The sequence below is a fragment of the Malania oleifera genome, chromosome 2, assembly GCF_029873635.1.
Source record: "Malania oleifera isolate guangnan ecotype guangnan chromosome 2, ASM2987363v1, whole genome shotgun sequence".
Taxonomy (NCBI): domain Eukaryota; kingdom Viridiplantae; phylum Streptophyta; class Magnoliopsida; order Santalales; family Ximeniaceae; genus Malania; species Malania oleifera.
Genome location: NC_080418.1, coordinates 6,364,657 through 6,436,745, shown reverse-complemented (window position 1 = coordinate 6,436,745; position 72,089 = coordinate 6,364,657). Strand labels below are relative to the sequence as shown.

General features: G+C 35.5%; 2 protein-coding genes and 2 long non-coding RNA genes across 8 annotated transcripts; all 4 read left to right on the top strand.

Moving 5' to 3' along the window:
* The first annotated feature begins 12,211 nt into the window (after window positions 1-12,211).
* Window positions 12,212-26,331, top strand: LOC131149050 (uncharacterized). Of its 5 annotated transcripts, none has more exons than XR_009135119.1 (7): window positions 12,212-12,367; window positions 12,585-12,733; window positions 12,816-12,864; window positions 13,237-13,379; window positions 18,656-18,750; window positions 19,770-19,990; window positions 25,966-26,331. XR_009135119.1 is itself a non-coding variant. In XM_058099103.1 (6 exons), the coding sequence occupies exons 1-5, from the start codon at window positions 12,319-12,321 to the stop codon at window positions 18,740-18,742; spliced, it is 477 nt and encodes a 158-aa protein (XP_057955086.1). In that variant the 5' UTR covers window positions 12,212-12,318; the 3' UTR covers window positions 18,743-18,750; window positions 19,770-20,552. The 5 variants fall into 5 exon arrangements, 2 of the variants coding, with proteins under 2 accessions (XP_057955086.1, XP_057955085.1); XR_009135118.1 differs by lacking the exon at window positions 25,966-26,331 and adding an exon at window positions 20,164-20,552; XR_009135117.1 differs by lacking the exon at window positions 25,966-26,331 and adding an exon at window positions 20,080-20,552.
* A 6,972-nt stretch (window positions 26,332-33,303) lies between these two features.
* On the top strand, window positions 33,304-35,277 carry LOC131148809 (uncharacterized). Its single transcript, XR_009135068.1, has 3 exons — window positions 33,304-33,464; window positions 33,898-33,960; window positions 35,091-35,277. It is a non-coding gene; the product is annotated as an uncharacterized LOC131148809 (long non-coding RNA).
* Window positions 35,278-40,914: 5,637 nt separating this feature from the next.
* LOC131148808 (uncharacterized) lies at window positions 40,915-42,885 on the top strand. The gene is made up of 3 exons (XR_009135067.1): window positions 40,915-41,073; window positions 41,508-41,570; window positions 42,699-42,885. It is a non-coding gene; the product is annotated as an uncharacterized LOC131148808 (long non-coding RNA).
* A 19,503-nt stretch (window positions 42,886-62,388) lies between these two features.
* Window positions 62,389-65,493, top strand: LOC131149452 (inositol 3-kinase). Its single transcript, XM_058099894.1, has 2 exons — window positions 62,389-63,587; window positions 64,952-65,493. The coding sequence occupies exons 1-2, from the start codon at window positions 62,721-62,723 to the stop codon at window positions 65,243-65,245; spliced, it is 1,161 nt and encodes a 386-aa protein (XP_057955877.1). The 5' UTR covers window positions 62,389-62,720; the 3' UTR covers window positions 65,246-65,493.
* The last annotated feature ends 6,596 nt before the right edge of the window (window positions 65,494-72,089 follow it).

Below are 72,089 nucleotides of genomic sequence, written 5' to 3'. Positions count from 1 at the left end.
CGACGCTACACTATAATAGTAGTATATATAATAATACCTTAGTAATATACATAGTAAATATAATAGTAATAATAATGAATAAATAACAATAGTAAATAATAAATATGATAATAATAGTAAGTAATACATGATAAAGGATAATAATAAATAATGATAGGAATAATAACAATATTTATGGAAATAATAATATACATATTTTATTTACTTTAATATTGACATCCCATTAAAGATACAATACACGCGTATATAAGCAATCAATTAATAAAACAAATCAAATTAAAGGGAAGCAAACAATGAATTTATGGAAACCTATTCAAGCTATCACTAATATACAAACAATCAGTTTAGTAACTTCTAGACTTATAGTAATAAATCAAATCAAATTCGATATACAAGCTTAAACAGTTAATATGGTAATAATACAATATTACATGGTAGACCATTATATTACATACAATACAAAATAATGAATTAGAACATATACATGATAATAAAAACAATATCATAAACCCTAAGGTACCTAAATCATATATGCATAACAACCTTATAACCTAATAAACCATAATAATAAAACTAATTTGAAATAACATATCACCATATTGCCTAAATGTATACATGACAAAAATACCAATAAACAATAATATTACAACATACCCTAAAGGGCTATGACTTAAATAACACAAATTCAACAATAATATTTAAACATCAAGCAAATATCTAATATGAACAAAAATCCTGCAAACAAGAAAAATAAATCGATTAGTATTTAATATACATAAATAAAAATAATTAAAATTTAAATATGAACAAAAAAATAAAATCTTGCACCTAAGAAAAATAAATCGATTAATATTCACAATTATAAAAATTTAAACACGAATATTAAACACTAAAGCTAATATTACTATATTACAAATCCTACGACAATAACATTAAGTATTATATACAATAGTTTAAACACCTTAAAACACTTCTCGGATTATTTAACAAGTATACTAGTAAAGAGTAAAATAAAATAAAATAAAATAAAAAAAACTTAATCTAATAATAATAAGTAAAAGCCAGTGTGTGTGTTGTGCGTGCACGGTGACATGTGTGCCTGTATGTACACAGGCGTGGGGGCTCAGGGGATTTACCAGAAAACCGTAATGGTGTCGTGCGTGACCTTAAAAGCAAGAGCGATGGCGGCTCATCGTGAACACTGCTCGTAGTTATGGTACAGGGAGCGGCGACTATGGCTGCGTGTAAGCTCCTCGTCGGAGCGTCTCCGGCAAGGGGTGTTGGCAACGGTGGAGACGATGGTGACGATGCTGGGGTTGTCGGGGGTTTACAATGAATAGGAGTGTTGGCTTTCTGGAACTGGTGTGGTACAGGGGAACTCGCTGGTGGTCCACGGAAGTGCTGCTGCACTGGTGGCCGAGGCAGAGATGGCCGGTGTGGTCTACGTGCTCACGGTGACCTCGGGTTGCTGGGCGTGGAGATAGGGTGGTGGCCGGATGCGCAAGCTGAGAAGGATGAAGGATGAACGCCGGAGAGGACGAATCAGATGGCGTGTTCGGCAGAGCTGGAGATTGATGGCTGCAGAGGGTAGTCTGGCCTGGTGGTTGCTAGGTTGGGTGGTTGCCGGAGAGCTGCTGGGTGCAGCGGTGAGGCTGAAGAACAGAGGGATAAGAGAGGCTAGGGTGCCGGGTTTGATGCGTGGCTAGGGTTGTGAGAGGGGAGAGTGACCGAGAGAGAGAGAGAGAGCAGAATAGTTGTGCTGTGCGCTGTCTTGTGCAGCGCCTCCTCCTTCTTATAAAAATAATTTTGAAAAAAACCCTAAAAACATTTCCTTTTTTGGTTTATGGTATTTTTCTCTTTTTTTTTGGAAATAATATATTCTACTATTATAGAAATAAGGAAATAATAATAATAATAATAATAATAATAATAATAATAATAATAATAATAATAATAATAGTAATAACAAAGATAAATAAATAAATAAAATAATAATAATAATAGTAATAAATAAAGGTAAAAATACTAATAATAATAATAATTAAAAATAATGTCAATAATAATGAAAATAATAAATAATAATAATAATAATAATAAACAATATAATAAGAAATAAAAATAAAAGTAATAATAATAATACTAATGAAAAATAATAATAATAATAAAGAAAATAATAATAATAATAATAATAATAATAATAATAATAATAATAAGATTAGTGAAAATTAATAATAATAATAATAAGAATAAATAAAATAATAATAATAATAATAATAATAATAATAATAATAATAAAATAACAATAATAATAATAGTAATACATATATTGGGCCTGGGTAAAAATGGGGTGTCTACACTCACATCTCTCCCAAACACACATAGTCATAATTTCCTAAACTATAAACTATTTATCATCTTTACTGAATTCCAGAGGAAACACCCACTAGGATCCTTAGCCTGCCTACGGTATACGCACCAAACCCTGTATTTCACAAAATCCTAATTTCTCAATTCAACCCCAGAATTACATTCACATCCACAATCATAAACCTATACCTTCAATAAATTAAATAAACCAACCATAAACACTCAAACAACATCCTTACCTAAGTTTTGGGATGGCACCCTGGAACCCCAAAATGAAATTCCACTCTGCTTAGGTTGCAGAGAATTTTCCCAAGAACCTCATGGTGGTTCCTGATCATCAATCTGAGCTTAAATCGAAGTAAAATTTTAGAGAGAAGTGAGAGGGCTTCCGTGGGTTTAGGGAGAGAGAGGGAGAAGAAATAAATTTTATGAAACAAGTGAAGCTCGCAGAATTTTTATACTTTCAGCACTACTAGAGAAAACTGTCGCCAATTTTCTCTGACTCTTAGAAAATTGTCGCCGATTTTCATTTAACCGGCCCAAAATTACTATTTACCAGTTACCATCCTGTGGTTAAACCCCAAAATCGTCACCGGTTTTCTCTTCACTCTAGAAAATCGTCACCAGTTTTCTCCTCCCCTTACCAAAAAACCACTTTTCCAATTTCTTTTATTATTATATTTTTCGAATCTCTATATTCTTCCATCCTTTTAAAAATTTCATCCTCAAAATTTTTTATTTGTACTATACACGATCCTCTGAGGAAAATTTGCTACTTATTTTATTAACCAATACTGTCTTTATCTAAACTATTACCTTCCTTTTTATGACTAATACTGATCCCCACCGAACATATGTGGGTACTTTCATTGTATTTCCTCCTCAAGCTCCCACGATGCTTCCTCTACTGCATGATTCCCTCATAGGACTTTTTGTGACAACCGAATAATAATAGGATTTAAATAATAAAGAAGAAGAGAAATGAAAATAGTAACAGAAGGAGATAACCGAGGGAAAATATCAGGGTCTCGTCAACGAACACAAGGGATTCATTGACGAGGGTATAAGAGGGCCTCGTCAACAAAGCCAAGATTCGTCGACAAGAAGATACCGAGAGAGGATTTTGGGGGAGTCTGAAATTCATCGACGAAGGTGCAGGTTCGTTGACGAACTTTCTTCAGGACTCGTCGACGAGGTGACGTATCTCGTCGACGAATCTGTCCCTATTAGTAGTAGAAATCCAGATTTAAACGTAAAAATTAGAAAATATCTCTCTCTCTCTCTCTCTCTCTCTCTCCCTACGATTTCTCTCTCTTCTCTTTTCGATTTTGGGCCGAATTTTCGCCGGTTCAACGATCTGAAGCCACCATGACACTCCTGGGAAAGTTCTCTCCAAATCTGAAGGAGCAGATCGTTGGTGAAAGTAAGTTGGAATTCATCCCTAAGTTGAGGTAAGACTTTTTATGCTGAATTTGGTCTTACCGTAGTTATAGGAAATTATATACACATAAAAATACCAAAGTTTAGTATTGGGAGTTTTCATTTTCAGGATATTGATTAGGAAATCCTACGGGTGTGAGTCCAGGAATACATAGGGGCTTTTTAGTTGCCAGGTAAGGGAATAAACTAAAACAATTATTTTCCACGCAAAATACTATTATTTATGAGCAAATTGATTTTCTGAAAAATATGTACGATATTTGAATATTATGAAATTAATGCATATTTGGGAAAATACTGCTGTTGTACAGGAATTATGATTTTAGAATGAAATGTATGATTTACCCAGCTTTGTGTGGCATGAATGCTATTTTTCATAAAAAAGTATTATGATATGGAAGATGTTACGAGTAAAGCATGTTTTAGGAATTATGAAATAATGCGGTGCATTATAGTTTTGAAAATACGTGATAATTGATTTATTTTCAAAATGATATTTATGAGATGTTCAACACGAGGCCATATTTATGAAATGTTCGGCGCGAGATCGTATTTATAAAATATTCGGCGCAAGGCCGTATTTATGAAATGTTCGACGCGAGGCCGTATTTATGAAATGTTCAGCGCGAGGCCGTATTTATGAAATGTTCAGCGCGAGGTCGTATTTATGAAATATTCGGCGCGAGGCAGTATTTATGAAATGTTCGGCACGAGGCCGTATATATGAAATTATGAAAAATATTATAATATCATGTATTATATGTTATCAAAACTTGGATGTTAGCTTAGTTCAGTTTCAGAAGCTCGATACCGTAGCTTATAAATCAGATATCTATGATCAGATTGATGCTAACCACCCCACAAGGGGGTGGGAGATGGATAGTTGATGTGACTTTCAGTAAAGTGTGGACGTCCACCTGGCAGTCCGGACAGGGTGTGGCGGGCCCATCATACTTACAGAAATTTTTGACTCGGTAGTGGTCGGCTAGCCATTGTCGGGTCCCACCTTCGAGTTGTACAACCCGTCATGGGGGGTAATATATGATATCAGCTAACTATTCATCTTGGGTATGTTTTCAATATTATCAGATATAACAGAAAATTTATGAATGATATGAGTTACTAGAAAAATATGAAAGTATATGATGATTCAGTATGTTATGACGAATGTTTACAGATATATTAAATGTACTGTATATGTATAATTGTATTAAATATTCATGTTGCCACACAGTTGTATTTAATTTATTTTCCCTTACTAAGATGTGTCTCACCCCCGAACTCAAATTAATTTTTCAGGAGACCCTGAGAGACCGGCGGGTCATGGTTGCCGTTGAGTGAGTTGAGCTTCCCTACTAGAAGGGTAAGCTTTGATCTAGGATCAGGAAATTTTTGTTGTAAGATCCTAGGTCTATTTTGATATTTTGGAGATTGTATTTAAATACTGTATTATGTAATTGATGGTTTGATGGATGTAAATTATTTTTACTGCTGCTTAGGTTTCCGCTGTTTATGTCAGGCTATTCCCACTACCCACGGGTTCGGATTGATGTTATTATTATTTATGTTTATTATGTGATAAGTTAAGCAGGACGTTACACTTTTACTAGTGAAATTTTCTTGGTGCGCAACTCTTGTTCTTTTTTATCTAGAATCTGCATAGGTGTTTCCTTATAGGCTAAAGTATCTCTAAGTTTTATCTCCTCATAGTTGATCAAATGGAAGGGACCTGGGACATATTTCCTCAGCATGAAAACATGGAATACGTCATGAATCCTAGATAAAGCTGGGGATAAAGCTAACATGTAGGCAACTGGACCCACTCTCTCAAGTATCTCGAATGAACCAATAAACCTAGGGCTCAACTTACCTTTATTCCCAAACCTCATATCTCCTCTCAGTGGTGCTACTCTAAAAAATACCTGATCTCCCACATCAAACTTCAACTTTTGGCTGCGAGAATCTGCGTATCTTTTCTGTTGACTCTAAGTTGCACTAATTCTATCTTTAATAAGCCGGACTTTATCGAACGCCTACTACACTAACGTTGGTCCTAAAACTCACCTCTCACCCATTTTATCCCAGTATAGTGGAGAATGACACCTCCTACCATATAATTTCTCGTAAGGTGCCATGCTGATGTTGGCCTGGTAGCTTTTATTATATGCGAACTCAACCAGCGGCATATACTGGTCCAACTACCCCCGAAATCTAGCACATACGCTCATACAATATCCTCAAGTATTTAGATCATCCTCTCTATCTGCTATCAGTCTGAGGATGAAAAGTTGTGCGGAATGATAACTGAAACCCCAAAACTTCCTAAAAACTCCTCCAAAATCGTGATGTAAATCGTGAGTCTCAATCTGAAACTATGGATACTGGCATAACATGAGATCGAACTATCTCTTGAATGTATAACTCTGTTAGTCTGTTCATAGAGTAGTTGACTTTAATAGGGAGAGAATGAGCGGTCTTCGTTAATTGATCAATGACCACCCAAATAACACTCTGTCCATACAACGCCGGCGATAACCCTGTAACAAAGTCCATGGATATATGATCTCACTTCCACTTAGGAATGTGGAATGGTTGCAACTATAACAACCCGACCCTTTATATGGACCCAAGTGTCACTCACTCATACAAAATACTTGTACCAGTTCAAGATACGTAAACAATCTACCCTAATCAGGGACATACGAGTATAAATCATACATGATTACGATGTAAATGTTGCGGAAAAACATAAACATCCATTGGGATTTCTATCAGTCTTATACCAGAGTTTACTAATACATCCACACCATTTACATAAATTCATACATAGAATAAATTCTGCTATTACAACCCTCCAAAAAGTAACTTCATCAAAGTTTAATACAAGATTCAAATGCTTACATAAGCTAACCAAAAATAATCTCCCCAGTCCCTTTAGCTACTAGGACCGACGTACTGATGGACCTGAAAATAAAGGTTGTATAATAGGGTGAGACACCTCTCAGTAAGGAAGAAAGTGTTACAACAGTGTGTGACTGCATATATGTAGTTTTCATACAAACTCATACGTTTGAAACATTTGTTTATAATACTATAACACATAACATTTATCTGCACATCAAGTATTTAAATCATGCATATGATTATTAGAACAACAACCAACTTGTCATACATGTATTGCCTATTTACCTCGTGGCACGGGTTGTGCACTGATATCTCCAACAATGCCCTGTTCGTGCAAGCATATGTCAAGTATCTATATATAGTCCGACTGCCCCCATCTGGTTTATTATTTTACTAGTGGTTTCATTACACCTGCTAGCCGACTATCTATGTACCCAAACTGATTTTAAACATGAATGGTTGCACTGTACCCTTCCAGCTGAGGAATATTCCCTGCCATTTGGAGTATCTTTCAACCCCTATTACTGGAGTATCTTTTAACTCTTTTAGTAGTAAGTTGTGGTTCCATTTATCATATATACAATTTATAACAAAATATAGTAACCTATGCAATTCCAATATTTTCACAAATTCAAATAATCACATCGGGTTCAAACCGGCGCCTATCCACTCGGTTTACCCCTTTTCACAAATACAGCTTGGTGTATCACCGACCTCTGTTTTCCACATACTCAGTATAAAAAATTGGAACTCCGTTCCCATAATTTATATCAATAGTATAGAAAATTCATACATTTCCATTTCAACATATATCACACGAGTTTAGTTCAAAAATCCGCTAAATGATATAAATCCAGTAAACATCATTTGAAAGGAAAAGTAAAGGATTCAAGCATCTCCTATTACAATATAAATGTAAATAAGTGATTTTCATAAGATTTGGAGATCATACGCCAAAATCCTTGTTTTTACCAAAAATTGTAAAATCGTAAAACCGACATTTCTACTCGGTAGAATTTAACAACTAAGCAGTTAAATCATACATATAAGTATAAACAAGCTTTTTAGCGGTTTAGTTTTCCAAAAAATGATTGTTGTAATCAAATTCCCCTTACCTTAAACTCAAAACGAAACTTCGTACGAAAATGATCCAAACCGACAACTCGGAATCCCGAAAACCTAAAACCACATAACATAATCTTACTATATTTTCTACTACTATCCAAATATCTAATCAAAACTAAGATCAGATCCCTACCTCAATTTTTGGGAGAACCCGAAAATCTCTGAAACGACGATCCAATCCGCTAAATTTGTAGAGTTTCGTCTTCTGATCCACACAGTACCCTCCGTTTTCGGAAACGGATGACGAACGTCAAAGAATCTTAGAGAGAGAGAGAGAGAGAGAGAGAGAGAGAGAGAGAGGGAGAGAGAGAGAGCTTTTGGGAGAAACTTAGCTCTTAAGCAACTCAAATTGGATATTTATAAGTCCTTTGACCAAGTCCAACTCGTCGATGAGGCGGCGTCTTCGTCGACGAATCCGCCACACAACTCGTCAACGAGGCCATCCCTTTGTCGCTGAGTTCAAGTTCTAGATATTTCTCTGATCCGCTCGATATTTGCGCATTGACGAGACTCTGAATTTCGTCGACGAGGCTCTAAAGGACTTCATCGACGAACATGACCCTTCATCCACGAATCCAGCTTATACAGGTTTGGGTCTCTACAGCAACTGTCCTGTTGGTCTCTAATGCTCAACCTTTTTTCCTACTGACACTTCAAACACTGCTCCACAAACTCAGCTATCTCCCTCTTCATGCCACTCCACCAGAATGACTCTCAGACACTATAAGAAAACTGGACTTTAGTGACGAAGCTATTAGTGAATGATGAAATTTCGTCACTAAAAGTTCAGTATTAGTGACTGTTTTCCAAAACCGTCACTAGTAGTTCAGGTATTAGTGACGAAATTTCATCCTTTACTAATACTGAACTTTTAGTGACGAAATTTTATCCTTCACTAATACCTCTGTCACTAAAAACTAGTTTCCTCTACTCAAACAAGCACGGGAAACCACTTTTCGCGCGTAAACTATCTCGAAAAATATTAGTGGCGATTCTAGAGGTATTAGTGACGATTTCAATGTGTCAGTAAAAGAAACTTATTAGTGAGGGTTAATAAACCGTCGTTATTATTATTGTATTAATAAATAAATTTTTTTTCAAAGTATTAGTGACGGTTCTGCACATTCATCACTATTAGTGCCTTATTAGTGATGGTTTAGGGAACCGTCATTAATTGTTCTTTTATTTAAAGAAAATAAAAAAAAATTATTTCACACAATTATTTAGATAGATATATAAATATTTTTTGAGTGTATATAAAAGCATGTAATTTTGGAAAAGTTGACCAATGAATAACAAATCAATACAATAAATAATTTAAGCAGGATAACAAATATAGCATCCAAAACTTGCAATTTTGTAGCTAACAGAATTACCAAAAACTTTGAAATCTCTCTTAATTATCAAAAAAATTTGAATGTGTAACATCCCGACCCCGAGGGGCCTGGGATATTAACTTTTTACTACTGATTTACAGCGGAAGCAAATAAACTCAAATTTTATTCAAACCAGAGCGCTAATTATTCATGTTACAATCACTTATTTCAAAAGAAGAAAATTACACAAACGTAAATATCTGAAATCATACTATATTTCTAATTAATCTTTATTTTTCTAATCCCCACTCGCATGCTTGCTAAGCCTGATTTCCGACATGTCCTTTAGAGTTATCTGAAATAAAATATGATTGGGGTGAGACGACGCTCAGTAAGTAAATAAGATTATTATTAGTGTGTGGCCAAAATGAGCTTTTAAAGAATTTCGTAAAATAATATTTAATACTATAACTTCAAGACTGCTTTTAAAATAAACATAAATTTAAAAATTTCTGCATAAAACTTTTGTCATCAATTTCAACAGTAAATTTTTACAATCATATACTATAACTGCTAAATTAAACTTTTAACTTTAAAACTGTAAAAATATTTAATGATAAACATACATATACTTTTACTTATACGTTTTCCTTAGATCGTCATTTAAGTACCAAAATGATCCTTTTCACGTAAACTTACACTTTTCTTTCAAATCATCAGTAACTTTGTACGCGTAATTAAATATGTATAAATATATATTATAAAAACCCACCCTTAGGCCTGTTTGCCGTAAGTCATGTTTAACCCCATGACTGGGTTGTGCGGTCCGAAGACTGGACTTAGCTGGCTGGCCGACCAAACTAAATCAACGTACGTAAACTTTAAGTGGGATTTTCCTTATTAAGCCCTGGACTTAAACCAGGTGTGCACTCAGGAGAAATCCACTAACATAAATAACCACTCTGTAAACAGTGTGGGTGCACTCTGATCCGTATAAATTTTAAGCTGCAGTACCGAGCATCTGTAACTTTGAACTTTCGTTGCCATAAGGGGTTTTAAAATCATCTTATTATAATTTATGCAATTTAAAAATAATATCGTGAAAATCTCATCTTTACTCATATTTTCATAAAAATGCAACGTAAAAATAAACTCATGCCACACAATTTTTGTGTTAAAAATATATATAATTTTATTTTTGAATAGAAAGAAATGCTGAAAATTTACCCGAGGGGATTGGAACATTTCTTAACCCAAAAATAGATGCAAGTATATTAAAGATAGAATTGGTATAATTAAATATGCGTAAAAATAAACTCATGGAAATTTTGTGGAACCAAGTAACATAATTAAAATTTACGTACAAAATAAACTCGGGTATGAATTTAAAATAAAAAGAAACTAACATAATCAAAATTTACTTACCTTCTTCTTTTACCGTGTGCTACGAACACAATAATTATCTTTAAGAAATGAGATCGGAAAAAGTGGGTGATTAAGAATTTATTCAAAAATTCTCTCTCCACCACAAATTCTTTCACTCACTAATCCTTCTCTTCCTTGGAAAATTGTTGTGAAAAATGAAGGTTGAGAGCTCCCTATTTATAGGAAAATTTTGGGGAAGAAATAGAATTTATAAAAGTGTGGGGAGATGGGTGAAATTATAATTTTAAAAAAATTAAAGAATGGGCAAGGGATGGGTAAGGTATGGGTTGAGTATGGGATAGGGATGGAAGCCATGTGGGAGTGCTTGCCACCATTCCCACTAAATAAATTTTTTTTTATTAATTACTTACCTAATTAATTAATCAATAACTTAATTAATTATTCTATTATTTTATTATTATTTTTTTCTAATCATTATTATCATTATTATTATCATTGTTATTAATTTTAAACTACTTTTAGTATTTATTTATTTTATTATTTATTTTTGAACAAGAATTAAATTTAAATTTTAAAAACTCATGTGGGCCCCACATGGTCTTGTGGGCCCCACACAACTTCGAGACCCGAATGGATCCTACGTAACTCGAATAACTCTTATACGATTTTATGCATCCTACATAGCTTTGAGACTTATAAAAACCTCCATACGGCTTCGGGCCTCATGTGGGCCCCACACAGTCTTGTGGGCCCCGCATAGGATACCTATATTATTATTATTTTATCATATACTTCTACAAATTATATCAGTTAAAACATTATTTTATGTACTTATTTACGTATATAAACAGTGTCTTGTGGCTCCGGGACTCATGTGGACCCCACATAATCTTGTGGGTCCCACATATGATACCTATATTATTATTATTTTATTATGTATTTCGACAAATTATGTCTGTTAAAATACTATTTTATGTATATATACTTATTTACGTGTACAAATAGTGTCTATCCTGTTTATCCTATGAAATTCCATTTTGACCAGGCCGACCTCCAGGGAGCGACTGAGCCGCAATGGTCTCTGAGCACTCGCTAAGACAAGGTCTTTCTTAGGCATCAAACATGGAATCAAGGATCCTACAGAAAAATACTTCTGTATTGATATTAACTTAATGACTATTTTTATTATTTTATTATTATTATACTTTAATCATATATATATATTTTTGGGTCATCACAGAATGTACAGTAAATCTCATTGGACCAAACAGCGAGATTACGTCAAGGCATTCCAAAAAATATTTTTTCGAATAAGGTATTATTTAATATATTATTTTAAAATAAAGACAAATTGGGGAAAAAATACTTGAGGAGATCCTCTATAAGCTTTGTGTTTATTGTGTAATCACATTTGGGTTTGGGCTGATGCTCTGCAACATGGCCACATGGGTCTTGCAGGTTATAAAGTTCTGTTTGTTTGTTTTTTGTAAAAAAGAAATTGTCATAAAAATTTAAAATAAATAAATTATTTTTTTAAATGGGTGACTTGCTATCCGTTTTTTAAACGGACGGGTTAGGATTTGCATGGTTATTATCCATTTAGTACTAACCCGTTTATGACTCGCCCCGTTGGCGACCGCCCGTTTTGCCACCTATAATTCCAATCGGTTAAAGCGGCCCATTTTTTATTAACCCGTTCGTTCATTAAGCAGGGAAAGGTGACTAAGCAGGGAAGAAAAGCGGGACGGGAAGGTGACTAAGCAGGGAAGAAACCCTAGAAATGGCCGAGAAATTGGCTCCGGAGAAGCGTCACAGCTTCATCCATGGAGGTATCTCTCTCTCTCACTCGTATCACAATTTAATTTAATTTTTAGCATTTTATCATTTTATACCGTTCTACTATTCCTGTTTTGTTGATCGAATACTTTTAAAATTTTCTTTGATTGGCATCGCGAAAGTAGTTTTACTGCTTTAACGAGCTGCAATTGATCGGATTTTCTAATGCTGTAATAAACGATGTCTAATATTTTATCACATTCGATTCAGGTCAAAAGGTTTTCGAGTGGGATCAAACGCTTGAGGAGGTAAACATTTACATAACTCTTCCTCCGAACGTTCCTTCAAAGCTGTTTTACTGCAAGATTCAGTCCAAGCACGTTGAAGTTGGGATTAAAGGCAACCCTCCATATCTTAATGTCAGTTTGCATAAATTACTGTGTAATTTTGTTTGTTCTTTTTTTACTCTAATCTAATGTCTACAAATTACTGGTTTCACAGCATGAAATCACCTGTCACGTGAAGACTGATTCTTGTTTTTGGACCATAGGTAATCAGTTTTGCTCATATTTCTTTTCCTTTACCCTTGTTTGGTTGCTGAGATATGTAAGGTGAAAGTGCCTCCTCCACCTGGTGCCGGGGTGAAGAAGTGTGTCATGTTTTATGTGTTATGATGTTTTCTTTCCCCAAAAAGGGGAATTCATAAGGGGGTGGGTGGGGTGAAGAAGTGCTTTGAATTTTGTCTTATTCTGTTTTGTTTCCCAAAGAAGGGGAATTCATAACTATGCAAATTACTAAGCTCAGTTAGTAGAAGCTTTTGTTTTCTAGCTTCATGGATTATGATGATATGTATCAAATTTAAGAACGGGATGTTTTAGCAGCATTAGTAGTCACATTGTTTTTTGGGGTTTAAATGTGGCAGAGGATGATACCATGCACATAACACTGCAGAAGAGGGACAAAGGTCAGACATGGCCGTCTCCTATATTAGGCCAGGGTCAGCTAGATCCTTATGCCACTGATCTTGAACAGAAGCGCCTCATGCTGCAGAGATTTCAGGAAGAGGTAAGTGAACCTATTACTTCTCCTTGAGGTATTAATGCAGTTTTGCTTTGGAAAACCTCTAATAGAACTTAACAAGAATAAATCAAAGCAAGCATGCAATATTTAATGTGTTGGGCACTTCAATGTACCCAAGTACATGATCCACGCAAAATCTGCAATTGAAAAATCACACTGAATCCCGGGTCCCCCATACACTTGCTGGCATACAAAAAATTCATAAAGAAGAGGTTTCTCAATGAACCTGTCTATCTCTTTTCTTATAGATATATCACTACATATTTATAAACTCTCAAAACCAGATCTGGATGAACTAGGACTCCTTATTCTTTGAAGCATGAGCATATGCAAAATAGGAAACTGAACCAATGAGGAAATGTGGTTTGAAACTGATTCAAAGCAACAGAGAAAGTGAATCCTGCCACAACTGTCCAACCTCCTCCTGTAAGAAAATTATAGAAAAGAGGAGCTTTGCTCCGTTATTAATGGAGGACCAATGCTTAACTAGAGGCAATCCTTCTGAAATCACAAAACAACTTGTCAACTCCTAGGCAGCCCAAATTAAAGCTATATTTCAACTGCTTGGTTTGTTTTTAGTCATCTAGTTCCATCCATCTCGTGTGTCATCTAGTTCCATCCATCTCGTGTGTTATTTATGTCTTCCTTTTCACTTGTTTTTGATTCGCATGCTGTTGGCCTGTTGCTCATATCTATGGGCAAACTTTGTGGACATAGGCTGAGATCTCAGGTAACATTGGTTAAAGAATTGTATCTGAAACTTGTTATAAGATTCAAATGTGACTCTTGGTTTGTATTGTCAACAAAAATGTTTGTTTATTTTTGTAAAAGGTCAACTTGTAATTTTCATTTAGATTTTGTATTTAATAGTAGTAATGATTGTAGAGTTTTTATGCTATTATTTAGAGAATTTATTTTAAGTTAGTTTTTTGAATGAGAATCAATAAGATATGAGGTAATTAGGTTTGAATTGTGATAATTTTTTAATTCCATCCTTAAGAGGTGAGGAGCTCTTTCTCTACCTCTTGTATATGAAACATTAGTCCTTCAGGATGCATTCAGCTTGGTAGCTAAGGTTTATAGGAACTGGACCAAAATTACCCATGCTTGTATTGCACCATCCATTGGATAGGTCAATTATTCAAAATAGCAAAATACATTTTACTACAAAAGATTAGATCAAAATAAATTCTTCTATAAAGTTCTTTTCGAATAAATGGGGAAACCTTCTAGAAATTTTCGGTGACCTCTAGGCAATGTAGCATTCCCCTAACAATGCTGCAAAAAAAAAAGAAGCAAGCCTTTGCTGTCTTTCTTTCCCAAATTGACATCAGAGGCAGATGACTAACACACTACCCCCAACTCCACACCCCCAAAAAAAGGAAGAAGGATTGAATCTTCTTCATTAGAACCACCACACCTTTTCTTCAAATAGAAATTTAAAAAGAGCAAAATTGTGCTGTGCAGCACAGAATTGGAGGCCCAAGCTGTTCATTGCACCCACCTTTCATAAAATGCAACCGAAGAACCCCAAAATTTGCAGAGCAAATTAAAACTCATAGATGCAATTTGGAAATTCACGACAAAGGGAAGTACATGCTTTTCAATTCAATTGCCAACCAGAACCGGTACCTGCAGACCAGAGAGTACACAAGCATCGTGGAAAGAGTTGCCAGCACCTGAAACCACTGTGAGAACTTGATATAGAGGAAGGACATGTGGATGAGGATGAATTGGTTGAAGATCTAAAAGTAGGGGTGTTCATGGGTCAGGTTGGGCTTAAAATTCCATCTTATTTGGTCTTGTCGGTTCGGGAAAAAAGTCAATCTTAAGTCGAATCATTGAGGATGCAATTTGACTTGGTGTGGGTAGGCTTGATTATCAAGTGGGTTGGTTTGGATTGGCGGTTTTAATTGTTTTAAAGCGAACTAGAAAAGAAAAAAGAAAACACAAAGGAATACGTATGAGAATTTTTGCCAAACATAATATGTTACATTGAAAACACTACTTAAACTGGTGTCATTCTTATTTAAAAATATAAAAAAACAGTTACAATAGTATCAATGTAATAGTATGAGTAACAAACTGAGTATTTTTCTATTTTCCATTTTACATTAATAATACAATATAAAGAAGGTTCCAAAACTAATAAAAAATTTATGTTGATTAACACGCATACCATTAACGAAATAAAATAAAATAAAAAATGAAAATATGTTTATTATCTTCCAAAATGACTAAAATATCATATCTAAAAGCATTACTACTATAAAAATAAAATTGAAAATATAAAAATTAAAACAGTCTAGAATGCTCGTATACATCTCATAGTGCATCTTATGTATTCTTTCATAAGTCTTGGATAATTGTAGCCATATATGTACAGAAGTAGTTCGGGTTGGGTCGGGTGGATATTAGATGCTAAACCTGCAACCAACCCCATATGATTGGGTTATGCAAAATAAGAAACCGCCGACCAATTCATAAACCATTTGAAACCAATTTTTTTGGTTGGTTTGCTTTGGTTTGGTCAGGTTGTTGAACAACCCTAGCTGGAAGAATGGAAGTCAGTGGTGGCAAAGGATGGTGTAGAAGGGGTGGAGAAGGTGGAGGAAGTGGGAGAAAAAGAAGGCATATGAGGGGGTGCTGGAGCTGGGGGCATCTTTGTCCTATTTCAATTCTTTTTTGGCTTCATCAGGGCTGCCTGCGGACAGGGACTGGGGCATGTCTTGGCCAGTTCTATTCCACTAGCATGTTGTACCAAACATAGGCTATTAGCCCATCCTAGCCTTACCACTGAATCAAACACACCCATATTGTTGATCTTGGCTGGATAAATTGATAGTTTCAGCTCTTTTGTGAGTTTCAGTGGTGCTATGAGATTGTCTTTAGAACTGCATGAGGTGATCAACCTATCTCTACTTGCACTTTCTGTTATTCTTTTTCCTCTTGGGTCTAAAAGTCTGGTCACTACCAGATTCATCCTAAAATATGGAAAGATTTCCTCAGCTATGGTCTTGAATTATGATTAAGGCTCAAGAAATTGATATTTGAAAACCTTTTCCCAACTTGAGTGGGGATTTCTGTTGCATTTTCCAAAGAAGCTGTTTCATCTTGTTTGATCTTTTATCCTAATGACTGAACTTTTACTTGAGTTCTGGTTTGCTTGTTAAAATGCATTTGGCCATTCATTTTGAGAATTTGCTTTAGTTTGTCTAGCAGGGTACAGCTGATAACTAGCAAAGAAAGACATGAACTTTCTCTATATGCATTAGGCAGTTTCCAAATGTGGGGAGTGGAGGAATATGTTGGGAGCCAAGGCTCCTAATCCTGGATTCTTCCCGATGGTTTCTGCATTGCTGCTTCACTATCCCATGTGCTAAGCTTTCTCAACATTTTTGTTTAGCTTGATTGTGGGGATCATGGCGTTGCATGTGCCACACCTCCCCCTCCCCCCCTCCTTCTCCTCCCCAAATAAAAATTAGCTGAACACATTTTCACATATTATATTTCAATCTTATTGTATGTATTTTGCCAGCTTAGCCTCTGATAAAAAAATGTGTTTGGCCACATAGCTGTTTTCAAGCATGCTCAAACATGAATTTTTGAAAATTGACAAGTTGAATCATTATATGTAACCTACCTAAATATCCAGTTGTCCTTACTAGTTGCGTGAACCTAAAAACCAAGATAAAATACTATAGGGCATGGTTTACATATAGTTACCTCATGGCCTAGCGCATGGTTACCGCATGGCTTAGGACATTGTTACAACATGGTTATTGCATGGCCTAGCGCATGGTTACCACATGGTTACCATATGACCCAGCGCATGGTAACCACTTTGTTACACTATGGCTTAATGCATGGTTATCACATGGTTACTGCATGGCCTAGAACACATGCATGGTTACTGCTTGGTTAGTGCATGGCCTAGCATGCATGGTTACCACATGGTTAGCATATGATTTAGTGCATGATTACTGCTATGACAACTCAATCACTCATTCGAAAATGTATGACATGACAATTTATAACACAAACACACCACACCAATGGAGATCTGGAAAGGGCAGGATGTACGCATTTTTGACCTCCATGCTTCAAGAGACAGTTTATGTGATTTGAACACCTTTAGGTTTTGATGTAGCCTTGATGCCATTGACTTAAGGTCACTCTCGAGATCAATCATAATTCATTCTAGTATATTAGATTCATTAATATTAAAAAATAATTTTATGATTGGTAAATATGCACGCATTGTAGCATCACACACACATTGGATATTGTGTTTAAAAAATGCATAGTGGCAAGTTTCCAGAAGTTTGTTCTGAAAAAAGGGTTGTTCCTCATTCTTTGCTTAAGTATCTACTTGTGGAATTTTAAGGAAGTGAGTCTAGGAACTTGTAAGATTGTTGTTGAAGGTACAACTGCATTATTTGCTTAGAAGGGAGTCAAAAATAAATAAATAACTACATAAGTAGAAATTCAGAGAATTGAAAACAAATTACTTTAGGATTTGTTTGGTATCATTGTTGTTTTTTGTTTTTTGTTTGTGTTTCTCTATAGTGAAGAAACATGTTATAAAAACACGTTTGTTTATGTTGTTGATTTTTAGCTGTTTGTTAAATATTGAAAACCAAATTTTATGATTTTCAGTTGTTTTGACAACTTTTTGTTAGAAATTTTAATATATAGAAATAGTTTTTTGGATTAAATTATTCATTTTGTTCACTTTTAAATTAAAATGAAAATTGAATGATCATATTAATCTAAATATAATTAAAAATAAAATATACATAAATTTTAAGTCAATTATAAAATATTTTTACTATTTTTCAATTGTAATGTCTAATAAATTTTTTATTGTAAAGTAAAATTTAAAAGTAAAACAATTAAGGAAAATAAATATAATAAATTTTATTTTTATTCTAGTAATTTTTTAATATGTATTATTTATAGTTTAATTATTTTAATCATATTTTAATAATAGTATTTGATTTAAAGATGAAAATGAGCATTTTAACTATGTTTTTAATTTATTTTAACTTTATTAATGTAGACCAAACATATTGTTGGTTTCTTGCTTTAGTTTCTGTTTATGATTTTTTGATTTTTGTTTCTCTAATTTTTGACAATAATATCAAACAGCTTCTTACTTTTTCAAAAAATGCAAATTTCGCCTGTTTTGGATTCTCGTGGTGATTTTTTTTTGTTTTTTCATTCCGTTCAATTTGGTAACAAAGTGCTTCTTTCTGCAGAACCCAGGTTTCGACTTTTCACAGGCTCAGTTTACAGGGAACTGTCCTGATCCAAGGACATTTATGGGAGGGATCCACTCTGGTTGACAATTATGGTATGCCACTGGCATGGTGAATCATGTACGGTGCCTTCTGTGAAATAAGATATGGATAATAGTTGCATGTTATAGTTATACTACCATCTGAGTGCAAATGCTCCTTCCCTTCGTGTTTTCAATCCATATAGTTTGTGTTCATCCACTTGATGTAGTATTTGTAGCCCTACAATCTATGTGGTCATGTCAAGAGTTTTTTCCCTTTTTTGATTTTTTATTAGTAAAATATTAATTAACGGTTTGGTGGGAATTTTTTTCCCATTTTGATGGGTCCCAAATCTTGTTAGATGATTCACCGAGTTTACTTTGAATCTCGCTGGACTAGCCAGCGAGTTTTGCTTGGGAAATGAAACGTCATTTGACACTTGACAAAACTCCCTGGATGAAGTCTCCTTCCTCCTCCATTTTCCTCACGCACATGTAGGCAGAGAGCAGAGCATAGTAGCAGTTGGCTTGGGAGATTGGACAGTTGCAGCAGGTGATCGTTGGAGGGAGGAGCTGAATGTAGCTTGTAGCTAGTACGTATGAGCTAATTGAAATATGGATATTCTTAATGAAGTTTAAATGCAAAAGTTATTCAAGGAATGTGCACATTGTTAATGATTTTTTTTTTCAGAACATTTTGATTGTTTTTTTCCAATTTTGTGTAGTAAGAGGGACAATGACAATAGATATAAATTTTCCATATTCAACATAAGCAATTATTTTTTAAAAAAATATTACATTTTGAAGTAGGCAGTATAAATTTCATTGGATGGTTCAACTAGATTTAAAAAAAAAAAAACTCGCTAGAGTCTGCCACTTGTCAGCAGTAGGCTACAAAACTTGCTGGATGGTCCAGCGAGTTTTCTCTAAATCTCGCTGGGACAATCTATGGGGCGCATCAAAATGGGAAAAAAAGTTCACACTAAACCATTATTTAATATTTTATTTGTTTGCCTAAAATGACTTTTCAATATTGTTTTGATGATAACAAATAAAAGATGATTTAATGTGTTGGTTGAGTGATGATGTTTCAGGATTATTTATAAACAAAGTTCAAAAGAAAAGGAATGGAAAGCACAAGGACTCAAGTGCCACATTTATATGTAGAATGATCTAAAGGAAGTTCAAAGCAACACCAACATGAGTAAAGTGTATGTGGGAACTTAAAGCTAACTCAAGCTCAAGTCAAAAGGACATGAAGCAAAATACCATGGAAGACTTGAAAAATAGAGTTTTGGGCTTTAAGACCAATATTGTAAGTATTTCATGTTTAAATATCTCATGAAATATTTTGAAACTTTTTTGGGTTAATTATGGACTTAGAGACCTTATTTCAAATTTCAGAAAATGTTTTATAAGTAATCAAAGTAAGAGAGCAAAAAGAACTTTTGAAGACAAAACTGAAAAATCAAAATATGGTCTATCCAGACGACTAAGGTGTACGTCCAGAAGACTGAAGAGTTGCCTCAGAAGACTAAAGTTTAACTTCAGTGTACTAAAGAATTTCTTCAGAAGATTGAAGAATAAGTTCAGTTTGCTGAAGATTTTCCTGTTGAAACACAGAAGAAGCAGTATAGCCTTAGAAGACTAAATCCTTCAGTTTAGTTGTTTGACCCTGTATCCCGTTCAGATTTTTCAATGTTTTAAAAATACTTCAGAAGACTAAACCTGACACTTCAGTCTACTGAACACTGTTAACGGTTAGATATTTTAAATGTTTTAAAATTCATGTAAAGGTTTTTTGTGACCCAAATTTTATGAATACTTGGGAAATACTCCGAGTAATCTTGAGCAACATGAAATTACTTTTGAGAGCCTATAAATAACACTCGTTTGGAGAGGCACACTCTAGCCTAATTGAAGGAGGAATTTGTTAACGGTTTGCTCTGCCTGGAAAGGAGTGCTCTGGTGGAATCCTTAGGTGGTATTGGCTTAAGACGAGGACGTAGGTTAAGGATAAGCCGAACCTCGTAAAAATTTTGGTTTGGCTCTTACTCTACTCTTTTACATTCAATATATATATATTGTGTGGTGTGTATGAGTGCAGGTTGCTGGAAAAACAAAATCCAAGATTAATAAGAAGATTCTTAAACTTAAGAAAGTACGTTTTGATTAAACTTTTGCGAAAACTCACAAGGGAGTATGTTGTTTAATCGTATGCGAAAATCTTAATCAAAAGAGTGCAAACAATTTTCATTCAATATAGGGCTTACATATATTCACATGGCTACAACCAAATACTTTGAGCAGAAAATTGCTGAAGTATTGCAGATTATATTTTGGTTGGGTATTTTGGTGGTTGATTACTTTAGTTATTGATTGGTTGTTGGATTGCTTAAGTTTTTGTTTACTTGTGTTGTGATTGGTTTGTAGATTAATTGAATAATTAAGCTTTGCTATGTAATAAACAAGTAGTTAAAGATTCTTGAAAAGAATACTAAGAAAATTTTAATAATCCAATCCACCCCCTCTCTTGGGACTATACCTTAACTTTCAATTGGTATCAGAGCGGGGTTGTAGCAAATCCTAACTAAAAGTTACATAAAGATCTATATGATACACCTAGGAGTAGCTTCCTTTGGAGAGGGTCAATCATCAACTAGGTCTCCTATCTTTTGTGGTATAAATTATTTGAAAACAAAGAATGGGGATATATATTCAAACCATGGATTGGAAAGCATGGAAGGTTGTCACACATGATGACTACATTCCTACTAAACTCGTAGATGACAAAGAAGTTCCTAAAAAAGAAAAAGACTTGAACGACAATGTTTACAAAATGATGAAAGTAAACTCTAGTGTCATGAATGCACTATATTGTGCTTTAGATGTTAATGAGTTTAATAGGATCATGACATATAAGTCAGCCAAAGAAATTTGAGACAAGTTAGAAGTAACCTATGAAGGAACTATAGATGTTAGAAATAGTAGAATCGACATGCTCACAAGTGAGTATGAGACTTTCAAGATGAATCCAGATGAAACCATCACTAATATGTACATTAGGTTCACTCATATCATAAACTTCCTTAATACTTTAGGAAAGAATTACTCAACTTATGAAATGATTCGAAAAATCCTTAGAGGTCTTCCACCCATTTGGGAACCTAAAACCATAGCTATTACGGAAGGAAGAAACATTAAGAATTCCTCACTATATGAACTTATCGGATCTCTTCTCACCTATGAGATGATTATGAATGAAAGAAATGTTGAAAACAAAAATAGAAAATCTATCGCCCTTAAGGCAGTAAAAGAAAACTCTTGTGATGAAGATGAAGAAGAGATGGATACAAAGGAAATAGCCTTCATATCCAAGAAACTAGCAAAAATACTTATAAGAAAGAATAAATTTAAAAGAAAAATTCAGAACTCAAAATCAAATGAAGAAGAAACTAATAAGAAAGAAACAAAGAAAGAACTTCCAACGTGCTATAATTGTAAAGTTGGACATATAAAATTGGATTGGCCACAACTTAAGAAAGATTCCAAAAAGAAAAGGAAAAAGGCAATGAAAAAAACTACTTGAGATAATATGAATACAAGTAGTTCAGATAATGAATCAAGTGACCAAAAGGTTGCTTGTTATATGGCATGGGACGATGATGAAGGAAAAAATTTCTCATCCAAATCATTTAATGATTATAGTAATGATTCATCTGATAAATCCAATGATGAAAGTATACCATCTTATGAAGAACTTCAAAATGAACTATTCAAGATACATATGATCTTAGTTAATGTGACTAAAAGATATATATCATTGAAAAATAAAAATAAAGGTATAATGAAAGAGTTAGAATTTCTAAGACTTGCTGAAAGAAAAAAAGATTTAAAAATCAATAGACTAGAAGGCAAGAATGAGAAGGTGATAAAAGAACTAGAAGATCTAAAATCCAAAACTTCTATGGATAATGAAAAAGACACATATATTTCTGAACTAGAAAATAAAATTACTAAGATATTTCAAAACCAAGAAAAGCTACAAGAAATGGGTAAAAATACTCTATACTCAAGAATTAGTTATCTTAAGAAGAAAAAGGAGGATCAAACTAAAATAATTTATAATTTCACAAGAGGAAAAGAGAACTTTGATAGAATGATTGGTGCACAGAAAATATCTTTGAATAAAGAAGACATAGGATTCAATGGAGTTGAAAATACAAGAAAAAAGAATCTCTATATGGGGTACTTTACGAAATCCTCCAAAGACTATACTAGTACCTCTTCTAATGCTTATACTCACACTACATGTTTTCTATGTAAGAAGAAATGACATATAAAGTTCGAATGTCCATTAAAGAGGAAAGATGTGAAAACTAATCAAGTTTGGAGAATAAAAGAATCAACTTCTTCTAAACCATCCGGATCCAAGAAAGTATGGGTACCTAGATAAAAAGTTTAGTTCACAAACTAAGGACCTTAAAGATATTAGGATTAGTTGTTCCCTTTTAAAAATTAAGAAAGCTACTTAATCCAATTCAATCCAAGGATATTGAACTAGTTCAAATGGAAAAATCTCAAAGAAAAGTTTAAGAGCTTATTGACGACTATAACATTGAAACAAATAAAAACAAAAATGACATTGTTGGCCAAAATTATAGGATGATTCGTACAAGGCTTAACTTAGAAAGTATTAAGATTTGGAAAGCAATATCAATTTTGGGAATTCATATGAAATCAAAAGAAAGAAAATCTGAAGCATAATTGAGCTTATTGTAGGAGTATCTTGATTAAGAAAATATATTTGAGAATGAGAGATACTTAAGTAACATGAGAACAATTTGAACAAAATTGTAGCACAATACACAAATGATAATAATATGTTCCATGCTTATATATGCTGATATGCTACGTACTTACATGTTAAATGCTAACATATATGGTATCTTAATAATGACTTGACTTATATTGATGATTTATGGTTCACTATACATTGTAAATTTGAGCATGAAATTATTGAGCATGATTATGAAACATGAATCTTGGTATGATATGATATTAGTATTGGTATCTACGAAATATATTGGTATATATGAGTATGTTAATTGATACTTGAGCATGACTGTATATTTATATCCATGAGCATGTTATGATATTGATATGATATTGGTATCCATGAGCACTTACATGAAATAAATTAATATTTGAGCATGGCATGATAAATTTAAAAGTATGATTGGTAATCTTGACACCTTCATAAAGACATAATTTATACTTCAAGAATGAAATTATAAACCTATTGAATATGAAATGCATTTCATTCAGGGTGAGTTAGACTTGATAAATAATGATATCATGATTTATATTCATTACTGAAAATCGTTGAAAATTATGATATACAATCTTTTGTATTTTCTTATACTATGGAAACTTATTGTCTATCTTTTTATGCATGTTGAATGCAAAGTTTCTGTTTTGAGCCTTCACTATATCTATACTTTTGCTTATGGTTGCTCATTGCCTTAGTATTTATACGTTTTTCTTGATATCTTACTCTTTTTGATTGATGTCAAAAGAGAGAGAAGTTTTGCACAAAAATTGAGCATGATAGCTAGACTTTAGAGTTTTATGATGTATTAAGTACTCTTGATGTAAACACTTAGTTTGTATGTTGCTTTGCTTGTATTTTCTATGCTTGTAATGACTCTTTGCTTGTATGATGACTTTTTGCTTTTTCCCCTTAATTCTTTTTGAATGATGTCAAAGGGGGAGAGAATATTGTAAGCAAAGATGAATTGTGTGGCAAATATGAATTCTAAGAATTTTAAGCTAATATGTAATGTGAGCAACATATAGATTATGAAACAAATTTGACGATGTTAAAACATTTGTTAAAATATGAAACATGAATGAATGTTCATAAGCTTGATATACTTGTTTGGTGTTCATATACTTAAAATTGTGAATTTCTTTGAACTTTATCATATTTGATATCACCTTTTAAATTTATTAAAAGACATGCTTATTGTAAGGGGGGGCCTTTTCAAAAAAACCTTCATCTTTACTCCTTATTTGTCATCATCAAAAAAGGGGAGATTGTTAACTGAAAATGGCTTTTCAATCTTGTTTTGATGATAATAAATAAATGATGATTTAATATGTGTTGGTTGAGTGATGATGTTCCAGGATTGCTTATAGACAAAGTTTAAAAGAAAAGGAATGGAAAGCTCAAGGACTTAAAAGCCACATTCATATGTAGAATGATCTAAAGCAAGCTCAAAGCAATACCAACATGAGTAAAGTGTATGTGGGAACTTAAAGCTAACTCAAGTTCAAGTCAAAAGGGACATGGAGCAAAATACCATGGAAGACTTGAAAAATAGAGTTTTAGGCTTTAAGACCAATACTGTAAGTATTTCATGTTTAAATATCTCATGAAATATTTTGAAGCTCTTTAGGGTTAATTATGGACTTAGAGACCTTATTTCAAATCTCAGAAAATGTTTTATAAGTAATTAAAGCAAGAGAGCAAAAAGAACTTTTGAAAACAAAACTGAAAAACCAGAATATAGTCTGCCCAGACGACTGAGGTGTACGTCCAGAAGATTGAAGAGTTGCCTCAGAAGACTGAAGTTTAACTTCAGTTTACTGAAAAAATTTCTTCAAAAGACTGAAGAATAAGATCAGTCTGCTGAAGATTTTCCTATTGAAACACAGAAAAAGCAGTATACCCTCAGAAGACTGAACCCTTCAATTCAATTGTTTGACCTTATATCCCGTTCAAATTTTTTAGTGTTTTAAAGTACTTCAGAAGACTGAACTCGACACTTCAGTCTATTGAACACTGTTAACGGTTAGAAATTTTAAATGTTTTAAAATTCAGATAAAGGTTTCTTGTGCCCCAAATTTTATGAAAACTTGGGAAATACTCTAAGTAATTTTGGGTAACATGAATATACTTTTGAGAGCCTATAAATATATGCTTTTAGCAAATTAAACTAACTAAGAAATTCAAAATCTATTCATAAGCTGAAAGTCTTGCTGCTCTCTCTTGCTCAACTTCTTGCAATACTGATTTGCTGAAAATTTGAAGTGTTAAAACATCCTAATTTGAGTTCTAATTGCTGATTCTCATCTGGAGAAGAAAGTTGGTGAAATCAATTTTTGAGCTTCATTCTATTGCACTTTGATATTTAATATTGAAGTATATAATGCTCTTTAAATTGTACTAATATGCTCTTATGAGAGTGTTATTTATACACAGGGATTATTTCTTGTTTCTTGTAGTGAATTGACGGTCCTAGTTGTTGGATCGTTGTACCGAGCATGGGGTATCGCTTGGAGAGGCGCTGCTCTAGCCTATTGAAGGAATGACCAAGCGTGGGGTATCGTTTGAAGAGACATACTCTAGCCTAATTGAAGGAGGGATTTGTAAACAGTTTACTCCGCCTGGAAAGGAGTGCTCTAGTGGAATCCTTCGGTGGTATTGGCTTAAGGCGAGGATGTAGGCTAAGGATAAGCCGAAACTCGTAAAAATTTTGGTCTCGCTTTTACTCTACTCTTGTACATTCGGTATATATTAATTGTATGGTGTGTATGAGTGCAGGTTGCTGGAAAAACAAAATCCAAGATTAATAAGAAGACTCTTTATAATGAACCGACCCTTTATACGGACCTAGATTGCTACCACACATATAGAATACCTATACCTGATAAACATACATAAACAACTCATCCTAAACAAGGACATACGGGTGTATCTCATACATAACTATAATTCAAATATTGCGGAAAACATAAACATCCATGGGGATTCTATTAAACATATATCAGAGTTCTAATTGTATCTTTAATACATAGGATCCATACTTAAAACATAAATTGTATTACATCCCTAAAAGAAACTAACCAGGCTAACAACCTAGTACTAGTACAAAAACTTACTCCTATCAATTAGATTCTAAGCTCCAAAGTCTCACTAGAAGAGTAGGATTGATGTCCTGAAGGACCTGAAACAAAGGTTGTAAGATTAAGGTGAGACACTTCTCAGTAAGATGGAAGATATTACAACAGCACCTGATTACATGAGTTTATACCAATTAAAATAGTTGCACAATTCCACATTCATATTAATGCACCATAGGAGATATATAAATATAATTCAGTATCGTTACAAGCGAGAGTTCCCAAGGTTAGGGTAGGGTACAGGCCCATACACTGTATGATCCCTCTATACAATACTCAACCTTGTGACCTTGCCCATTTTAGTTTTTTAAATCATGTATAGAACAATGACCAGCTTTGAAATGTCATAATATGCCTATTGACCCCATGGCATGGGTTGTGCACTGATAACTCTGACATGCCCTATTCGTGCAGGCACTGTCAAGCATCTATTATATAGTTTGACTGCCCCACCTGGTCCATTATTTCACCAATGGTCTCAATACTCCTGCAAGCCGACTATCTCTATATCCACACCGATTCACATGTATAGTTGCACTGTACTTTACTAACAATGAAACCGTACCTTTAGAAATTAGAGTATCTTTCAACTCCTTTAATCTGAAGTATCTTTCAACTTCTTTAGTAACAAGTTGTGGTCTCATTTATCATATGTACAATTTACAATGAAAACATAATAACCTGTGCCTTTCCGGTATTTTCACAATCTTATTAATGAACTAAACAAGCATTCTTTCTTTCTCTCAAACTAAGGTATCAACCGACACACGTACTCTTGGTTTACTCCTTTTTACATATAAAATTTGGTATTTAAACGACACTTGTTTTACATTGTTTCAGATAGTATAATGGAACCTTCATAACTGTATATACCAATGCATTGTAAATCTATTTAACAGCATATATCACGTTCGTTTCGTCAAAAACTGCTTTAAGGAGTAATCGGTTCAAATAGTCATTTAAATGAAAAATGAGGGTTCAAGTATCTCCTACTAGTAGTTTAAAACAATTAGGTAAGTTTTTAAAACGTTTGGAGATCATATGTAAAAATTCCTAAATTTACCAAAAATCGTACAAATAATTAAATCGACACTTTTAGCCAATAGAATTTTGCAAACAAACAGTCATAACGTACATAATAGTATAGACTACAGTTTTATTAGTTTACTTTTCAAAATAACTGATGTAAATAAATCCCCTTACCTTAAACCTAAAATCGAAACACGAACGAATCAATCCAAAACAATGACTTGGGGTCCCCAAAGCCTAAAAACCGAAGGATAATACTTCAATATAATTTCCTATACTATTGATCTATCGAACCAAAACTGAATTCAGACCCTTACCTCGATTTTAGGGAAAATCTCGAAATTCCACAAATGAAGATCTGTTCCACAATAAACATAGAGACTCTCCTGCTGATCCACATGGTAACGATGAATCATGGATTCCAGCAATGGACGACATGAAATCCTAGAAAGAGAGGGTTGGTTCGAGTTCTAGAGAGAGAAAAAAAAATGAGAGTTTATAAAAAAAACCTAACTTAGTCTTTAAGTAATCAAAATAAATATCTTTTCCAAGATATTTATATAAATATCTCAAAATATCTTCTTTCAAAATATCTTCTCCAAAATTTCTCTTTATTTATTTATTTATTTATTTTGTGTGATTACTACACTTTTAAACTTAAGAAAGTACATTTTGATTAAACTTTTGCGGAAACCCACAAGGGAGTACGTTATTTAATCATGTGCGGAAATCTTAGTTAAGAGAGTGCAAACAATTTTCATTCAATACAGGGCTTACATATATTCACAAGGCTACAACTAAATACCTTGAGCAGAAAATTGCTAAAGTAGTGCAGATTATATTTTGGTTGGGTATTTTGGTGGTTGATTACTTTAGTTATTGATTGGTTGTTGGATTGCTTAAGTTTTTGTTTACTTGTGTTGTAATAGGTTTGTGGATTGATTGAATAACTAAGCTTTGCTGTGTAATTAACAAGTAGTTAAAGATTCTTGAAAAGAATACTAAGAAAATTTTAATAACCCAATTCCCCCCCCCCTTAGGACTACACCTTATCTTTCATTATTAAATAAAAAAATTAAAAAGGGAAAAAAACTCCTATAAGCTGCTTAAGGATTGACAAAAATTTTCCAATTCAGTTGATTGAAAGCCATCAACTTTGGACACGACCTTACTTTTTTAGTAGGTACAGGAAGAACTGCGGGCAGGAGAATCTTGAAAATTACTTTTTTAACCCCTCAAAGTTGTAAAATGATCCTAATTTTTGGACATACTTCTCTTTTTTGCAACTTGGAAGAGTAAAAAGGTAATTTACGTTGTCACAACGACTTGAGATACCAATTGCTTTTCAGCAGAAGACTTGAGACTGTACATGTTAAATATTTTTAAGCCCTAGGCTAAGTGCCTAGGATGACCGATAAGAAAGGATTAATTTACAGTGGTATGAGAAAGTGATTAGAGAAGTATGGCTTGAGAAATATCATCAATTGTCTTCTTTAAAAACCAACTTTGACTTAGATGCTTGAACAATAGAACTAAAGAGACTAAAAGCAAGGGTAGAATCACACCCTGCAGAGATTGATGAGCAGATTAAGTTCTATTAGTCAAGAATTAGTCAGTGTGAGTGGCAAATAGCACAGTGCCATAGAGCACTAGGAAAAGAGTCAGACGGCCATGACCTTATTTCTTTCACAAGATAATTATGTCAAGTAATGGAAGACCTGGTAGTGGAAAGTCTAATATAGACAAAATAAAAGAAATAGCACAAAGTTATGATGATAGAATTAGAGAACTTAACCGAGAAGGGGAAGTTCCTCAAACATCTCAAATCTGAAGTAGTATATTAGGAAAATATACTACTAAAGATTATGAAGTAGAAAAGGTGCAGAGTGCCCTTAAAGAAATTGATGAGACTAAAGTTCTATCAGAATTAACTGAAGATATTCAGAGAGCTCAGAAAGAGTTGGATAAAATTTTATTAAAAGAAAGCTGGACGAAAGATGATATAGCCCAAATACAAGAAAAAATCAACAAGAAGCTTGACAAGGTAGAACACCTCAATTCTAGAAAGTTGGCAAATGCAAAAGTGTTGACCCTATTGGTTACATCCCGTTTTGATCATGACAAATACCTTGATATTTAATGTCTATCAAGTTTGTATGTAAGTTTATATTATCAGATCATATGGTGGCACATGAGAAGACTTGAAGACTAAAGACCCTGAAGACTCATTGTAATTTATATTTTGTGTAATTTGGGTCTGTAATAGTAATATAGGAGAAAGGTCTGTAATAATTTGCATTGCATGCATGTAGGAACTTATAAGCTCAAGACCTTACAGAATACCTTAGGGATCACCCTTCGGTCTACTAACGCCATATTTTTTGACATACTTAAAGAGGCCTTAGAAAGACCCTAGGTGTAACGACCCTGACTCGCCACATGGGCCCGAAATGCTACTTTAATGACGTCAGTGTACCTGATACATTATTCATCAAATACAAAATATACATACGCAGCGGAAATAAAATGAAAAATCCTTAAATTACATTACCAGAGTTCTAACTATCTTTATAGACAAATATATCTATTTTCACATAACTACATCTCATAAAACTAAACAAAAATAAAATCTCTCTCTACATACTACCACGTGAATTTACACATCTAGCTCGGCTCCTCTAGTCCGCTAGACCCGATTTCAAGGATTTCCTGAAAAAATAGTTTGTAAAGTAGGGGTGAGGCACAGTTCAGTAAGGGAAAGATTAAGTTAATGTCAATGTGTGGCCAGTATGCATTTAGTGTATAGAAAATAACCAGTTTACTAAGCATATAAACACATTTATGAAAACATTATTATTTTACACTCACACACACAATTAGCCGAGGATAAGGAAGATTACCGGCCCATACAAGTAGCTCTCCTCTGCTCTAATACCATTATTGCTACCAGGACGCTCACATTTCTCAGTAAGCCCTCAAAATTATCTTATTAATTAACCGTATTTACATAAATTAACAGATATGCATATAAGACACTCCCTGTGACAAACACGTCATTTACATCCCCATGGCACGGGTTGTGCGGCCCGAAAGCTGGACTAAGCTTGAGTGATCAACCCAAACAAAGTCAAATACAACATCCTCTGTAAACACATCTACAGGCATTCATAGTAAAGCTGCAGGTCCGACGCCCTTACTTCAACCTCACGCAGGCAATTGGCTGGACCCTCTACACTTTTATCCAGATAGTGTGGGTGCACATGGTCTAACTAGCAACGATATCGTGCTTACATTACACTGGTCCCTAGGGTTCATAAAGCATATCATGGAATTTAGATAATAGAAATCATCATTTAAAACATTAATTCATATATATTTCCTGTTTTTCCAAAAGTCTGGCTCCCAACCACAAAATACAATCTGACATATAGCCATAAATTAAAACTCACCTCTTGGCCGTCAAATAACAATCCTAGCCCTTAACTAATCAAATAACCCCCGACCATTTGCCGTTAGTTCAAACTCTTGCATTTCATAAACAGTTTCAGTATTTTCACAAGCATTTCCAGTATTTCTCAACCAATTCAGTATTTCAAAATCTCAAATCCAGATATACAATAATTCATACAAATTAAATCATCTGCCACACAATTTTTCACATTTTAACAAATTCATATAAATAAACAAGCTTTCCACCGTTCATTTTATTCAAAAATACCATACCATATATCCTAAGTTTGTAAAATTCATTTTGAACAGTTGGTTTCCAAAATAGCTTTTAAGTTTCCAAATGAATAAATAAATAAATAAATAAATAAATAAATTTATATAAACGTAACAATTTAATTGATTTAAATTTCATAAAATTACTGACTTAACTTAATCTCCTTACCTGATTCTTGAAAAAAACTCGCTAATACTTCGGCCTATGCCCTAGGCGTTAAAAAAAATCTCTGAACCCTGAAATTTAAAATTCACTATATTATTGGTCACAATTCCTAGAACAACTTTCTCTAAAATTTCCATAGGTTCTGAATACCCCAAATAGTCTAATAAAAGCCTAAATTATTAAACTTACCCCCGATTTAAGATTGGTACCCCCGGAATTCCAATTCAAAAACTCACTCCTACTAGATTGTAGAGAATCTCCTCATGAGTCTCCTGGTAATTTCTGTTCGTTAATGGGGCTTATAGTTTAAAATAAATTGAGGTAAGTTTGAGATTTGTCCTTACCCCAAGGGATATGCTTACGTCGCTCCTACGGCAAATCCGCTCTAAAAGAAATGTCGGTGGCGATGAACAAAGCCCAACAGTATTTTCGAATTTTCGATTGGCCAAATATCGGAGACAAGATGGAGGAAAGTGGGAGAGAGGGGAAATGGAGCTCTCTGTTCACAAAAATAAATAAAATTAAAAAAAAAAAAAAAAAAAAGCTTCCTAAAGGATCAAAGATCCTTCAGGGATAAGTTAACGTGTGTGTGTGTATATATATATATATATATATATAATATTTTATTGTAATATTATATTATTTAAATAATAATTATTATTAATTTATTTATTTATTTCTGTTAAATTTTAATTTTAATTTTATTTTAATTTAAAATTTTTTAAAAAATTTATTTTTTATTTAATTATATTTTTTTTAATTTATTTTAAAAAAAAAATTAAAATTTTTTTTTTATCACTACATTCTCCCCTTTTTACAAAAATTTCGCCTCAAAATTTGTTATCTATTACCAATCACGTTCTTAACTCATTGCCCCTGTCTACAGAAGAGTCGGTAGCCACCCACATAGCGGCCTCGTCCCACGTTTATTAACTACCCTCACTTACGGCAGAGGAATACCATGGTTACAATACTGCTTTTGGGAAATTACAATAATCATAAATTTTTTTTCAAAAAACTATCCATAATTAAAACTATACAAAACTAACCACACAACCTACTCCAACCATACCCTTACCCGTTTGACACTAGTCCTCGCTGAACAGCTGCAGGTACTTCTTGCGTATTTCTGTTTCCAACTCCCAAGAAACCTCATCAACTGCATGATTTTGGCACAGCACCTTCACTAATGGTATATCCTTAGTACGCAATTCATGTATTTTCCGATCCAAAATCTGAACTAGTACCTCCTCATATGCTAGAATATTCCCGATCTCCAACGACTCATAACTGATCACATGTGAGGTGTAAAAACCCCAAAAAGAGATATAAAATATTAGTGGATTGATTTCAAAAAAAAAAAATAATAATAAAAAAAAAATATTAAAAATAAATAATTAAAAATAATAATAATTATTAATTAATTAATTATTAAATGAATTTAAAAAAAAAAGAAAAAAAATAATTAATTAATTAATCGAATTTAAAAGAAAAAGAAAAAGAAAAAAAAAAGAAAAAAAAATTAATTAAAATTTATTTTTATTTTTATTTTTTTTTAATAAAATATATTATTATTAATATTAATTAAATATATTTATTATTATTATTATTATTATTATTATTATTAACATTATTACATCCTGAAGCTTCCAGCTTCAGGATTTCTTTTTCTTCTTCTTCTTCTTTTCTTCTTCTTCTTTACTTTTCCTTTCTTTATTTTTATCCTTCTGCAACTCTCAGAACACTCTCTCTCTCCTCACGTTCTCTCTCCCTCTCTCCTCGATTTCGCGACGGATTTTCGCCCGATCGAAAATCCGAAGATACCACTGGACTCCATTCGCTGCTGCCGTCATTTCTACTGGAGCGGATCGATAGTAGGAGCGGCGTAGGCATATTCCCTGGGGTAAGTCATTTCCCCCTTTTTCTTTAATTTCTTGCAAAATATAAGCCCAATTGACGAACGGACACCACCACGAGAATCTAGGGATGATTCTCTACAAGTCTAGTGGGACGGAATTTTCGTGGGGGTGTCGGGCCAAAACTCCAAATTTGGGGTGCGGCGATTATTAAGGGGCTTATTTTTAATTAATTAGCATTAATTTAGAAATGCTAAAATATTAAGCATCTGCGACTGAAATGGGATTTTTGAAATTTAGGGCTCGGGTGAGCGTCGCGGGTGTAATTTTGGGACCCGCAGGCAAAATTTAAAAAATTAAGTAGGGATATTAAATAATAGTTTAAATATTAATTTGAGGTATATGGAGCCTAAGGAAGGCTAGATGAGTATTATTTTGGAGAAATAGATTAATTAATCTGGGGAAAAATGTAAATTGCAGGAATTAAATTTCGGGCGCCAAGGGCGTGAAATTTTGGGTTCTAAGGAATTTCTGAATAGTCAGGTAAGGGAATAAACTAAAGCAGTAATTTTTCATACAAATTATTATTGATTATGAGTAAATTTATTTTCAGAAAAGCATATGTTATATTGTGTATTACGCATGAAATGTACGATTGAGAAAAATATTGCTATGATGATTAAAATGTATATGTATGTATGAGATGTAAATAATTCACGTTTTTAGAATATGAAGTATGACTTTTAACAGCATATGTGTGGCATGAATATTATTTTATGTGAAATGTATTATGATGTGAAAGATTTTACGAACCAAGCATTTATGGAAATATGAGTTATGTTGTGATAAATGATGTATTTTCAGTATATATATACCTGAAACAATTTTGGCACGAGGCCATATATTTACGTTATCGGCACGAGGCCATATTTATGTTATTGGCGCGAGGCCATGTATTTATGTTATCGGCACGAGGCCGAATCTATGCTATCGGCACGAGGCCGTATTTATATTATTGGCGCGAGGCCATATTTACTATGATTTTGGCGCGAGGCCATATGTATGATTTCGGCGCGAGGCCGTATCTATGTTTTCGGCACGAGGCCGTAATGATGTTACGTATGATCATGTATTATATGTTTTCACAACCAGGATGTTAGTTTAGTTCAGACCAGGAGCTCGGTACCGTAGCTATGGGTTCATTTTGGCACGAGGCCTTATTAGTGCTACCGTCCCACGAGGGGATGGGAGATGGATAGTCGATGTGGCTTTCAGTAGAGTGTGGACGTCCACCTGGCAGTCCGGACCAGGGTGTGGCGGGCTCATCGTACTTACAGACATATTTGATTCGACAGTGGTCGGCCAGCCATTGTCGGGTCCCGCCTTCGGGCTGCACAACCCGTCATGGGGGGTAATACATGACACTAGCTAGCTATTCATCCTGTGTTTATTTTCAGTACTACAGTTATAACAAAGGATTTTATGTATGATATGAATTATTAACAGATGTGAAAATATATGTTTACCCAGTACGATATGATGATGTTTATGGAGTTATGAAATGTACTATATACGTATAAATGCTTTAAATATTCATGTTGCCACACAGCTGTATTTAGTTTATTTTCCCTTACTGAGAAGTGTCTCACCCCCAATATTATTACATTTTTCAGGAGTCCCTGAGAGACCGGCGGGTCAAGACCGCCGTTGAGATTAGTGAGATTACCCTGTGAGGAGGGTAAGATTTTGTACTAGGGTTAGAATTATTTTGTGTTTGACCCTAGAGATATTTTGATGTACATGAGGATGTATAGTAGTACAGTATCATAATGTTATAGAAAGCTCTGGTATTATATTTTATGACTGGATGTTTGAGATTTTATGTGTACTGCTGCTAGGTTTTCCGCTGTGTATGACAGGTGTCCCCGCTACCCACGGGTTCGGGTTGACCATTTTATTTATTATGTGATATTTTATGTTATGAAATTCAGGGACGTTACATTTGGTATCAGAGCCTAGGATACTAGGTTCTGTAGACTCTAGAGTGCAGCAGTAATAATACCAGAGTATAGGATAAAAGGATTTGAGGTCTGGTTTTGTTGTCTAGATGCAGGACTTCCGTGGTGGTTTGTATGATTTTCCTGGGGTGACGATTTCAGGAAATTCATTGTAAACTATCGTCGGGTCGGGTATCTAGGTTGCAGGATTGAACCTTGAATTGAGATTAGGAGTGAGAAGTTAATTAGGAGAATATACTATATGAGTTGGGGGATACACGTAGGAAAAGAGGTTTTGAGTTAAGTTATTTCTTCTTTTCAGGATGGACCACGGTGGAAATAGTGCCCACGCTAGTGGGAGTGAGGGCGCTGGACCCTCAGGCGCTGCGGGTAGTGATTCAGATGCAGTCTTACGCAGCGTAGCACAACAGGTTATGGCAGAAATTGCCAGGAGTTCGAGAGAACAGGGTGGTCCGTCTGTAGGCCACGGTTGTACGATTGAGAAGTTCATAAAGATGAATCCTCCAGCTTTCTCAGGAGGAACGGACCCTGCAGTTGCTGAGAATTGGGTGCAGGAGATGGAGAAAATATTTGCAGTACTACAGTGTTCAGAGGAGCAGAAGGTGCTGTTCGCCACCTACAGATTGACTGGAGAGGCCGAGAGATGGTGGTCAGCAGTGAGATTGTTAGAGCAGCAGAGGACTATACCTGTAGAGATGACTTGGGGGCGATTTAGAGAGATATTCTTCGACAGGTATTTTCCAGCCTCTTCTAGGGAGGCTAAGATTACGGAGTTCCTGAATCTGAAGCAGGGACAGCTGTCAGTACAGCAGTACGCGGCGAGGTTCATCGAACTATCTCGCTTCGCCCCGTACATTATTCCAGATGAGGTGAAGAAGGTACGACAGTTTGAAAGAGGTTTGAGGAGAGAAATTTATAAGCAGGTATCGATTCTGAAGTTGCAGGATTTTACTGAACTAGTGGATAGAGCCACTATAGCAGAGACTGGAGAGCGATTGGAGGCTGAGGAGCAGAGGCAGAAGAAGAGATCCATACCTTCTGATTTCCAGCAGGGAGCCGACCGTGCCGCGTGGAAGAGAGGTGGCTATTATAGGGACCGGAGACAGAAGACCGGGAATCGCGGTTTCCAGGGTGCACAGCCATCTCCCGCTTGCCCATCTTGCGGGAAGAAACACCTGGGAGAGTGTCGTGCTGGGCGAGGTGTCTGCTACAGGTGCGGGGAGCCGGGACATATGATGAGGGAGTGTCCGACACAGATTGGTACTGTTCCTAGACCTGCACGAGGAGGTTACCAGGCACCACGAGGAGGCCAGCAGAGGAATACGGCCCCAGCTAGAGTTTTTGCTTTGACACCGGGTGATGCTGAGGCGGCAGGAGATGTGGTGACAGGTACTGTTTCAATACTGTCATTTAAAGCTACTGTTTTGTTTGATTCTGGGGCGACGCATTCATTTATCGCCTGGGATTATGTTAAATTGTGTGGGTTTGAGCCTCAGCAGTTAGAAATTAGTTTGTCTGTTGCTACGCCAACTGGAACCGTAGGGGTATGTAGGAAGGTACTCAGGGACTGTCCAGTGGATATTCAAGGGAGGTATTTGTTAGCTAATTTGGTGATTTTAGACATGCATGGGTTTGAGGTGATCTTGGGCATGGATTGGCTAGCTGCCCACTATGCTAGCATTGATTGCCGTCAGAGAGTGGTAGTGTTTAGACCTCCAGAGGGACAGGAGTACAGATTTGTGGGATCACATGTGCGCACCCCACCTCAGTTATTATCGGCTATCCAAGCGTGTAGATTGCTATCAGAAGGTTGTCAGGGATATTTAGCCTATGTGAAGACTGTATCAGAAGGCGAACTGAGGGTGGAGGATATCCCAGTGGTGAGAGATTTCCCTGATGTATTTCCAGAGGATTTGCCGGGACTACCTCCTGATCGTGAGGTAGAGTTTGTTATTGATCTGGTTCCGGGGACAACACCGATTTCGAAGGCGCCGTATAGAATGGCACCGGCAGAGCTAAAAGAATTGAAAGAGCAGTTGCAGGAGCTGTTAGATAAGGGGTTCATTCGGCCCAGTGTGTCACCCTGGGGAGCACCAGTTTTGTTTGTGAGGAAGAAGGATGGCTCGATGAGATTGTGCATCGACTATCGAGAAATAAATAAAGTAACTATCAAGAATAAATACCCGCTCCCGCGTATTGATGATTTGTTTGACCAGTTACAGGGGACACAGATCTTTTCGAAGATAGATTTACGCTCCGGGTACCATCAGGTGAAAGTCAGGGCGGAAGATGTTCTGAAGACGGCATTTAGAACACGGTATGGTCACTATGAATTTCTAGTTATGCCATTTGGGTTGACGAATGCTCCTGCGGTGTTTATGGATCTTATGAACAGGGTTTTTCACCAGTATTTGGATCAGTTTGTGGTAGTATTTATTGATGATATACTGGTATATTCGAAGAGTGCAGAGGAGCATGAGGAGCATTTGAGTATAGTGTTGCAGGTGCTGCGAGAGAAGAAGCTATATGCAAAACTCAAGAAGTGTGAGTTCTGGCTGGAACAGGTTACCTTCCTTGGACACGTTGTATCCAAGGGTGGTATTTCTGTTGATCCGAGTAAGATTGAGGCGGTAGTTGACTGGGTACGACCAAAGAACGTGCACGAGATCAGGAGTTTCCTAGGATTGGCTGGGTACTACCGCAGGTTTGTTGAGGGCTTTTCTCGATTATCAGGCCCGTTGACCAGATTGACTAGGAAAGGAGCGAAGTTTGAGTGGTCTGATGAATGTGAGCAGAGCTTCCAGGAGTTAAAGCAGCGACTCATCACTGCGCCTGTGTTGACGATTCCTTCAGGAGAAGAGGGGTTCGTAATTTACAGTGATGCGTCCCATAAAGGGCTCGGATGCGTGTTGATGCAGCGGGGGAGAGTGATAGCCTATACCTCACGACAGTTGAAAGAATATGAGAAGAACTACCCTACCCACGATTTGGAGTTGGCGGCGGTTGTTTACGCGCTGAAGATTTGGAGGCACTATCTATATGGGGGTAGGTGTGAGATATTTACTGACCATAAGAGTTTAAAGTATTTCTTCACGCAGAAGGAATTGAATATGAGGCAGAGGAGATGGTTGGAGCTAATAAAGGATTACGACTGCACTATTAGCTACCACCCGGGAAAGGCTAATGTGGTTGCTGATGCTTTGAGTCGGAAATCAGTGGAATCATCTGTATCTGCAGTGGGGATTCAGCATCCGATTCAGATGGATCTAGAGAGGCTCGGTGTGGAGCTGGTAGAGGGTGATCACCAGGCGTTCATTGCTGACTTGGTTTTGCAGCCGACTCTACAGGAGAGGATTAAAGCAGCTCAGAGGAATGATGCAGAACTAGTAGAGCTTATGGGAAAGGTACAGGATGGTCAGGAATCAGAGTTCAGCATTTCAGATGATGGAGCCCTGAGGTTCCATACCAGGTTATGTGTTCCTGCCGATCCTGGGATCAAGAAAGTCATTCTGGAGGAAGCACATCGATCCCTATATACTGTACATCCGGGTAGCACTAAAATGTACAAGGATCTCCGAGAGTCCTTCTGGTGGAGCAACATGAAAAGGGAGATAGCTCAGTTTGTGGGTCAGTGTTTGACGTGCCAGCAAGTGAAGGCTGAACATCAGAGACCGGCGGGATCGTTGCAGCCACTCCACATTCCTGAGTGGAAGTGGGAGCATATAGCGATGGATTTCGTCTCAGGATTATCGCCAGCATTGCATGGACAGGACGCTATTTGGGTAGTGGTGGATCGATTGACGAAGACTGCCCACTTTTTGCCGATCAGAGTTAGCTACTCCATGGACAGATTGGCTGAGTTATACATCCAGGAGATAGTTAGACTCCACGGCGTCCCAGTGTCCATAGTTTCAGATAGAGACCCACGGTTTACATCTCGTTTTTGGAAGAGTCTGCAAGGGGCCATGGGTTCTCAGTTGTCGTTCAGCACAGCTTTTCATCCTCAGACAGATGGACAGACAGAGAGGACGATACAGATTTTGGAGGAATTGCTACGAGCATGTGTGCTGGATTTTGGAGGTCGTTGGATGCAGTATTTGCCACTGGTTGAGTTTGCGTATAACAACAGCTACCAGGCCAGCATTGGGATGGCACCGTATGAGGCACTGTATGGCAGGAGGTGTCGATCCCCATTGTACTGGGATGAGGTTGGAGAGAGACAGGTATTGGGGCCGGAATTGATACAGCAGACTCAGGATAAAGTCAGACTCATCAGAGACAGGATCAGGACAGCGCAGAGCCGGCAGAAAAGTTATGCTGATACTCGTCGGCGAGAATTGGAGTTTGACACAGGAGATCACGTGTTCCTGAAGGTGGCACCGCTGAAGGGTGTTATGAGGTTCGGGAGGAAGGGTAAGCTGAGCCCTAGGTATATTGGACCATTCGAGATTCTTGAGAGAGTGGGTCCAGTTGCCTATCGTTTGGCATTACCACCGGTCCTATCTAGGATCCATGACGTATTCCACGTTTCTATGCTGAGGAAATACGTCCCAGACCCCTCCCATGTGATTAGATATGAAGCACTGGAATTGGGCGATACTTTAGTTTATGAGGAAGTGCCAGTGCAGATTCTTGACTGGAAGGAACAGGAGCTACGCACGAAGAAGATTCCACTGGTAAAAGTTCTGTGGCGCAACCATGCCATTGAGGAGGCTTCTTGGGAACTAGAGGATCAGATGCGCCAGAGATATCCGCACTTATTCAGTGGAGTTAGAGTTGAGCCAGTTAAGTGAATGGAATATTGTTGTAGTTTTTATTTGTATAGTGTAACATAAGATAGATAAAGTTTTTAGTTTTGAAACATGAATGGTTTTGGGAGAATTTTGACTAGTTGTAATCTCCCAGAGCCCTCATTGTAACCACGGTATTCCTCCGCCATAAGTGAGGGTAATTAATAAAAATAAGAAGTGGTTTCGCTAAGAAAGGGAAATAGGGGAATGGCAAATTTCGAGGACGAAATTTTTATAAGGTGGGGAGAATGTAAAAACCCCAAAAAGAGATATAAAATATTAGTGGATTGATTTCAAAAAAAAAATAATAATAATAAAAAAAAAATATTAAAAATAAATAATTAAAAATAATAATAATTATTAATTAATTAATTATTAAATGAATTTAAAAAAAAAGAAAAAAAATAATTAATTAATTAATCGAATTTAAAAGAAAAAGAAAAAGAAAAAAAAAAGAAAAAAAAATTAATTAAAATTTATTTTTATTTTTATTTTTTTTTTTAATAAAATATATTATTATTAATATTAATTAAATATATTTATTATTATTATTATTATTATTATTATTATTAACATTATTACATCCTGAAGCTTCCAGCTTCAGGATTTCTTTTTCTTCTTCTTCTTCTTTTCTTCTTCTTCTTTACTTTTCCTTTCTTTATTTTTATCCTTCTGCAACTCTCAGAACACTCTCTCTCTCCTCACGTTCTCTCTCCCTCTCTCCTCGATTTCGCGACGGATTTTCGCCCGATCGAAAATCCGAAGATACCACTGGACTCCATTCGCTGCTGCCGTCATTTCTACTGGAGCGGATCGATAGTAGGAGCGGCGTAGGCATATTCCCTGGGGTAAGTCATTTCCCCCCTTTTTCTTTAATTTCTTGCAAAATATAAGCCCAATTGACGAACGGACACCACCACGAGAATCTAGGGATGATTCTCTACAAGTCTAGTGGGACGGAATTTTCGTGGGGGTGTCGGGCCAAAACTCCAAATTTGGGGTGCGGCGATTATTAAGGGGCTTATTTTTAATTAATTAGCATTAATTTAGAAATGCTAAAATATTAAGCATCTGCGACTGAAATGGGATTTTTGAAATTTAGGGCTCGGGTGAGCGTCGCGGGTGTAATTTTGGGACCCGCAGGCAAAATTTAAAAAATTAAGTAGGGATATTAAATAATAGTTTAAATATTAATTTGAGGTATATGGAGCCTAAGGAAGGCTAGATGAGTATTATTTTGGAGAAATAGATTAATTAATCTGGGGAAAAATGTAAATTGCAGGAATTAAATTTCGGGCGCCAAGGGCGTGAAATTTTGGGTTCTAAGGAATTTCTGAATAGTCAGGTAAGGGAATAAACTAAAGCAGTAATTTTTCATACAAATTATTATTGATTATGAGTAAATTTATTTTCAGAAAAGCATATGTTATATTGTGTATTACGCATGAAATGTACGATTGAGAAAAATATTGCTATGATGATTAAAATGTATATGTATGTATGAGATGTAAATAATTCACGTTTTTAGAATATGAAGTATGACTTTTAACAGCATATGTGTGGCATGAATATTATTTTATGTGAAATGTATTATGATGTGAAAGATTTTACGAACCAAGCATTTATGGAAATATGAGTTATGTTGTGATAAATGATGTATTTTCAGTATATATACCTGAAACAATTTTGGCGCGAGGCCATATATTTACGTTATCGGCACGAGGCCATATTTATGTTATTGGCGCGAGGCCATGTATTTATGTTATCGGCACGAGGCCGAATCTATGCTATCGGCACGAGGCCGTATTTATATTATTGGCGCGAGGCCATATTTACTATGATTTTGGCGCGAGGCCATATGTATGATTTCGGCGCGAGGCCGTATCTATGTTTTCGGCACGAGGCCGTAATGATGTTACGTATGATCATGTATTATATGTTTTCACAACCAGGATGTTAGTTTAGTTCAGACCAGGAGCTCGGTACCGTAGCTATGGGTTCATTTTGGCACGAGGCCTTATTAGTGCTACCGTCCCACGAGGGGATGGGAGATGGATAGTCGATGTGGCTTTCAGTAGAGTGTGGACGTCCACCTGGCAGTCCGGACCAGGGTGTGGCGGGCTCATCGTACTTACAGACATATTTGATTCGACAGTGGTCGGCCAGCCATTGTCGGGTCCCGCCTTCGGGCTGCACAACCCGTCATGGGGGGTAATACATGACACTAGCTAGCTATTCATCCTGTGTTTATTTTCAGTACTACAGTTATAACAAAGGATTTTATGTATGATATGAATTATTAACAGATGTGAAAATATATGTTTACCCAGTACGATATGATGATGTTTATGGAGTTATGAAATGTACTATATACGTATAAATGCTTTAAATATTCATGTTGCCACACAGCTGTATTTAGTTTATTTTCCCTTACTGAGAAGTGTCTCACCCCCAATATTATTACATTTTTCAGGAGTCCCTGAGAGACCGGCGGGTCAAGACCGCCGTTGAGATTAGTGAGATTACCCTGTGAGGAGGGTAAGATTTTGTACTAGGGTTAGAATTATTTTGTGTTTGACCCTAGAGATATTTTGATGTACATGAGGATGTATAGTAGTACAGTATCATAATGTTATAGAAAGCTCTGGTATTATATTTTATGACTGGATGTTTGAGATTTTATGTGTACTGCTGCTAGGTTTTCCGCTGTGTATGACAGGTGTCCCCGCTACCCACGGGTTCGGGTTGACCATTTTATTTATTATGTGATATTTTATGTTATGAAATTCAGGGACGTTACATGAGGGGTCTGGAACGTACCTCCTCAACATGGACACGTGGAACACGTCGTGTATCCTAGACAGCGCTGGGGGTAGGGTTATCCTATACACTGCCGAACCAATCCTCTCCAGAATCTCGAATGGCCTAATGTATCTAGGGCTCAGCTTGCCCTTCTTTCCATACCTCATCACCCAATTCATCGGAGCAATCCTCAAGAATATCATATCACTTATTTCGAATTCTAACTCTCGTCGGTAAATATCCGCATAACTCTTCTGCTGACTCTGGCCTGCCTTAATCCTTTCCCTAATAAGTTCAACCTTTGCAGAGGCTTGCTGAACAAGTTTTGGTCCCAAAATCTGCCGCTCGCCTACTTCATCCTAATACAACAGAGATCTGTACCGGCAACCATACAAAGCCTCATATGGTGTCATTCCAATACTGGCCTGGTGACTGTTATTGTATGCAAACTCAACCAATGGCAGATATCGGATCCAACTGCGTCCAAAATCTAACACACATGCCCGTAGTATATCCTCAAGAATCTGAATGGTTTGTTCAGATTATCCATCTGTCTGAGGGTGAAATGCAGTACCAAATGTGAGTTGAGAACCCAATGCTCCCTGCAAACTCTTCTAGAAACGGGAAGTGAAACGTGGATCCTGATCTGAAACTGTCGCGACGTCCCGGGTGCGCGGGTGCCCCGAGGCGGCGAAATTAAAATCATTTTATATTTTCATGGAAAAACATGGAATGTCAGAGTCGCCACTAACCTTTAGTGTGGTTAGAACACGTGATAACTACCCCGTTAGGGGTAAAATAGGTCTACATTACCAGAGTTAGGCTCAGGAGTTCGGTTACGCGAGGGGAAGGTACGAGCACCCCCTACGCTCCCGTTCTTACGAACGGTACCTAATTAATTGAAAATTATCCTTAAGTTAATCTAATAAGTCTTTAAATTACTCCTTTTTACGAGTTTATAAATACATAGGGAAAATAAATAAATAAATATATACATATATTCCCTCAGAGCTTAAGATACGTGAAGCTCGAAGGCTCATACCCCCTGCATTAAAATCATAGGGATATACCCAAACAAAAATACTTACTAAAATAATACCAAAATATTAGAAATAATAGATATCTCAATACAAAATATAAACATAGGATATAGTTGAGAATTCCATAAATATGTGAAAGTAATATCCTTAACATATTATAATGATAATATATTACCTGTAATAATAATACTACTATAATAATAACACGTATATATCTCATAATATTAATAACACATAAATACCAATATGATATTATAATACCACTTTAATATATATATATATATATACATCATAACACGTAAATATTAATACTATACCATAATAATACTACTAGACTAATGATACATATATATCATAATTTCACTAACTATACAATATGATAATAATATATCTTAACAAATACATGCAAAAACCCTAACTATAAATAATCAAAATTTTAACATAACTCTAATAAAACCCTGTTAATATTGACAATAAAGGAAACATGACAATAAATCAAACCCTAAAAGTTAAATATAAACAAACATGGAAACAAATAAGAAGAAATTATGGCATTTATATGAATCCAAAAATAAATATACAATGATATGGAAATAATCAAATCCTAAAAAATTCAACATGCAATAAAATGGAAATAAATCAAAAATCCTAAAAAATATGTACTAATAATTTGGAAACATAACAAACCCTAAAGTTAAAATGTGATAATAATATGGAAACACTCATAACCCTAAAATTAATAAACGATAAGGCAATCAAATCCTAAAAATATTAATAACATGCTAATTATGATAACGATGATAACAACAATAATAAACAATATGCTCGTATTTATACATAAACAATGTACTTAATACTACCAATAATGTACAAATAATATAATATTTATACTAACATAATAATAATATTGTTAAATAATAATATCATAACATTACTGTTGATAATAACACACAAATAATACCATAATATTGCTAATAATCATATACAGAGAATAATAATATTTAATATGATCAATATAAAAGAAAATATATATATATATATATATATATTACTGTTAGTGTTAATAGGTATATCTATATATATATATATATATATATATATATATATGTATATATATGCATAATATAAAAGAAAATATATATATACATATTAACACTAACAGTAATATATATGTATATTTATGTGTGCTGTGTGTACAACAGTGTGCGTGAGTGTGTGCAGAGAGCAGGGAGACTCACCGTGGAGGAGGCACGGCTGGGGAGACGATGGAGGCAGAGGCCTGAGCAATAAAAGTTGCAGAGGATTGCTGGAGACGCTGGCCTGAGCAGGGGCTGTTGGTGTGGCTTAGGCAGCGGCTGTGGTGATGGTGGGCCAGAGAGAGGGACGGTGACGGCTATCTGGGGCGGTGACGGATTGCTCCGCGTGGCCGGAGCTGTGCAGAGGGGCTGCAGAGCTGAGTGGCTCTCGGCTGTGGTGGCTGGGCGTGACTGGCTCACGCGCAGCTGGGTGGTGGCTGCTGTGGTGCCACGGTGGTTGAGTCTCACCGGCTACGTTTTCTGCGTTTTCTTCTCTGCTGTGTCGCCGGAGCTAGTGAGCAAGACCGGAGAGATGAGGATTGCCTTCTTTACTGCCGTCTGTGCGTGGGCGCTACCCTTGTGCATAGAGTGCTGTGCGGGCTGCTTCGCGGCTGTGCAAGGAGGAGGAGGGTAGCCGTGGCAAAGTAAGAGAGGATCGGAGAGAGATGAGAGAATGGATGGTTAGAGGAAAAAGATGAAGAGCAGCGGCTGGGTATTTTTTTTGTCTTTCTTTTGGCCTGCGCCCCCGGCTGTTGTGCGTGTGCAGCGCAGCGCCCCCTTTTGACTGTGTGAATAAAGCCTTTATATAGGCATTCCCCAAAACCCTAGACCCACTAATAAAATAATAATAATAATAATAATATATGAAAATAACAATAATAATAATAATAACAGAGTAATAATAAAAATATATGAAAATAATTTGTAATAATAGAAAATTAATAAAAATAGTAATAAAGTAATTACAATAATATATGAAAATAATAATAATAATAATAATAATAATAATATAAATAATAATGATAACAAAATAATAATAATAATAATAATAATAATAATAACAAAAATAAATATTAATGACAATAATAATAATAATAATAACAAAAATAAATATTAATGACAATAATAATAATAATAATAATAGTGGTAATAACAATAATAATAATAATAATAGCAAAATAATAATAATAATAATAATAAAGATAATAAAAATACTAATAATAATAATAATAAATAATAATAATAATAATAATAATAATAGTAGCAAAATAATAATCATAATAATAATAATAAAGATAATAAAAATACTAATAATAATAATAATAATAATAATAATAATAATAATAATAATAATAATAGTAAAAGAGTAATAAATAGTGATAATAATAATAAAAATAATGGTAATATTAATAATAATAAAAAGTTTATTATATTGGGTCTGGGAAAAAATGGGGTGTCTACAGAAACGATGGACACAGCTACGCCATGTATTTTGACTATCTCCTGAAAATAGAGTTCTTCCAACTTATCCATAGAATAACTAGTTCTAACCAGAATGAAATGGGCAGTCTTCATCAATCTGTCAACCACTACCCATATGACATTTTGCCCATACAATGTTGAAGGCAATCTCGATACAAAGTCCATCGAGATATGCTCCCACTTCCACGTAGGAATGTCTAGTGGTTGAAGTGGTCCCGCTGGCCTCTAGTGTTCTGCCTTCACCTACTGACTTGTCAAGCATGTCAAGCACTAACCCACAAATTTAGCAATTTATCTCTTCATGTTACTCCACCAGAACAATTCTCGCAAGTCTCTATACATCTTCGTGCTACCTAGGTGAACAATATAAAGAGAGCGGTGAGCTTCCCCCAGAATCGTCCTCTTTATCTCTGCATCATCTAGCACACACAATCGAGTGTGAAATCTAAGAACTCCATCCTCGGCAACATTAAAGTTTGTGTGCTGCTCATCCTGTATCTTCTCTACAATCTCCACCAACTCTGCATCTTTCAACTGAGCTATTTTGATTCTTTCCCGTAAAGTCGGTTGAACCACCAGACTAGAAATGAATGTCTAATGATTCCCTTCTACTAATTCTGCACCCAACCTCTCCAGATCCATCATGATATAATGAAAATCCATAACTGCTGAGGCTGACGTACCTCCAGATTTTCGGCTTAATGCATCGCGTTCGCCTTTCCTGGGTGATAGCTAATGGTGCAGTCGTAATCCTTTATCAACTCGAGTCATCTGCATTGCCTCATATTCAACTCCTTCTGGGAGAAGAATTACTTGAGAATCTTATGGTCAATAAAGATCTCACACCTTACACCATAAAGGTAATGTAGTCAGATCTTCAATGCAAACACAATTGCTGCCAGCTCCAAGTCGTGCGTAGGATAGTTCCTTTCGTACTTTTTCCACTGGCGAGACGCATACGCAATGACTTTCTCCTGCTGCATTTAGAACACAACCAAGTCCCTTCTGTGAAACGTCACTGTAAATTACAAATCCACCCTCACTTGATGGAAGGGCTAACACTGGGGCAGTGACTAGACGCTGCTTCAATTCCTGGAAAATCTGCTCACATTCGTCGGTCCAGTCAAACTTCACATTCTTCCTCGTGAGTCGTGTCAAAGACCTTGATAATCTGGAGAATCCCTCGACAAATTGACGGTAGTATCCGGCAAGACCTAGAAAACTTCTGACTTCATGCACGTTCTTTGGCCTTGCCCAAACAACTACAACCTCCACTTTGCTCAGATCCACTGAAACCCTTGGATATCACATGACCTAGAAATGCAACCTGCTCTAGCCAGAATTCACATTTCTTAAGTGTAGCAAATAACTTTTTTTCCTTAAGTACCTAAAGTACTAGTCTCAGATGAGCTTCATGCTCCTCAAGGCTCCTCGAATAAACCAAAATATCATCTATGAACACAATAACAAACTAGTCTAAGTACTTGTGGAATACCCCGTTCATTAGATCCATAAATACCGCTGGAGCATTCGTCAACCCGAACGACATAACCAAGAACTCGCAATGGCCATACCGAATTCGAAAAGTAGTCTTCGATACATCATCTGATCTAACTTTCACCTGATGATATCCATATTGTAGATCGATTTAAAAAAAAAAATCTGTGTACCCTGAAACTGATCAAACAGGTCGTCAATTCGGGGTAATGGATACTTGTTCTTCACCGTTACCTTATTAATCTCTCGGTAGTCGATGCACACCCTCATCGACCCATCCTTCTTCTTCACAAACAACACCGATGCACCCTAGGGCGATACACTCGATCTGATAAACCCCCTGTCTAGAAGCTCCTGTAGTTGCTCCTTTAACTCCTTTAATTTAGTTGGAGCCATTCTGTATGGGGCTTTGGAGATTGGTGCTGTTCCTAGGATCATATCAATTGCAAATTCCACCTCCCGATCAGGAGGTAACCCCGGTAAATCTTATGGAAAAACATAAAAGAACTCCCTTATCACTGGGATATCTTCCAACTTGAGTACCTCCTTCAGCACTTCCTTCATCATTGCTAGGTAACCCTGACATCCCTCCAAAAGTAACCTCTTTGCCTAGATAGCCGAAAGGATCCGTGGTGCCGAACGCACACACGAACCGACGAACACAAACTCCTACTCTCCAAGGGGTCTGAATACCACCTCCTTCCTACAACAATCAATGCTCGCGTAGCTGGATGCTAGCCAGTCCATGCCCAGAATAATATCAAAACCATGCATGTCAAGGACTATCAAACTAACAGGCAGCACTCTCCCCTAAATCTTTACTGGATAATTCCTGATCACCTTACTACATATTAACACTGACCCTGTCGATGTGCCCACTCCTAACTCAGTCTCTAACAATTGAGCCCCTAACCCACATAGTTTAACAAATCCCTGAGACACAAACGAGTGGGTTGCACCTAAATCAAATAATACTAGAGGTATCCCCTCCAATCACAATATCTTTTCCCCTGGAATCCATCTGGTAAATTGGATATAAGCCAACTTAGAAATTTCATATTTAACATAATGAATGCAACTATGGAATAATGGAATTGATATAGTATACGAGTTTTAATTTAATAATTCATATTCCAATTCTATCACAAAACCATTGAGGTAAAAATATTCATCCTAATATTAATTTCACCCACATGCCCACTCATCCTAACATTCCAACCTAAATTTCCGAAGTTCAAATCCCTCAACCTAGAAACGAAACCATCGATGGATTTACCATGGTTTTCTGAAACTCGCGACTGATTTATAAAATCGCAGAAGTCCGTCAATAGATTTCTGCCTCCAAGCTTCTAGACTAAAACCTATCTTAACCTACTCACTCCTATCCCTATCTTATCTCAACCTATACTATGGTACGTATCAATCCTCGAAGTATGCAGAACCTAATGAACCTAGGCTCTGATACTACCTGTAACGACCCCGACCCGCCACATGGGCCCAAAGTGCGTCACGCCCCGAACCTGGAAATGGGACCTAGGGGTGAATTTAGTAACCTAATATGTCTCTGTATCAATTAAAACATACATGATACCACATACAAAGAGGGTCCGACCCCGTGGGATGAACGGATGCCCTATATACATACATACATACATACGTCTATACTCATCAAAATACGCAGCGGAATACGATCTTTTATACATAACCAATATCATACCAGAGTCTATACTATACATGCTAGGATACACATTCCTATAATACATACATACCCCAGGTGTCCACAAAAACATCCCGACAACCTGGATACCAAGACTTGTACCCAAAAGGTATTAACAGCAGTTACGACACCCTTTGCTTCCTGACACTAGGATGCTACTTACCGCTACTAGAAGGCCCTAAAAATATTGTGCGTACATTTGGGGTGAGACACCTCTCAGTAAGGAAGATAACAGTTTATATCAGTGTGTGGCATACTAGTGTTATTTTACATACGTCATAACACTAAACATACAATACAGTTTGAAACAATTTGTACAGTTTCATACATATACATACAGTTCCAGTATTTTCAGAAAACCATTCCAGTTCATACGATACCCAACATACATACATACATACATACATACGGTCAGTGTCGTCACACTAGTTCACAACTACACCAGGTTACCTCATCTCACAGCGATTACATTGCTACATACACAACTACGCTGCGATGACCAAGGCCCAATGGTGAATCCATTGCATCATACGCAACTACACAAGGTCACCTAGTCTCACAACGATTACGTTTCTACACATGCAACTACGAAGATTTACGACTCAGACCCAATAGTGAATCCATTGCTACATACGCAACTACACAAGGTCACCTAGTCTCACCCCAATTACGTTGCCACATGCCAACTATGCTGCGATGACCTAGGCCCACAGTGAATCCATTGCATCATACGATGTAGCATATAGCTCACACCACTTCAGTGACCAACCGGAATTAGACTAGTGATATTTCACACCCTCGGATATAGAGCCGGTCACTCTCGGTGTACGGTAATTAGCCGCCCCTAACTGATTTCACAAAACCTGAAATCATTTTGAAACTCACGTTCTTATACATTTCAGTGTATGGTAATTAGCTGTCACATAGCTGTTTTACAAATACCTAGAACAAATACATACATCCATACATGCCACACTTATTTGATTTACGGCAAATCATATTATTTACAATTTCAAGTATACAATTATGCAAATATAGATTACGGTCACCTCAATAATACAATTTAAACAAGATAAACGATTTTCTAGAAAAAATAGAGATGATACCCGAAATCCCCAATTTTTTTGAAAACTGTAACCTGAAAATCCCGTGTTTTTACCCGATAGATTTCCCCAAATAAGTAGCCAAAACATACATATGATCGTAACCTACAGGCTTACCAATCCTGATTTCAAAAATGGACTGATATAAACATAATCCCCTTACCTTAACCCGAAATCCAACTACGAACTCTACGGCCCTCAAAACTACGAACCGAGACTCCGAAATCTACAAACCACAATACATAACATACTTACAATCCATATCACTACACATATACCGAATCAGAAATGAAAACCAAACCTTACCTCGATTTTTGCCCGAAACCCGAAAACGCTCGAATCGAGATTCCGATCTGCTAGAACTGTAGAGAATCCTTCAAGTAACCTTGGATTTGTGATTCCGATGAAAAATGGTGAAGGAATCGAGGAGAGAGAGAGAGAGAGAGAGAAAATCCATAACTTAGTAATGAAGAAAACCCAAAATATCCTTTTATAGACCTTTGACCCAAGGGGCTTTCTCGACGAAGAGGTGCCTTCGTCGACGAAAAATCCAACATTTCGTCGAGCAATCGGAGACTTCGTCGACGAAGCCTGATATTTCCAATTTTCCGCCTCTCAGCTTTCCTTCGTCAACGAATCTCTGAATTTCGTTGACGAAAATCCTTCTATCTTGATCGATGAATTCTGGCCTCGTCAACGAAGCCTGTAGAATTTTCATTTTACCCCTCTTTTACAAAATCAACACCACATCTCATGGTTCGGGTTCTTACAGAGTGCTACTTTAGTGATGTCAGTGTACCTGATACCTTATTCATCAAATACAAAATACACATACGCAACGAAAATAAAATATAAAATCCTTAAATTACATTACTAGAGTTCTAACTATCTTTATAAACAAATATATCCATTTCCACATAACTACATCCCATAAAACTAAACAAAAATAAAATCTCTATCTACACACTACCTATATGAATTTACACCTCTAGCTCGGCTCCTCTAGTCCGCTAGACCCAATTTTAAGGATTTCTTGAAAAGGTAATTTGTAAAGTAGGGGTGAGGCACAACTCAGTAAGGGAAAGATTAAGTTAATGTCAGTGTGTGGTCAGTATGCATTTAGTGTACAGAAAATAACCAGTTTACTAAGCATATAAACACATTTATGAAAACATTCTTATTTTACACTCACACACACAATTAGCCGAGGATAGGGAAAATCACCCGCCCATACAAGTAGCTTCCTTCTGCTCTAGTACCATTATTGCTACCAGGGCACTCACCTTTCTCAGTAAGCCCTCGAAATTATCTTATTAATTAACTGTATTTACATAAATTAACAGATACGCATATAAAACACTCCCTGTGACAAACACGTCATTTACATCCCCATGCCACGGGTTGTGCGGCCGGAAGGCTGGACTAAACCCGAGTGATCAACCCAAACAAAATCAAATACAACATCCTCTGCAAACACATCTGCAGGCATCCACAGCAAAGCTGCAGGTCTAACGCCCTTACTTTAACCTCACGCAGGCAATCGGCTGGACCCCCTACACTTCTATCCAGACAGTGTGGGTGCACATGGTCTAACTAGCAACGGTACCGTGCTCACATTACACTGGTCCCTAGGGTTCCTAAAGCAGTTCCAGTATTTTCACAAGCATTTCTAGTATTTCATAAATAGTTCCAATATTTTCACAAGCATTTCTAGTATTTCTCTACCAATTTAGTATTTTACAGACAATTTGGTATTTCAAAATCCCAAATCCAGATATACAATAATTCATACAAATTAAATCATCTGTCACACGATTTTCCACATTTTAACAAATCCATATAAACAAACAAGCTTTTCATCGTTCATTTTATTCAAAAATACCATACCATATATCCTAAGTTTGTAAAATCCATTTTGAACAGTTGGTTTCCAAAATAGCCTTTAAATTCCCAAATGAATAAATAAATAAATAAATTTATATAAACATAACAATTTAATAGATTCAAATTTCATAAAATTTCTGACTTAACTTAATCCCCTTACATGATTCTTGGAAAAAACCCGCTAATACTCCGGCCTACACCCAAGGCGTTAAAAAAAATCCCTGAGCCTTGAAATTTGAAATTCACTATATTATTCGTCACAATTCCTAGAACAATTTTCTCTAAAATTTCTCTAGGTTCTGAATACCCTAAATAGTTTAATAAAAGTCTAAATTATTAAACTTACCCCCGATTTAGGATTGGTACCCCGGAACTCTAATTCGAAAACTCACTCCTACTATATTGTAGAGAATCTCCCCACGAGTCTCCTAGTAATTTCCGTTCGTTAATGGGGCTTATAGTTTAAAATAAATTGAGGTAAGTTTGAGATTTGACCTTACCCTAGGAGATATGCTTATGCCACTCTTACGAAAAATTCACTCCAGTAGAAATGTCGGTGGCGACGAGCAAAGCCCAATGGTATTTTTGGATTTTCGATCGGCCAAATATCGAAGATGAGATGAAGGAAAGTGGAAGAGATGGGAAATGGAGCTCTTTGTTCACAGAGAGAGAAAAGAAAAAAAAAAAAGCTTCCTGAAGGATCTTTAGGGATAAGTTAACATGTGTGTGTGTGTGTGTGTGTGTGTGTGTATATATATATATATATAATATTTATTATAATATTATATTATTATATTATATTATTTAATTAATAATTATTATTTATTTCTGTTAAATTTTAATTTAATTGAAATTTTTTTAAAATTTACTTTTTGTTTAATTATAATTTTTTTAATTTACTTTTTTAAAAAAAATTTATTTAAGTTTTTTGGATCACTACACTAGGTCCCAGCACTTGCACGTAAGAAAGTCCCCAACATCACTTATCATATTAGAGGAATCAATTCAGACTAAAAATGAACTTAATTGAAAACATTGAGAGGGTTCGGCCGACCGAACCTATGTTGTGTTAAACGGCTCGGGCGACCGAACGAGTCAATATGTTGACTTGGTGTTCGGGTACCCGAACCACTTTTGAGCGTATTTGCCTTGGGCACCCGAACATGTGTCAGGTTCCTTTTCAACAACCCAGGCGCCTGAACAATTACGTTCAAAATGGGCTCGAGAGACCGAATTGATTAGTTCGGTTAACCAAACTATGAGCCAGACACCTGAACTAATGAACAAATGCTATTGACTTTTGTTCGGCCAATCGACTCACTCTTCGAGCACTCGAACCACTAAAAGTTGGATTTTTTACTGTTTCTATTCGGGCACCCGAACTTCAGGCCGGGCACCCGAACCTCGCGAGTTAAATATTTTTTACTGATTTTTAAATGGGGTAAATTGGGTTAATTTTTTTTTAATGGCTTTTGAAATAATTTTAATTATACCCATTGTGTCCCCAACGGTCAAAAAATTCTCCTAGCCTATAAATACTCATTCATTTGTTATAATTAGTAAGGATTAACAAATTTGTTATGACAAAATTCTCTCAAAATCCAAAACCCTATTTTAGTCTATACTACTCAAAACACTCATACACATCATCTTTCTTGATCTTGCAAGTGTTGTGAGTATATTTTGTGTGCTTGTGCTTCATTTATACTTGTTAATACTCTCATTAGATTATATTGATTGTTTGATTTTATTGATAGTAGAAGCATCAAGTTCTTCCACTGATTTAACTTGATAAATCTTGTGTGGGAAGACTTGGAAGGGTGTGGTTCTTACATTATCATTGCAAGTAACCTAAGCCTATACTTTTGTGTGCAAAAATCAATTTCAAAGCTTGTTTTCAAACAACTCTTGTGCTTGCTACATTGAATAAAATATTTTTGAGTTTATTTGAATATTATTGCTAGCATCTTTGAAACCCTAATCTGAGATTGAGATATAGTTTATCTGGTTTTCAAAGAATAACTTATTTGATATACACTCTTGTGCTTGATTAGATAAAGTCATTATTTTGAGTGTTGATTGCACACTTAGAGCACCGAGCTTATAATTCATACATCATTGAGGTGCATTGATTATATTGCGCGTATTTGGGTACATATCTGTTTTACATGAAAGCATAATCACTGTACCAGTTTTTTTGGTGAAAAATACTGTTGTATTTCTAGGCGTGGTCTAAGGGGCAGTAATCTAGCCCAGTAAGGATTGTGTAAAGGTTGAGGTCAGCCCTGTGAATTTGACCTAGGGTCTTCTCCGCCCCACAAGGAGAGTTTGTAAAGGTTGAGGTCAGCCTTGTCCTAATTGACCTGGTTGTATTAGGTGTCGCTCCATTCATTAAGTGAGCATTAGTGGAAACATCGGACTTGCGAGTTAGAGGCGGGGACGTAAGCACAGTTGGCCGAACCTCGATAACATATCGTGTGTTTGTTTATATTTCTACACTTTATATTGACTATATGTGTATGTTATTATGTGAATGATGCGCATAATATAAATTCTACATATTATACTTATCTGCGCATTTGGGTAGATAGACTTAGGTTGTGAATGTACTGTTGCTAAACTAGTTTAACCTAAGAAAGAACTTTTAAAATTCCAATTCACCCCCCTCTTGGGAATACACCAAAGCTAACAAAAAGCTATTATTGCAGAGTCCAGAAAGAAGCCTGTAGTAGGTGGATCGGGAGGAGGACCATCTCGTCCCACGAGATCAATAGATCCTCCTGAGTTCTCTACATGCGATGTAAAGCCAGTATGGTAGCCCCTAAGATTAGAACCAAAACCTTGGGAGCGAAAGAAACTATCTTTCAAGGAAATGCTCTAGACCACAAGACAACCAGAAAGTGTCTTGAATTATCCAAGTAGAATTCAGCTAGAATTCATACCACACATAGGTGCTATAGAAGCAGTACCTCGGAATGGAACAATCCTAAGGCTAAATTACGAAAAGGACCCTGCAACAGCCATAGATGATTGGACCATGGATATTAGATTCAATATCCTAAGGCACGGAATTGAAACATGGACAGTCAATAGAGCGTACAAATTCGCTGTCTCTACATTAAGGGGAAATGCTGGATGTTTTTAGGAAACATTGCAAAGAAACTCAGATGTAAGTGAAATCATCCTAATGACAATTAGTTCCCCATATGAATTAATAACCATAATAGCAGATTTCCTTAAACAGGAGTTTGTAGGATACTCTCTAGTAGATAGAGGAGAAGAATTAGTAGAAAAAGCTAGAAAGGCAACTACTAAGATACAAATCAGCGATATGTGTTATTTCAATGAATATCTTTGCGAGTTTCAACATTGGTATTATTATCTTGGACCTCAAGACCAGGCATATGCAAAAGAGGTCTTTGTCCAAAAGTTACCAGGCAATTGGCCAGGATTGGTAACCCAAGCTGTTAAGCAAAACTCGAGAAAGATACAAAAGTATCATATACCCTCGAAGTCAGAGCATAAACAGTAAGACAAATGATGAAGTTTTACTGTATGTAGAGACATGTCTTACAAGATGTAAGAAGTATGCCTTACATGAATTCCGCATGTTGCTTCAAGATAAGTGGAGTTGCAGGAAGATATGGTTGCGACTAGAGAATAGCAAAACAGTTAGAGAAACCAGAAGCAAACTGTTCATATGGACAACGCCATATAGGGAGAAAGAAAGAAAAGCCAAGAAAGAAATCTTAGAGGAGATTTTAGAAGAGAAGCTCCAAGAAAGGTCATAAGCCAGGAAAGAGATATTTGAGACCTAACAGGGTCAGAGAAGATGTTAAGGAATCTTTCAAGAAGAAATATGGAAAATATCCTAAATGTCCTCAAGGAAAATCTCTTTCGGGTTTTAATTGTTTCTAGTTCTGTGGCAAGAAAGGCCACAAAGCAGACAATTGTCTAGAAGCAAAAAAAATGAAAGGAAGCCTCAAGAGTATTTTGATGGAGGATTCTTCTAAGCTTTTTTATGAACCAATTTGGGAAGAGGAAATAGATACTGATGATGAAAGCATGTACTTTATTTTCTCACACTAAAGAAGGGGAAGAATCAAATGAGGATTTCCTAGAACCATCTCCATTTAGCTAAAGCTAAGTCAGCTAAGGATAGCTATGATGAAGCTAGCAAAAGGTGTACTAGACCTAGTCCCATTGACTGATTTAGGAGATGATATAGTACACTCTTTAGAGACGGAGATCCCTTTTAGTAGTCAAGATTGCCAGGAGTAGAGTATGCCCTGAGCAAATTGGACAGAAGTATACCACAGTTTGTGGATACCATACTAGGAAACAATTAAGGTTATAGAGAAAGAAGCAACTGCAGAAGTATCCAGTACGAATACAAGAACATTTGTAATTCCTCTATTAACCGCACTGGAAGTACAGAAGGCAATGAATAAAAAGGCTAGATATGTACATTTCGAAATTATCCAAATAGGAGTTGATCCACTGGTCAGAAAAGGCCAGGATCTACCTATCCTTCTAGCAGTCATGGATGGAAGTATAGGTAACTTTGTTGGATCTTTATTAGGAGGAGCAAGAGCCAACTTGCATTTAGGAGTATCCTGGACTAGATCTGCATGTAGATCTCCATGACAAAAGTATAAAGAAAACGCTATAGATAAAGGTAAATGCAAGAGAATGGAAGAATATGCTAAAATGCAGCCCAAATGGGAGATGCATTAGAATTATTTCCAGATTGTATTTAAAATTCTATAACATGGGGAAACCAACTCGTAAAAGAGAAGTTAGTAGATTCACACAACTCTTCAAAACAAAACAGACTGACTCAACTAGAGGATTGCAACCAGAAGTTGTGAATCCAAGAGCACTAAGTTGGCCACAGATTTAGGTAACCCCAAGAACAGAAGAAAGGGTAAAAGGTCTTTTGCTAGAGTCAGTAAGATAGGAGGCAAACAGATTAATTATAATCGATCCCTTAAGTGATATCACTCCTAGAGTAAGTATATCTAAGGAAGAAGATATTAATTCGAAAATACGGTCAGAAGGTTATGGACCATTCAAATTAGGGTCATCAAAAAGTAGAAGGATAGTTGGTCAGAGAACCATAAGAATCCCTATCTACACAGAGGATGAAGCAGACCAGTCCCATGTAGCATTTATGGGAACATCTATCCTAAGTACCAAGATTGAAGAATGGGCAACTCTCGTTAACATATCTATTAGTGGAATAGAATATATAGCCCTAATTGACACCGGATGTACCTGGTCATGCATAAGGATTAGATTCTCATAAGTAAATTGGGAACCAGCTAATCTTCAAGTTATAGTAGGTAACAGTGCCCTACTCCAGATTGGAGAAGTGGCAAGAAATTTTAAGATAACTCTAAATGATAGAGTATTTGAGGAACAAATACTTTGCTTAATTCCAGAGTTACCTGATGATTTTCTCCTAGGAAATTTAATCCTCAAGAAATATCAACCGTTTATAGTATTTTCAAAAGGGATTATCTTAGATAACCATTTTATTCCTACTTCGCCTTCTATCAGAAGTAGCATAAGTCAAGTAATGATAGAAAAATGAGAGAAAAGGGAATTACAAGTTTATCAAGAGAAACTTGATGAATGGAAAATTTTGGATGGAGGAGAAATCTTAAGTGTAAATCACATAGTAGAAAGTAATAACTAGATTGAAGAAGTTAAGGCTTTACTCTCAAAAAACTAGTTAGATAACCCTTAAGCTTTATGGTAGAAGGTCATGCCTGAGGCTGACATCACTTTGAAAGATCCAGATATGATCATTCACAGTAAAGGAATAACCTATCCTAAATTAATGATAGAAGAATTTGAGAAACATATTCCAGAGTTATTAAAAATGGGATTGATTAGGCATAATCAAAGCCAGCACAGGAGTGCAACTTTTATGGTCATAAACACACTGAGCAAGTGAGAGGCAAGGCGAGGATGGCAATTGACTATAGAGAACTAAACAAAGCCACAAGGGACGATGACTATAATCTCCCTAATTAGGAGTCACTAAGGAATAGGATTAGGAGAGAAAACCCAATAGTGTATTCTAAATTTGATCTTAAGTCGGGATTTTGGCAGATTAAGATCAAGGATGATGCCATAGGCCTTACTGCATTTATGACATTAGTAGGTCTTTATGAATGGCTAGTAATGCCATTTCGAGTTAAGAATGCCCTAGGAATATTCCAAGGAAGAATGGACGAGGCATTCAATGGTATGTCATCGTTTGTGGCCATATATATTGATGATGTCTTGATATTTAGCAGGAATATGGATGATTACTATAAACATTTAAAGCAGGTAGCTCAAGTGTTTATATGTGAAGGAATGGTACTTTCAGAAAGAAAAACCATATGGGCAAAACCAGAAATAGAATTCCTTGGATTAAGAATTTGTGGAAATAGAGAGGAGCTCCAACCGCACATAGCGGAAAAACTATTGCAATTTCCAAATGAACTTCTAGACAGAAAGTAGTGTCAAAGCTTTCTAGGAATTCTAAATTATGCACGAAAATTTATCCGAAACCTTGCGGATAAAACCCTACCAATCCAAAGGAAGGTTTCTAGTAAGAATCTGTGGAATTGGGAGGAACATGATACTAAAGTAATTAGGATCCTTAAAGATGAGATTCAGAATCTACCTAGATTAGAACACTCAGATGGGACTGAATCAGAAATTATCCTAGAAACTGATGCTTCTAATATAGCTTGGGGATGTGTTTTAAAAATTAGAAAATTTGATAAAACAAAACACCTTAGCAGATATTGGAGCGGATGCTTCAATGGCGATGAACAAAACTACCCAATAAATGAGAAAGAACTTCTTGTTGTAGTAAAGGGTATTCACGCCAATGAGCTATTTTTAGGAAAAAACATTTATCTTCAGAACTGATAGTTTCTATGTAAAAAATTTCATAGGATTAAAATTAAGACAATTTACGCAAGCTAGATTAGTTAGATGGAGAAATGAGTTTCAGTATTACTTTTTTTCTATATAACATATTAAAGGAAGAGATAATATTGTTGCAGATGCTTCAACCAGATATCTAATTACTTGCTGGAAAGATGGCCAGCAACAGCAGCAGACAGAAATGTCCTCTCTGCAATGAACAAAACAAAGCGATAGTATGCCCCATTGTAAGGTTCATAAAGGAAAAGAAATATTTGAAGGAACTAGTCTCAACTTCTAGGAGGGGAGGAAGTGGAAGAGGAAGAAATTCCTTTAACAAAAGTTCCTTTAACAACAATTAAAGACAGAAAAGGACTTAGATAATCAGAATGATGGAAGTCCAATATGCAGATGTCAAAGGCAGCAAACTTTACTAGAGCAATAAGCTTTCAAAGGCAAAGGACATGAGTCATATTCAATGTTTTGTGTGTAGCCAGTGTGGCCATTACAGCACCCAATGTCCGCAAAATCCAAGAGTTAGGAAGGCTAAGGAAATTAGTAGCAAGACGGTGGAAAAAATGAATTGTGACTCAAAAAGAGACTCTAATAATGATAGTTCGAATCTCCGGGAAGGAGGAACTAACTTAAAAGATCTTGTTCTTGAAAACTTTCTGGGAAGGACTCTAGAGATCTCTAAGAGAAAAAAGAAATTGCTAGAAGGAATAATAGTTAACTTAGCAATGCCAACAGATACACCTTTTTCTATTTGCTTTAAAGGAGTAGTTGAAATGGTAGATGTTGGAATTAGTGTACTCCTAAGAGAGGGGGTGAATTGGATATTAAAATTTTTTTTTTTAAAAAAATTAACAAATAAGTCCGTTTTGTTACTCCTAAAACATTCTATGGAGAAATTTATTAGTCCTTCAACATTTTATGAAAAATTAGACAACAATACAAATATAAATCTTTATTTTCTTATACAAATACTAAAAATTAAAATAAAAAAGCAAGATAATATTTTGGCAATTATTTTAAAAATCAGGAGAAATTAAATTACTTTTGTCTACTAAATTAGTCTGAATCATTTGAATTTTGTCTTTACAATTTTAACCACATACTTGCATTAGAGTTATTGTTTGTTTTGCATTCATTTCTAATTTTTGTTCTTGTTTATTTTTTGGAAGGTCGGGTAGAGGAGGAGTTGTCTGTCAAAAATGAGGGAATGGGGACCTAAACGGATTACACCTATCAGCAATTTGGTCTTCACGTACAAAAAAAGTTGAAGCCCACAACCAAATTTGCCTCCCACTTGTTGAATCAAGAATTTTACTTAGCAAAAAAATTTATTTTATTTTAATATGATTAAAAATCAGAAAATAATAAAAACCAATGATGAGTAAAATTAAAATTTTGTTTGATAGATTTTTTATTATTTTTGTCACTTTCCTTGATAATTAAACATGAAAAATGTGAGGTCTTATATATTTTTCTTTCTTTTTTCTAGTATTTTTTCAAGTTCCAAACAGAACTTAAATGTCATCCCATGAAGCACAAATCCACTCCAAGATTTAAAAAATAAAATAACGCATAAATATCATTTGAAGTTTTAAAAAAATAGAGAATTGATTCATTTGCCAATTCAATGCACCATCCGAAGTAGCTAGACTTTTTAGCTTTTTTTTTTTTTTAAAAAGCCATGAGGCATCTATAAAGATTAACTTCAAAATTTTTGTATTCCGTCTCTTTTCTTTATATATATATATATATATATATATATATATATATAAAGTTACTATTTTTCACAAAGTATTTGATGCATCTCTCACTTTTTTCACCCCAAAAACCATAAGAACAATACATCACATGAGATAGCCCCTTAAAAAATCAAGGGAATCGATCCCTTTCTAAGGTTCCTCCCTCCATCCCCACCACAAAAATTTGCTACCTGCATATTAATCAATACATGTCTTCTCTTTATTCTTCTTCTTATTTTATTTTTATTGAATTGCTAAATCTTTTCGTACTTATCTCGTATTTGCTCTGTGAATCAGCGGGAACCGTAAATGATGAAGGTTTTTTATGAGCCAGCAGGGACCATGGATGATAATGGAGATGTGCCATAAGAGAAGTTGGCCGAATGTCCAGCTTATGCACGGAAGTCGTGTCCGCATTTCGGACTTTACCTGATCAGCGAGACCTAGGGAAAGAACGTTGATCCGTAAGTTTGGCGCCGCACCAGGGAGCTCGAAAGGCTTGTTGGTGGCTGGATTTCCTATGTGATCAAAAAAAAAAATTAATTATCATTCCTAAATGTATTTGTCATAAAACTGTATTTAAGAATTAGACACGCACTCCCTACGCATTTCACTTGAACTTCTAAAATTTTATTTTCATTAGGAGAAATAATTGTAATAAAGTAAAAGTTAGAGAACAACAATTATGTAAATTTAAAAAAAAATAAAACTAATATATATAAAGAGAACATAATTATTGTTCCTATGGATAATTATAGGAATGTTTTAAGGAGTTAAAAAATTAAACTAACATATTGGGAATTTTTTTAGTGTTAGACATTAGAGATTAAGGAAATATTTACATTTTTATTTTAGTTTCATCACTTTTCTTCGAGACTATTTCCATTTTTCGGTTGCCCATCTTTATTATTATTTTCTTTTGCCTGCACTTCTTCTCCCGCTTCTCTCCAACGAACGGAGTCGTTTCGCGCGCGTCCTCTTGCTTAGACCACGTTTCCCCCGTTGTTTACATCGGCTGTGTCTCCGCTGACAGCTCACACCCACGTCACTTCTCATCCCAACTCTCATCATCATCCTCTCTCTCTCTCTCTCTCTCTCTCTCTTCAGGTCCGCCATTAATGGTACCTCACAAACCCTAACCCTACCATTTCATGTCCACGCAATCGACCACGGCAAGCATCCGAGCATTCACTTGCCGACCAAACCTCTCATGGCGAGAGACCAACGAGAACCCGATGCCGCGGCGGCCCCCTGCCGAAGCCTGGTGGTCGGGAACTATTGCCACGACGTCCTAATGCGCGACGGCGTCGTTTTGGCCGAGACCCTAGGCGGCGCCACCTCCTTTATCTGCACCGTCCTCGACGGCCTCTCCATCCCCTCCCATTGCATCGCCAAAGTTGGGTCGGACTTCGCCTACCCGGTGTCTCATAGCCCGGTCGCTGTGCCCTCGTCGGCGACCACTCTCTTCCACGCCCATTTCTTCTCGGAGCTACAATCGGATGCGCACGGGGACCGGGTCCTCAAGCGGGTCCGGGCCTGCGATCCCATTTCCCCGTCAGATCTCCCCGAAAGCCGATTCGCCTTCGGAATGGCGGTCGGCGTTGGGGGAGAAATATCTCCGGAAACCCTAGAGCGGATGCTGGATATCTGCGATGTTGTGCTTGTTGACATTCAGTCCTTGATTAGAGAATTTGATCCTTCTGATGGAACTGTGAAGCTTGTAAATTTGAAAGAGAGTGGATTCTTCCACCTGCTGCCGCGAGTTGGGTTTTTGAAGGCTTCGGAGGAGGAAGCTCCGTTTTTGGATGTGGAGGAGGCAAGGAAGTGCTGTTGTGTTATTGTGACGAATGGGGAGGACGGTTGCACGGTGTACTGGCAGGGTGAAGAGTGGCGCATTTCGCCTTTTCCGACTGTTCAGGTTGATCCTACAGGTGCTGGAGATAGTTTTCTCGGCGGATTTGTTTCTGGGCTGGTTGAGGCATTGGCTGTGCCTGATGCTGCTTTGTTGGGGAACTTGTTTGGGTCGCTGACTGTCAGCCAAATTGGGCTGCCCAAGTTCGACTCAGGGATATTGCAGGTATGCTTGATGTTTTCTCGATTTAATAGAAATTGGATAATTGTTCTTGCCATGTGAATTGTTTACCTTTTGGTTGATCATTTGTTTCTCTTTTTCTGTTTGGTTTGCAATGATTTGTCACTGAGTTTGAGAAAAAAGGAAATCACAATCATATTATGGAAAGGAAAACATGAATTTCTTAAACATTGAACATTTTAGATCTGTTTGGTTGTATTGATTTGTTTTGCTGTTGAATTATAGTTTTGGAGTGGACACTGCAGTTTGTGAATTAAGGCAAAATCATATACTTAGCATTGGACAAAACGAATTTAGGGTCATGAATTTGAAATTGTGTGAATTTTGGACAACATTTAGTACAAAACCGGATGGAGTTTTTTCCAGATTCGCACAATTTGTAATTCACAGCCTTAAATTTGTTCTTCCAAATATACAATGAAAAACCCACCATTAGTGAAGATTGAGCCTGTTAGACAATTTAAAGATTTGAACTTGAGATTTTTGTGTGTGTGGCACATGAGTCACAAAGTAAGAAAGGGGCATGTGTAAAAAATTATACTGTGTGTTCTCTAAATGCCTGCATTCTGTTGGTGTTGGCTGTGCAGGCATTTCAAGGCAGTAAACTAGATTATTGCATGCCTTCTGTTGAATTATTAGAAGATTTCTTCGTAGTTACATCTAGAGGGGATAGAAACCTTTGCTTCTTTAATTTTGTGGTGTTGTTTTTTCTTTTGCTCTTTTTTTTGCTTTCTGTTTTTTGTTTGATCAGTGGACACCGTACCCTCTTCATTGTATCTTCTCTTTTTCTTTCTTAATATATTTTTTTTCTATTGAAAAATATATTTATAGAAATAATCATTTCGCTAGTAGTTCACAGTATATGATTGCATAGTTCAACCTTAAAAAAATAAAGTTGGACATTTCTAATGATTGAAATTTACTTATGGACTTGGAGAAGAAAGTAGGGAGGGTTGAAGAATAATGGATTGATGGTTGCATCAAATGTTATTCTACGGAAATCTTTAGAAATTTTGTGCCACTTCTTTTTTACTAGTAGAGACCCATATCAGATTCGAGTGTTGTTTTACTTTTTCCTATACAGGTATCTTTTTGTCAAAAAGAAAAGAACATATTAGGTTTCTGCTTCTGGCATAACTCTTCATCTAATTTATGACCTGCAAAAAACTTGAGTAAGTTTCTGAAGCATAACCCCTCAGAACTTCTCCAATTCTGCATTAGAGTTATTAACCTCCTTCTACTCAAAGCAAGCATATTGCTCCTACTTATTTCATTTTGGTAGCCTGTGAAATGTATTCCACCTCATAAACATTACATCTTTTGCTGATTTTTTTCCCTTTTATTTCCAGAGAGTCAAGGATGAGGTGCAGAGAAGGAAGATGCAATACATTGGCTGCAATGAAAGAAGAAAAAACAGTGATATGAACTTTACAAAGCCAGTTGGACACAAACAGTTCCATGCATCCCTTAGCACAGCCAGACTAATATCCGCCTCCCTCACCGAGGACTGTCAATGGGATTTACAAGACTCTACCCCTAAAGCTGTAGAGGAGAGCATGCACCCCCAATGCAGTGGACAGCAGAGGTTATCTATTAATACTGTTTATGAAGAACCCATTCAATCTGTTGATGGTAGACCATAACACAGCTTCAGATTCTACCCAAAGAAGGGTAGAAATAAAAGTGAATAGATCTTTAAAAATTGTCTTCAATAATTTGGCTGGAGCAGAGACAGCTGCAAAAAGGGCTTTATAGCAGTTAAAACCTTGGGGGTGAGGGGAGGTTACCTGTTCTTGAAAAAACCTTAAGGCGAATTCCCACTTGATTGTTATAATTATACATTGATATGCGCCATTTAACTGTTGAAATAATCATAGCTTTTAATTTTTCAGATTGATTCCTAAATTTAAAAAATAATTGAGGTTTGATAGCATGAATTCAAGGCTCACATTTAAATTTTGGTACAAATGTGTACGGTTTGAATTTCAAATTTACATGGGTGGGAGTATTGTGATATACGTTCCTTTTGTTTAAACAAAAAATTCATAATGTATTTTTGGCTCAGGGGAAGAGGACTTTTAGCTTATTTGTATGGCACATAAATTTGCAAAGAGGAGAGTGGCTTGGCTAATCTCCATTAATACAACAACCGTGTGAGATAGGTTTGGCTCAAGGGAAGAGGGCTTTTAGCTTATTTGTATGGCATTAGTCTAGTTGCTCTTTGTCCACAGGGTAGTAATAACTAGGCATTGGCTGTTTTTTTGTTTTTTTTGGGTTAACCGTTGTTAGATTGTTATTTTAGGCTTACCTCTACTTAAGCCTATACTTATTTTTATATGCTCAAACCGTCTAGACCACAACTTCCTCTTGTCTTGGACCAATGTTGTGCTTATATTATTACATATATGTTCATTCTTTAAATTATCTTTTAATGTTATAATACTAATATCTTTAACATTTGCATTTCAATAACTTTTATTTTTTGCATATGTTTCTTAATTGCTCAACATTCTAGACCATAAAGCATGGCTAGCTTTATGGCCATCTTGCAGAACTTTTCTTTTAACGTTAAGAGTATTTTATGATTACACAACACGTCGGAGAGGTGGCAAATCGGGTTGATGGGTGAAATTTGGGTGGATCATAAACGGGTGAGAGTCAAAAAGGCTTGGGTTTGGATTGTACACAACTTATAAACTCAAACTTGCCCGTTTAATAGTGGGCACCCATTAAGCACACGTAAAAAAATATATTATTTATTTGTTTGTTTTTTCTTCTAACATTTCACCAAAAATGGCTTAAATTTTTTTTATTTTTTTTTATAAAAAAAAACACTCATTTTTTTTATTTATGCATAACTTATAAACTCAAACTTGCCCGTTTAATAGTGGGCACCCATTAAGCACACGTAAAAAAATATATTATTTATTTGTTTATTTTTTCTTCTAACATTTCACCAAAATTGGCTTAAATTTTTGTAATATTTTTTTAAAAAAAAAACACTCATTTTTTTTATTTATTAATATCTTAACAAAAAACTTGAAATTTTAAAAACAGTTCCATCTCTTTTAATATTTTTAATTTAAAAAACACCTATATAAATATAACCTATCACCTATGTGTGTATCATTTTTTTCTCTTCACTTGTCAACAAATTTAGTTATATAACATGTAATTATAAAATATTATTTTATCTAAAAGCCTAAAAATAAAAATAAAAATTATGAAACTTTATTTTTTAAAATGTAAACGGGCGACTCAATGGGTACTCGATCCAAATCCGTCTAACTCATTTATTAAACGGGTTAAGTTCAAGTTGACTTGTTTATAAGTGGATCGTCTCCTCCGAAATCCAATGATCTAAACGGGTAGTTAACGAGTCAGTCGTCGGGTTTTGATTCATTTTGTCACTCCTATCTTACCAAGCCTGTTTTAATTTTATGTATTACATTCTTTTCAATTTCTCCTTACACTTGCATAATAGATCTAATATATTGAAATCTATAAATGTTATTAATTTCTTGAATTTTGATTATCAAGCTTAATCTTCTCTCCATTACTCCTTACGGTACTTAAATTACATTTCATATATTTTACTTATCTTAAAACCTTAAGAATTTGAAGCAGTTTTTCAAAGTTCTAACTTAAATTCTATTTCACTTCTACTTTCATCAATCAAAACAACATTATCCGCGAACAATATATTATATATAAAGGGATCTTATTTTGAAAATTCTTAATAAATTCATCAATCATTAAAGTAAAAAGATAAGAACTTAAAGTAGAACCTTGATGCACACTTATGGTAATTGAAAAATATTTAAACTCCTCTCTTATATTCCTAACACTAGTTAATATGTTATCATACTCATTGTAGTCTTTAATTTTTTTTTTCTTTAAAAAAAAGCCTTTTGAAATTAAATTATAAATAAAGAATGAAGGTTTGAAAATTTAAAGTTGCACAATCTTTTATGTAGATGTAAAATATAATTTATAACTCAAACTTTGTGTTTTAAAATGAAAAAATACAAAAGTTCAAGGTTGAGTCAATATGTTAAATAAATTTACAAGTAAAAAATTAGTCAACGCTTTAAAATACTAAAACATAAAAAGTCAATAAGGTGAAAGTTACCAAATATAATATTAGAGAACCAATAATTTTATTTATTTATAGCTTAGAATGAGTAGGAATAAGGATTGGTCAGCTTAACAAACCTCCAAACCAAAAATATTCAAAAAAGTTTAAAAAATAATAATTATTTTACTTGTTTTATATGATGTTGAATGCAATTGAGGATTTTAAGCATACAAAATAATAATTAATTTTTAATAACTTGTAATATTTTTTTATAAATGAAACTTATGTGCAATATAGAATTAGTACACAAGTTATATTGATGTTTCCTAAGTGTGTATCATTTATTTAACAAAATTTATACATTAGTTCTTCAATCATCATTGTTAAGGTCATAAGGTTTATGTCAAAAGTTTTTCTCTTTTTTTTTTTTTATGCCCATGTTATGCATTATGATTCTTTATTCATTTTTTTTTTCCCTAAACGCTATCTTAATCTTTTCTTAATATCAATATAAAAAGTGATTTTAGGTATATGTGTGTAGGATCATACTAATTGGATCACTTTGTTAGCATGCAGCAACTTGAAAAATTATAAAAACCCGACATATATATCATTTGTTGTAATATTATTGAATCTATAATAATTTAAGTTCAAGGATCTGTAATAATTAATGTCTTACCTGCATGGTAGGATAGATAAACTCAAGACCTTAGAAAGACTTTAGGGATTCGGTTAACCGACATTAGATTTTCTGGCCTAAGTAAAAAGACCTTAGAAAAGACCCTAGGTCCTTGCACTAGCACTTAGAAAAGTACCCATTATCATATATGCTATCAGGGGAAACTTTTAATTTAAATATGGACTGAAATACACAAAAAGGGCATGTTCAAGCGACCGAACCTTAATATACAAGGATCTTCGATCAACTGACCTTAAAATGAGCTGCAACGCTCTGATCGACCAAACTGAAATGTGGGGGATTCCAACACCCTAGTTGACTGAACCTCCAGTTCAAAAATTGCCTGGTCGACCGAACACCAAAGTTCGGTCAATCGAACCCAAAACGGCCGATCGAATCTTGAAGATTTGGAAATTGCCCTATAAATGGTCGACCGAACTCGTAGATCAAATTCTCCCTAGTTGACCGAGCTGAGCACCACGATCGACCGAACCATCAAGATGGTTGACCAATCCTCTCAGGTTACTCGATTTTTACCGAGGTTAAAACGCTGTTATTTTTCATTAACCTCATTTAAACATTTTCAAAAATGACAAATAGGTCCTAAACGGTAAAAAATTCATGGGTGTCTATATATACCCCATCATTTGCAAAGATTTGTGGGAGATTAGCAAACATAATTAGCAAATACCCTCTGAATTTCAAAAAGCCTATTTCTCATATTCAAGCTTCATACTCTCATTCTTACTCATCCATATTGCAAATACCTCTTTGTAAGAATATTCTTCTGTTTATCTTTATCTCATCAAGCTTAAACTCTCACTTGCTCGTTTTGATTGAGATTTATTTTTCGTAGAAAGTAAGTTTCAGGTTTTTCTAGGAGGCTTCATAAATAAGTCTTTCGTAGGAAAACTTCGTTGAACTTCTAAGTTTTGCATATTCATTGCAATACTCAAGAGTTCGTATTGAGTTTTGTTTGTGAAATACTATTTTACAAATCGATTTCAAATATCTTTTGTGATTTATTTTGAGAAAAATATTTGTTAAAGATATTTGAAGTGTGTTTGAGATCTTTGTTACTGCATTATGATTGATACTATTATTTTGATACAAAGATCCTCACATACACACTCTCATGTACTGATTGCTACTTGCATTAATTTTTTAGAGTAGACATTAAGACTACATTGAATTTATCATATCTTATCACTCGGTAGTGTGTTGATTATTGTAACATCCCGAACCCTTAAACTTCCGGTGCATTATACCTGATAAAATCCTGATAATCCATAAATGAAAACATACACAGCGGAAAACATAAACATAATCTCCAAAATTATATACCAGAATTTACTATTTCCTATCTATAATCCATATTATCCATTCATCACCTGCATTTCCATATATACACATATCTTCAAAACATTTCAGTATTCACAACCATTCCTTTCTTAGCAGACTTAAAACATAAAAACATAAAATATAAAATATTTACATTGTAACGACTTGCTATACTTTATAAATATTTTAAAATTTTCAAATAATAAATACCATGAAATTACATATCTCTGATACCTTCTGATATATATATAACTATCAACCTATATATGCAACAGGAAGTTGTATCCATATAACCATAAACACATACAATACAATACCAGAGTGTTAAATACTCTCAAAATACACATACATAACTAAATTAGGGCTACACAAAAATACCCCTCTTTCCCAAAACACTCACCCTACTGACAATGTAGCACTGTAGCCCCCTCTATCTGCGAGCCTATTCTGCTCGCTTAACTGGATCACCTGAAAAATATTAATTTAATGGGATGAGACAGCGCTGTATAAGACGAAATATGCTAATGCTAGTGTGTGGCAAGTGAATTACATTTCTATAAAAATTTGATTTTATACATTTATGAATAACTAAATCTGGAAATACAGTTACAAATAATATATAATACTACCTTGTTCACGTTACTTAACATAATTGCCTTTATAAGTTTTCTATTCATAATACTTAAAATATACATAAGTACATCCTCTATTTCTGTAAACTGTGTATACGTATAAATACTAAAAAACTCCCCTTTGGATAACTATATGTCATGATTTAACCCCTCATAATAGAGTTGTGCGGCCCGTAGGCAGGATTTATCACTAGCTGGCCTACTAGGATAAACCACTATACTCAGTCAGTCAGATCGGCCCTCCTCAACCCATATCTAATGGGGAGTCTATCCATAACATAGGCATGATCGACTTATCTACCACGTATTATCTAAATAGGTGGTTGCACTCTATACTGTATATAGTTACGGTACCGTGCTTTGTAAACTATATCTATATTGGTCTATCAGGGTCTGATACTATATAATACGTTTCTGTATATAACTATCTGTTTTACCATGATTCTGTAATAGCTGTATTAACCATGACGCTGAAATAAATTGTTTCTATAACAACTGTATTTCTAAAATTAACTGTAAATCTGTATGTCGTGGTACTGTATACTGTATAATCATGGTATTTTGAAATTGTTGTAAAACATATTCCCTATCTGTATATTCTGTAAACATAATGCTGAAAATTATTGTAAAACATGTTTATGTACTATATCTATATTCTTAAGTCACACAGTAATTTAAAACATATTAAACATAATTGATAATCTGTATAAATTTCTGTTGTGACGATAATCTGGTAAAAACGTATAATTTATACTAAAAACGTACTAGAATTGCCCAACATAGCATATTTCCTTTACCTGATTCCTGCTAGAATCCCCTACTGTGATGGGTCCTACACCCGCAGGGTTCTCCACTCAACACCCTGAAAATCATAAATCTCATAACAAAATGTCATTATTTCTATGTCTACTACATTTCCTAAAATTGCTGGAAAGCCAAATTTTGACAAAAAAAGACCTTACCCTAAATCTGGGATGAAATCCAACTTCGTCCCACCAACGATCCGCTCCGGAAAACTTAGGGAGAACTTCCCCAGAAGCGTCGTGGTGGCCTCAGATCATCGATCCGGCGGCTAACGGGATCGAAATCGAAAAGAGAGGAGGGAGAGACTGTAAAGAGAGAAGAGAGAGAGTTTCTATGAATTTTTCTGTGTAAAAATCCGAGTTTAACACTATTTATACTGTGGGCTTCATCGACGAGCCACGTCATCTCATCGACGAGGCCAAGAAGAAGGTTCATCGACGAACGCCATCTTCTCGTCGATGAAATTATTTCGTCATAGCTTAGGAAACAACCTCTCGATATCTTCTCGTCGACGAAACATATTCTCGTCAACGAGACCCTCTTGTACCCTCGTCGATGAATACCCTATGTTCGTCAACGAGGCCATAAGAAAATTCCTTGGGTTATTACGTTCTCCCCTCCTTATAAAATTTCGTCCTCAAAATTGTTATTCACATGATCCATTATCTCTTAAAACAAATGGTCTACTTATTTTATTCTTAGCCCTCACTTATGGCGGAGGAATGTCATGGTTACATGTGCAGTTCTGGGAAATTACAACTATAAAAGAAAATTCCCTCAAAACCAAAATACTACATATCCTATGTCGCGATGTCCCGGACCCGGCCCAGAGAACCATTCTCTGGTTTAAAAATGGGTTCGGCTTGCGAACTGGTAAAAATGAATGTGTATTTTGAAAATGTGAATTTTGTGGAAAACGATGTGTGGTGGAGTCGCCACTAACCTTTTGAAGT

What these genes read in the sequence shown, in the direction of transcription:
- LOC131149452 (XM_058099894.1), top strand. Translation starts at nt 62,721, where the DNA reads ATGGCGAGAGACCAACGAGAACCCGATGCCGCGGCGGCCCCCTGCCGA. An exon ending in TCGACTCAGGGATATTGCAG is followed by an intron (nt 63,588 to 64,951) that starts GTATGCTTGATG and finishes TTTTATTTCCAG; the next exon opens with AGAGTCAAGGATGAGGTGCA.
- LOC131149050 (XM_058099103.1), top strand. Translation starts at nt 12,319, where the DNA reads ATGGCCGAGAAATTGGCTCCGGAGAAGCGTCACAGCTTCATCCATGGA. An exon ending in GCAACCCTCCATATCTTAAT is followed by an intron (nt 12,734 to 12,815) that starts GTCAGTTTGCAT and finishes CTGGTTTCACAG; the next exon opens with CATGAAATCACCTGTCACGT. An exon ending in TTCTTGTTTTTGGACCATAG is followed by an intron (nt 12,865 to 13,236) that starts GTAATCAGTTTT and finishes TAAATGTGGCAG; the next exon opens with AGGATGATACCATGCACATA.